Genomic DNA, 72,089 nt, shown 5'->3' with positions numbered 1-72,089 from the left:
GTTTACGTGATACATCCATTAGCATTAGCAGAACAAAACAGAACAGAACGTATACATGTGAGGTTACGAATAACCAGTTCCATAAAGGAACCTCCGGATCCGAGTAACAGAACAGAACAGAAGCTGAGCCCCCGTGACAGGGCCTCCGGTACGGGTAACAGAGTGCAAACAGAAATAAGTTTCATAAAGGAACCTCCGATACCGGGTAACAGCTAACAGATATCACATGATGCTAAGGATGTTATGAATACATATCAGAAATTGAACAATCATTCATTGTACAGAACATAACATTTCGAAAAATAGATCTTGTTTTATCACACAGAAAGTAGATACAGTTCGAACATAACTTTACTAATTTATTACTCACAGTTGGCCTTGAAACAGACAGACGGAGTAGATTGATCACACGACATATGGCACATGACCTACATAACACATAACGGACACACACTTGAAACACACATTCTAGTTGCACAAAACTTACGCCGATGGTTTTTAGTGTGTTTCTAACCTTAAATCCTCACTATAAAGTCTTAAACATAGCCTAGGAATGCCTAGGATGGAATGAGGATGCAAAGATGCCTTGGAAAATATTTTTCAAAACTTGCTGAAAACAGGGGTCTTGCTCGAGCGAGCTTGTCAAAACAGAGGGGTCGCTCGAGCGTAAACTCCTTCGCTAGAGCGGTCTGTAAAAATGCAAAAGTACTAGTTGTTGAAATTTTACGCTCGATGCCCGCTCGATGCTCGCTCGAGCATGAGACATAGCTCTTCGCTCGAGCGTAGGTCTCGTCGCTCGACCGTGCGTCTGTGTGCACCAAAAACCTAAGAGCTTGCAATTTACGCTCAAGCCACTATTCATTCGCTTGAGTACAGATCTGAACAAACGATGGTCGCTCGAGCGTGGAATCCTTCGCTCGAGCAAGGAAACCAAATTCTAGAATTTCCAGATTTGCCTCCCAAGCTAAAACCAAGCATTCAACACCTCAAATCTTAACCCTTTGGGCCTATTTTCTGGAACACACTTGTAAACTCATAGGATAAGATGTTTCTAAGATCAATTTGTAAAATCAAAGCCCAAAGGTGAGTCAATTAAATACAATTTCAAATAAAATTTCAAGAACATAACTTAAATGTAACATGCATGAATCCTCATGACTTCTAATACTCCAAAACATGATCCAAAGCAAGATTAAGCTCAAGAATAGGATAAATTCATGGACCATAACAAAAATGTGGGCATGCATATGGAAATTCATGAAGAACAATTCCAAAATCCAAGAATATGTGCATGCATGCATGAATTCACTCTCAAATCCAACTCTTTAAACTAATTCTAGACTTTAAACTCTAATCTTCCATGAACCATGCAAGAATTAATCTTAAATTCACAATTGAAAGGGAAATCTCCTACCTTAAACCTTGAATTCCAAGTCTAAGAGCTCAAATTTGCAAAGCCTCTTCAATTCTCCTAAGTTCCAAGCCAAATTCTCTAGATGAATTCAATCTCCTACCTCACTTCCTCTCTCTCACAGTTTTGGCAAGGAAAAAGGCTGAAAATGGTGTATGAATAAAGTCTTTAAAGGTTTCATGAAGTGGCCCACTAGTGGCAATTTCGTAATTAACTTAACTAATGTAATTTAGCACTATTTATTCTAATTTAATCATACCAAATCAAATTCTAAATAAACATACCATAAAATCACATATATTCTTACTAGTATAAAATGCTAATCAATTTCCGAATCGGTCGCCAATAAGGCTTCCAATTCGCAAACCGAAACTAAAACATGAACAGATCATTTTATGGCAAACAGATAGAAACACAAAGATAATGCAATACATATGCAATTTAATTTTGGATTCCTTCTAAATTACTTTTAGGCATAAATAATCATGATTTAGCATTAATCGGAGGTCGGGGTTATTACACTGTCTCTCTTCTTCTTCGTTTGTAGCTCGTACTACTCCATTAACCATCGCTACAACTCAGTGTTGTGTTAAGAGAGAGATCTAGGGTTTGAACAGACGAAGAAGAAGAAGCGAGAGGGCGGAGTCATTGGTGATGAGGATAATGGTGTCGGTAGCAATATGGGTTATGAGAGAGAGAGAGTGGTTTTAGAAAATGGAGAAAGCATATGAAAATAGAAGATGAGTGAATGACGATGTGGAGATGGACGACGGGGTTAGGTTATAGTCGCAGGGGCAGCGACGATAGCAATTGCATTAGGGTTAGGGTTTGATATTTTGAGGAGAAGATGACATTTGGGATTATTTGAAAATAAATGGTGTGGTGTGAATTTTGAAGATGGTGAGAGTATTCATGGTGTGTAAATAGAATCACTCAAAAAATAAACATGACTGTCTGAAGATAAATAAAAAGACAGATCGAAAAATTTATAACTGCCGTTGCAACCAAATAAAAAGATTCCAATATTTTGAATTGAAAAATAATTCTTCAATTAAATGTATCGGTAAGTTTGTATAATAGCTTTGGTGTATGATTAGATCTTATCTAAAGGTTGGACTTCACTATAATAATTTACACTTTTGACGATTAAATTTGTCGATTAAAAAAGATTTAATTGTCAAAAGTGTAATTTTTGATAACTAAAAATTGTATTGGTCAGCGTTGGTTTAGAGTTTAGTTACTAATTTTTTTCTTTTTGTCAAGATATATTATTTATTAGCGAATAAAAAAAATTTAATGGCCAAAAAATTTGAACCATTACAAATTAACTTTTAGTGGTTAAAAATTTTATTGTAAAAAATGTCAAATGTCATTTATTGTAATCCCTGTTGGATTATAAATAAATAACGAGATGGACCTCATTGTAATTTTCCTTGGAAAAAATTGGACCATAGTTGGCTTTTCCCTCAAGAAAATTAATTAAATTCCGCGGCGCACGTGCTGGTTCGTTGAATTTTGGACAAAGATGACGACTGTGGGTCCACATAACCACACGCTTATCCAATGTTATTTATTATATTTATTAATTAAATTATTTTGAAAGATAATAAAAAAATTATTTGATAGGTGTGATGTATAATAAGGGTGTGTTTGATTGGGGGGATTATCCACTATTTAGATTGTAATTCAAATAGTGCACCTTATCCGTCGTTTGATTTTTTTTTAGTCCGGCGGACTCCATGTCCGGCCGGACTCCATGTCCCCCATATGGGGGACTATCCTATCCTGGAGGGGTGGGACAGAAAGTGGGGACTAATCACTGTTTGGATTATATGTGAAAATGACCATTTTGACCCTCTACTATTTAATTATGTATTATATTTAATAAAATTTAATAAAATTTAAATGTCTCAATTTAAAAATAAAATAATTTTATTTAACTTTTTATTAATGTTTTATTTATTTAATTTTTTAAAATAATTTTTTATAGATATTTTATTGATGTTTTATTTTAAAATTTTGTTTATGTTTTATTTAATTTCATTGTTTAAATTTAATAGATGTTTTAATAGATGTTTTATTTAAACAATTAAATGTTTAATTTTAACAATAAATAATTTCATTTATTTAAATTATGTTTTATTTAAACATTTGTACATCAACATGTTTATTAAATTATTTCAACATCTGTACATCAACATGTATATTTATTTAACATCTATTAAATTATGTTTTAATACGTCAACATTTGATTACATCTACATTTGTTAATTGTTAATTACATTAACATTTGTTAATTGTTTAAACATAATCTATACATCAACATTTATTTAATTGTTAATTGTTAATTGTTTAAACATAATCTGTATATCAAAATAATTTCAATGTTAATTGTTTAAATAAAAATTTAAACATTTAACCATTAGTATGTTTAATTTCAACAATAAATTTTTATTTGTTTAAATAAAAATAATCTATACCAGTCAAATTTTTTTATCAATATTAGTATGTTTAAATATCTTTAAACAAAATTTAACCATTAGTATGTTTAATGTTTACTAAAAATAATTAAAATATTAAAGATATGTTTAATATTGCTATTACATAGTAAACAATTGAAAAAGGGTAAAATAATCTTTTGTTCATTTATCCTATCCAGTCCGTCCAACCAAACGTTGGATTCACTGAAAATAGTCCTATCCAGACATCTAATCCCATGAAAAAACAAATACAGGATACATATCCAATCCGACCAAATAGTCCGGGGGATTCACAGTCCCAGGACTCAAGTCCGATGGATTCTAATCCCCCCTTTTCCAGTCCGTCCAATCAAACACACCCTAAGGGTGAACAGCGGATGTATCGATCTGTTCAAATCGATCGAATCAAATCAATCTACTATATTTTGGACGGATGCGTGATAACGAGCGGACGGTTGTGGATTGATTTTTTCCAATCCGCTTAGTTTTGGACGGATGACGGATTTGAGATTCTTTTGGCCGCAACTGAACGACCAAACTGCGAACACACTAGTAATTTATAAGATTTTGTATTTTTAATTTATTTAGATATTCTGATTGTATTTTCAATTGATGAATAGTTTAAATATTCTGTTGAAAAATAGTTTTTAAGTTGAATATATATTTTGAATTGAAAAAAATAAATATATTATTTAACTATATTTTTTAGTTTTTTAATTTAATTCTAAAAATAATAAATAGAAAATATGATATATGTTAGTTGGTTTTTGTTTTCAAAAATAGATATAGATATAGCAATATAAAGGCACACAATTTCTATTATTACTTTGTTCATGGTTTTCGTGGTTTGAATTGTTTTATATTTTAAGAATCACAAATTATAATACTTTATATAGATGAGACTTGCTGTAATTATAATAAGTAGATGAAGTATGCAGTGATTGTAATATTTTTTTAAGTCGTTAACTATAATATATATATATATATATATTTTTAAAAAAATATATAAATTAAATTATATTAAAAATTTATAAAATTTTAAATCGTTAAATCGACATCCGTCAATTTGCACAATTCATATTTACCAAATTAACAAACGAATAAGAATTAATTTTTTCTAATATATTAATCTAATAGATAGGTGATAAATTGAAAATTTCGTAACATCAACCGACCTGCATCTACCTAATATATAGGAGATGAGGCGTGTGGCCTTGATGTGCGTTTGTTTTTTGGGGGATCACAGTGGCGAGTCCGGATCCTCTCCTTGAGACCCTCTCCTTCATTTCCTACTGGCAACGGCTGAGATTAGCCGTTGCAGATCCAACGGCCATTAAAAAAAAAAAATTAAAACAAATTCAATTTCGTTTCTCTCCCAAACCATCATACAGCTTTTACAGCTTTTTGTATAAGCTCACTCTCACTCAGCCTCCTTCTCCTCCACTCCTCCAGCGAACCCACCTTCACTGGCGACCCACCCTCACCGGCGATCCACTCCCGACAACGGCGAGAAACAAAGACACAAAGAGTTTTTGATTGTGTTTTCGATTATGCAATGCTATCAAAAAACAGAGACACAGATTATGCAATGCACTTGGATATCTTTCATTTTTATTTTTTTTTGTTACATTCCAGTTTTCTTTTGTTTAATTGTATTTTTTTTAAAATTTTGAAAACCTGTGTGTTTTAATTGTTTAATTGTGTTTTATCACTTCTCCAACTTTGTTACTGTGTGTTTTCCTTATATTTAATTTTTTTTCTGGAGCAGATACTGTTCATGTTGCTGTTGTTGTTGGAAACTGATGGAATATGGATAAAGCAAAGCAATCAAAAAATACAGCAAAGTTGGAATAGTACAAAGATGGAATATGGAATATGGATAAGCTTCTTTGTTGTTGGCAAAGCTTCTTTTGAGTTGTATAATAGTACAAAGATGGAATATGGATAAAGCAAAGCAATCAAAAAATACAGCAACCAAAGGTAATGCCTAGAGAACAGAGCAAACAAAGAACCTTGCTATGTGAAATAGTCAATCCTCAACTCAAAAAATCAACAAGTCAAGAACACTCAAAACATCACTGTCCAACCAGTTGTCTACGACTTCTTTACAATGCTTTTACCACTAACTGTGATGGTAATGTGGCCCTAGAATTTGTGTTATTTCCTCTTCTAAAATCTCCTCAGTGTAAAAATAATTGTGGCAAGTCACTCTACTTGGTGGAGCTCTCTCTTTCAATCTCATATTCCCATCAAATGAACCAGACATCTGGATGTTCAGTAAGCTTCCATTAATATGAACCATGGGTTTGGTTGTTCATGGGGATGTTTATGTTGAAATTAATGTCCATTTTTTTTTTTAAAGAATTTGTGTTAAACATGATACAAAAAAAAAAAAAACAACAATTAGCCATTTCCTTCCTGTTCCTATGGTGGGCAATGTTCCTATTTGTTTATTGAACCAACTGCAAACTAGATTGAACAACAAATTCAGCACAATTTCAGTGTGAATACAAGCCATAACACACATTTCAGCCAATTTCAGCAACTATAAACAAAAAACAATAAACAATACAACCCACTCAGCTGTCTTAAATTCAACTGATATATATCCAATCAGCTAATTACTATCAAGAATTATTTTCTGAAATTATGTATGTGGTTTGCTCTCTGGTTCGCGAAGTGAGGGCAGAGAGAATGAGGGCAAAACAATGGGTTAGGTTTGGGGAGTGGGTTACCGTCGAGAGGGTCGCCGGTGAGACGAGTTCAGTGAGGTGTAGGAGACGAGCATGAAAGCTGTGTGTTTGCGAAGCAGACAGATAAAAGATTCACCTGGATCGGTTGGGTTGGGTTACACGAGTGGGTCGCCGGCGTCGAGAGTGGGTCGCCGTCCAGCTTGGCTTGCCGCCGGGAGTAGGTCGCCGATGAAGGTGGGTTCTGTGGAAGAGAAGAAGTGCGTGTATAACCTATACAGCTTTGGGTTTGGGCGGGAAAATTTCAGTTCAGTTTTTAATTTTTTTTTTTTTTTTTTTATTAACCGTTGGATATCAGCCGTTGCCAATAGGAAATGAAGGAGAGGGCCTCAAGGAGAGGATCCGGACTCCACAGTGGCCTTCTTGTACTTTCGTCATCGGGTACGCGCAAATATTAAAAAAATAAAATAAATAAAAGTGCTATTACCAATTAAATTATTAATTTCAATAAAATTATTTATTCATAAAATTTGTCAATAATTTTTCCCAGAAGTGCATGTGAGATTGCGGTATGTGGTTTCACTGTTTAATTTTTTATGAGATAAAAAATAATTAATGTGTTTTGATAATGATTTTTTTAGAAAAATATGATTGAATGAGATGTATGCTATTTTTTAGTAATTTTTTAATATTTTAGGTTTGTTTAAAATACTTTTTTTAGCCAAATGTATTTATAGGTTATTTAGACCTCGTTTAGGAATAGATTTTTTTAGTAATTTTTTAATTTTTTAGTTAAAATATGATGTAAAAAAAATTAATATGTTTGGGATGATTTTTTGACTTTTTATGAAAAGATGTGCAAAAAATAAAGAGAAAAGAGAATCCTTGACTTTTTGGTATAGGTTGTTGGCTTTTTGACTTTTTTAATAACTTTTTGACTTTTTGACTAAAAAAGTCACTTGCCAAACGAGACCTTAGTCTAATATTCTTCTTTAACTTTTGTTAATGGGAGAAGTCCACAAAATATATATATATATATATATATATATTGCCTAAGATCCTTAGATCCCTTACCCGTAATAGGTAGTGTGTTTTTAGACATTTCATTTCTTCTAAACCCACGCTCTCTCTTTTTCTCTTCACCATTCTCTCTCCCTGTATGGCAAAGCCAAGCCAAGCCAAGCCAAGTCAAATCAAAGCAACAATGGCACTATGGATGGACAAAGGTTCAGAACTTCTGACCAAAAGCGAGGTAGCCGACCTTTAAGATATCGCCACCCTTAAGAAATCTACCGCTATTGAACTCAAGCTCTCTCTCTCTCTCTCTCTCTCTCTCTCTCTCTCTCTCTCTGCGTTCTATTCTTGTACTAGTTCTGATCTAGAGTTTTAAATTTGCTTCGTTTGATGCATATATATATATATATATATATCATTTAATACTAATTCATATGCTGTGAATGATTTGACTGCTTTCATGGAGATTAATTTTAGCCTTTTTTAGTTATAATAATTTAGCTCTCTACTAGTTGCATTCAAATGCAATAATTTTTACAATAATTGAGATGTATAGTTGCTAAAACTGGTAATTACAATACATTGAAATAAAAAATAAAAAAAAATTCAAAACCACACAAAGAAAATTGGTTTGTGAATAGCTCAATTTTCTGTGGTCTCTCTTTTTTTGGGTTCTAAGTAGCTCAATTTTCTTTAGTTTATTCAAGACACAAAGAAAATTGTAAACAAACCAGACAAAATTAGTCAAAATACTAAGAAATTTGTAAGCAAACTAGAACAATTTGAAAAATAGAGAAATTGAACAAATCAGATAAATTTCTCTATAAAAATTTGAGGGACCCCAACTATTATGAAAATATTTCATGTCGTTTATACTATAAAATCTCAACATGAGGGACCTTTAAAAAAATTTCCTTTCTTTATTTAATAAAAATAGATTGATGATTGAGAATGAAATAAAATTTAATGAAAATAGACTAATGATTGAAAATAAAACAATATAAAAATTTGAGATTTAAATTAATGAAATTAAAAATTTAAGGTTTAATTTATTTAAAGATTCGAATCATGAGTTTTTTCTTTTTTCTTTTTTTTCCTTATGTAATTTTTCTAAAATTTGAAGTTTGTGATACTGTTTTAATATTTAATGTAATTTTGAAATTTTAAGGATCATACAAATAAGGATGGTTCTTAGTGAAAATTATTTATCTACCTTTTCACAGATATTAACATACTCGATTGGTCTTAGTTTTGTTTTTTTGGGAGTAATTCATAAGTCTTTGTTTTTTTTCTTCTTCTAGATGGGCATAAGTCTTTGTTAACGTCGTTAAAAATGCAAGAGTCGAGGTTTCATAATAAAATCTCTCTGTATTAAAGACAACCATATGAAATTTTAGGGTAAATTACATTGACACCCCTTGCAGTTTATGTTTATTACAGTTCACCCCTTCATATTTGGAAAATTACACTGACTCCCCTATTAATTTAATTTTATGTATGATGATCATTACAGTGAGGGAGGAACTGTTATGAAACTTTATATCTCAGGAGATAATCTGTAATGAAACTTTTAAACCTCAGGAAGGGGGATGTAATTTCCAAAATGTGAGGGAAAGAACTGTAATAAATATAAATCTCAAGAGATATCAAAGTAATTTACCCTAAATTTTATTTTACAAAGACTAGCAAACACAACAATTATCAAAATACCGTTAATTAATTTAATATTTTAAATTTTAAAATAATATAAATTTTAATATGTAAGCCACTTTTTAATAAAATTAATAATTTTATAATTATCTTATAAAGATCTATCAAATAAAATTTATGTTGGTGATTAAGTTCTTAAAAAAATAATAATAATAAAATTTTTATAGTCAAAACTAACGTTAATAGTAAATATACTGTTTCATAATAAAACTTTATGGGCAAATTACAGAAATGGTCCTTATAGTTTACCCGTGGTTTTATTTTGGTTCATGCACTTCTAAATGTATCAATTTTGCCTTTGCAATTGGTTTTTGACTGGAAATGGTCCAATAATTAACGGTCATTGGACTTTTGAACGAAAACCCTGCGCATGCCTTGTGTGCACGAGACTTGCAAGGGAAGAAATCAGCCATTTATAGTTGGTTGGCCATTTTCACAGGGCTCATCATGCAATACTGGGGTCGCGACCAAACAAACAACCAATGGATAAGAAGATGATGACATGGACTTTCTATATATTAAATAAAAAATAAAAAATAAAAAATATAAATTATAAATTATAAATTATAAATTAAATTTTTTTAGTGTTCTTAAAAAATTAAATATATATATATATATTAAATAAAATTATTTTTTTACTGTTGATAATTTAAAATTATATATTAAATAAAAAATATAAATTATAAATTATAAATTTAATTTAATTTAATTAAAAATAATAAATTAAAAATTATAGCCTTATAAATTAAAATTTTTTAGTGTCGTTAAATTATAAATTATAAATTATAGATTACAAATTTAAAATTATATATTGAATAAAAAATATAAATTATAAATTACAAGGATAAAATGGTCTTTTGAACATTTATCCTTATTTAGTATGTCCAACCAAACATTGGATTCACTAAAAATAATCATTTCCAAACATCAAATCCCATGAGAAAACAAACATGGGATACACATCCTATTCAACCAAATAGTCCAGGGGATTTACACACCTAAGATAAAATATACATGCACACCTAGGATAAAATATACTAGCAGCTCTAAAGTATGCATTTCATATTACTTTTGATTCTCTAATTTTTTATTTTTTTTATTTTTATCAATTTCTTCTTTAGAATTTTCGCCATTGGATTGACAAACAACTCTAGGTACTATTTATTAAAATTTTCTTTAAGCTATTTTTACTGAGGGTACGATTTCTTTCCACTCATTTCTCTTCTTCTGCGCTTCTTCTTCATATCACGCGTGATTTGATATCAAACTTTTTTCCATAATAATTCATATATTTGCTTAGAATCCTCATTTCAGACACAGCTAATCAATCTCAACTTGTTGCAGAGCTATTTATGGAGATACAAATTTCAAGAGATCTAGTGTTTCAAATTGCAATATAAAGAGATATATACATACATACATACATATTATATATATAGAGAGAGATAGAGGGGGAGAGATTTGGTTATGGTGTTGGCAACAATAGTTTCATAGCTGAGGAGAAGGAGGTCGCCGTCGGTGGAGGCGTTCTTGGCGCCGGGGGATCTGACGAAGATGGCTTTGGTTGAAACCCTAGCTTTGGTTTCGGCGGAGCACATCGCGTTGTTGTTGGGGAGGGCTTTACCGTTTTAGAGAAAGAATTCTAGGTTGTTACTTCACAACCATTTTATTTTGGGCCATTTTCATGATCTCAATCAAGAAATTTCAACCCTTTTGGATGTTTTCCCTTTGAATGAGTTGAATTTAAGTGATGATATTAGAGAACAAATTGAATTGTTGCAAAAATAGCCAATAAAGTCAAAATTGTTGATTGATAAACATGATAAAATATAGAGCTCGTGCAAGTCCCGTGTGTGCAAGGCACGCGTGGAGTTTCCATCCAAAAGTCTAACGATTGTTAATTATTGGATCATATAGAGCTATAAACTGGGTAATTCTATTTACACATCCCACATCATCTCACTATACACCACTTACTCAGTGCACACCAAACACAATTTTGACTTTATTATTTTTGCTCAGTGCACACCATTCATTTTCAAATATACCTAAAATATCCTCATCTTCTTCAACCACCCCACCAACTCTAATCCTAGCCATCGTTACTCGTTGTCTGTCATCGTCTCATTTTCCTTCTTCTTCTGCGAATCTCTTTCTTACTCTTCTATCCATTACTCCTCCTGCTTTATCATCACCAGCCTCACTCCCAAACCCTTTTCCACCCCTTTTCTCCCTCTACCACCTCTCCACTATTGCTGTCGCAACCTTTTGTCCCACCAATTTCCTTCTTTTTTTTCTTTTTCTTTTCTCTCTCTAGAAACTGCCAAACCCACTTTTACCACCGTAACCCTCCTTCTATAACGATCTTCCCCAACCTATAAGAGAGGAGCTTCTCGTCGAAGGTAACTGCAGTGGTAAAGCTTCAATTTGGAGCTTGAAATCCTAGATTGGAGCTTCAAATCTAGTTTGCATGATCGAACTCCTACAAAACCTAGATCTAGATCTGAAAATCATAGGATTTTCTCTTTCTCTTTCTCTCTCTCTCTCTCTCTCTCTCTCTCTCTCTTTCTGCGATGGAAAAAAGAAGGTAATAGCCGAGGTGGGGGGCTGGATTGTTTGCTGGTGGGGGAAAGGATAAGGGTTTGTAGAGAGGAAAGTTATCACCGGCGAGGTAGAGGATAGCGTTTTTGGTTTAAACTCAACCCATTTTGTATTTTGGACTCAGATTTCGTAGCCTCGTATGGTTGTTCATGTCTTTTCCCTCTTATTCTTCCGTAAATTTGGTTATTGGATTATATTGGTCTTGTTTGGAACAGGTTGGTTGCTTGATTTTTGAACCTTTGTTGCCTAGATTTTTTCTCCTCTGCCGAATTGAGTGTTCGAGTGGGCATTGCAAACTCTTGGTATTTTTGCAGACCTGCAAAATACTAGAAGAGTGTATTCCACGCTCTAGCGGCGTTTTCTACGCTCAAGTAGGTGGACGCTCGAGTGGCCAATCTTGAGCTCGAGTGATATCCTTCGTCTGCAAAACTTCTGAAAGTGTGTATTCTGCGCTCGAGCGTCACTTCTTGTGCTCAAGCGGAACTATGTGTCTGGCACTCGAGTCTTACTTCTTGCGCTCAAGCGAACTGCGTGTTTATCAGTTCGTGAAGACGACTTTTTAGTTCACTTTTTCATTCCTCTCTTTCTCTCAAAAAATTTCCAAAAACCTAGATCTTGAGTCTCTCTCTCTAAAACTCACATTCTCTTTACATTTTTACCTAGATCCATTGGGTTCTCCACCCTAGTGCCTTTGAGAAAAAGTTAGAGCATTCTTAGAGCTCCGTTTTGATCCGATTGGAACTTGGTTTCGGTGTCATTGAATTTTTCATCTTGCTTTGCTCGTCTCCTAACTTTGAGGTATGGATTTTCTACACAATTTTTTTTAATGGATTTTAACTTAGTTATTGGTTGTTGTGTAACAATGATGGGTTTTTGAGGTATTTTGAACAAACCCAGAGTTTGGGATGTAAAATCAAAAGAGGGATTTCTAGTGAATGTAATATAAATAGTCATGGGGTTTGAAAATAAGGTTATATTGCGTCACAATTGTTGATTTTGGCATTTGGGTTGGTATTTGGGAAAGATGAAAGCTAACCTAAAATGGTTCAAATATTTGTTTTGTATAAATAAATGAAATTGGTATTATAAATATGAAATTGGATGAATTTGGTGTTAATGGTGGAGTTGGATATACATTATCTCACTCCTTCTGAAAATTTGAATAAACTATCTGTCTTGAGATTTAATATCTGTTTAGAAATATTTGTATTAGGTTATCAGTGGAGGATAGCTATGATTGTTGTAGAAATTATAGGAGGATTAGGTTAATTAAAACTAATCTCTTATTGATTGTCATTGAATATGACTAAGTTTTAAATACATTGTATATGTATGATTGTTTGGGAGAAGAAATAAGATGTACTCCATTGTTTGGGAGAAGAAAGGAGATGTACTCCATTGTTTGGGAGGAGATAGGGGATGGACTCCATTGAACTAAATTGGCTTGTGTGTCCTAGGTGAAAGTCTTGAAACCGCGCATATATATGGATGCCGATCCCGCGGACGAAATTTCCATAAAATGGCAAATTGAAGTGCTTGTGTGATAATTATGTTAATTTGGGAACCATTGAGTTATAGTCTCAAATGAATTGTTTGAAAGATAATGAAATTGACTCATGAATTGAGATGAAATGATTTAACTTGAACTGATGAGAAAGAAAAAGGGATTGAGTTATAAAATTTGGTATTTTATGATGATATAGAATATAAATGTTTTCTCACTGGCATCGTAAATGCACATTGTACTTATATCTTTGTTAAAGTCCATATACTGTGTTAGATTGTTCATATTGGGCTTTGGCTCACCCTATTTGGGAAAACCATTTTCAAGTATTGATGTTATGCCGCCGCCAATGCAGTAGCTCAGAAGAAGTTTGGAGCATGGGCTCCACTTTTGTACTTATTTGTATAGCCAAGAGCTTATATTGTATAGAGTTAGACTCTCTTTTGTTATAACCAAATAATGACTTGGAAAATTGTAAGCCTTTAGGGCATATTATTATCTGTTTAACTTTCATTCATCTTTACCACTTGTAACACTTGTTATAGATTCAGGATGAATTATTTATAAGTGTATATCGCATGTGCCACTTTTGTATAACAATTCAGGTTAATGGAAGTTTATTATTTTGATTACGTTGCCTTATATATTTTGTGTTGGGTCGGATTATTGTAATTATTTTTGGGATGGTACAACTTGGTATCAAAGCGTACCGGGTTTGAATACTTTGGGTACGTAGGAAGTGGTTAGTACCATAGTGGGTTTGTCTCTCTTTACAGAGATGTTTGTATGCTAGCAATGTTATGTAATGACATGTTTATGTGATTGTATGGGTATGAGATTTAATTTCCAAGTTGATCGAGTCCACGGGCTTCTAGGAGTCCTGTTAGAAAGGCATTTGATCACTGTCGTTTCTAAATGGAACTTTGGTAACGTCGCGGGATGATCATTATCTGGAGATGAAATTCGTATGTGTTTATGTGAATACGTGCTTATGTGGATTGAATTGTTGTTGTGCATCGCATTACGACGCGAGTGAGTCAGCTTTGGCACATTTGTAAATGTGCTAATCTCTTTTGTTACATTCATTAGGATGTTAGGATGTGGTCGTGGTGGTAGGTGTAATAGGCCTATGCCTAGGCGGTAGGAGATGCCTATACCAAATGACATTCTGGCACAGGGAGAAGGAGTTGGTCAGGCCAATGTGGCCGAACCAATTAGTCAACAGGCCGTGAGCGCTTTAGCCCGCGAAATGGCCAGGGCATTGTGGGAATCCATGGACATTCTCAGGGCTGAGAATCAAGTCCAAGCCCAAGTAGCCAAAGCAGGGCCGTCATTCCTGAAGCGGGAGTTTTTCTGGTCGAATCCGGATGAGTTTGTAGCTAACCCTAAGGAGTCACTGAAGGTAGATGAGTGGCTAGAACAAATGGTGAAGACATTTGAGATGTTTAGTATCAAGGACGGGGGCTTGAGAGTGACTTTGGCATCCTTCTAACTAAATGGAGACGCAGGTCAGTGGTGGAAGTACGTGCGATGGCGCATTGGAGGAACTTGGGAGACTTTCGTCGAAGCCTTCCAGGACAAGTTTTTGCCTCCTACAGTTAGAGAGAAATTGACAGACTAGTTCTCTAAGTTGGTGTAGTTGAACACACCAGTGGCCGAGTTTGAAGCCACTTTCACTAGCTTGTCTAGGTTTGCACCTGAGCTTGTGGCGACTGAGGAGCACTGTTGCTTGGAGTTTGAGAAGAGATTGAGGACCATACTCATGTTCCGAGTAGTCGGGCCATGGTTAAAGACTATGAGTGTCTTGTAGAGGCAGCGACCCATCTTGAGACCATCATGCAGATGGAGGAAGAGAGAATGAGGGGCTCTAGGAGGAGTCATGACAGTCGGGGGGACAGTAAGAGGCAGAGGGGTTCTAACCCCCAATCGCCCTAAGGAGCACAATCGAGGTTCATTTTTCTAGTACTGATTTCGAGTTCTAGGAGGGGTGGTCAGGGAGATGTAACTTGTTACAAGTGTGGTCAGTTGGGCCACAAGTCTTCTGCTTGCCCGCAGAGAGGAGGAGAGCAGAGAGGAGCATCGTCATCGGCTCATTCTTAGGGCCAGCGTTAGGGAAGAGGGCAGCTGCTCACTCGTTATTAGTGTGGGTAGGTGGAGCACATGAAGAGATTTTACCCTCAGTTAGGTGGCACGTCTGGTGCGTTTGGTATGAGGCAGACACAGAGCCACCAGCCTGCACAGTCAGCATAGGCCTCGAGGGCCAATTAGGAATCCTCTTTGGCTCAGCTAGTGCATCAGGCATATGCTCCAAGGGGTGAGCAGGTTGAACAGAGAACCATCGGGAGTGTGTATGTTGTTACAGCGCCAGATCTAGTACCAGCGCCTTTGGTAGTGAAAGGTACTTTCTTGTTTTGCAATTCAGTTGTTAATGTGTTGATTGATACTGGTGCATCCCATTCATTTATTTCTTTTGCATTTGCATCTGTTTTTGGGTTGGAGTTGGCTCGATTAGCATCTCCTATCGGTGTAGAGTCGCCTATTGGTGGTGAGATGATTTTAAAGCAGGGGTGTCAGGGCTGTGAGCCGACTTCCATTTTCATTTGTGTTGATTGGCATGTCTAGCTTCAAAGTTATTTTGGGTATGGATTGGCTATCGTTATATCGGGTTGTTATAGATTGCTACCGTCAGAGGGTTACTGTATATACCTTGAACAGTGATTGTTTTCATTTCTTGGGGAACCGAGTGGATAGGTCCTTATCATCGGTATATGACCCACGTAGGCGAAGTGAACTTAGCTGTCTTCTGACAAATTTCTTGAGTGGTGAGTGTGATGAAGTCCGAGTCGAGTTGCTAAGAGTGGTTTGTGAATATCCAGATGTTTTTCGGAAGACGTTATTGGTTTGCCACCTCATCGAGAGATCGAGTTCTCTATTAATCTAATGCCTAGTACAACCCTGATTTCTATGGCACCATATAGATTTGCACCTGTCGAGTTGAGTGAGTTGAAGATTTAACTCCAGGAGTTATTAGATAAGGGTTTTATTCGCCCTAGTACTTCACCTTAGGGAGCACCGGCTCTCTTTGCTAAGAAGAAAGATGGAGCGTTGCGACTTTACATTGATTACTGGAAGTTGAACTGGGTAACTGTTAAGAACAAGTACCCAATGCCTCGTATAGACGATTTGTTTGATCAGTTGAAGGGGTCTTGTTGCTTCTCTAAGATAGACCTGAGATCGGGTTATCATTAGTTGAGAGTGAGGGAGGAGGATATTTCGAAGACGACATTCCGTATGCGGTATGATCATTAGGAGTTTCTTGTGATGCCCTTTGGGCTAACCAATTCCCCAGCTATATTTATGGACTTGATAAACCGGATCTTTCGTGAGTTTCTAGATCGTTTTGTGGTCGTCTTCATGGATGACATATTGATTTACTTACCTTTTGAGGAGGAGCATGAGGAGTACTTGCGGGTAGTACTTGAGTTGCTTAGAGCCCACAAGCTGTATTCTAAGTTTGGAAAGTGTGAATTCTAGTTAAGAGAAGTTCAGTTCTTAGGCCACATGGTATCCGAGGAAGGAGCGACTATAGATTTATCCAAGATTGAGGTAGCGTAAGATTGGACACAACCTAAGAATGCTTTCGAGATCCGTAGTTTCTTAGGGTTAGTTGGGTATTATTGTCGGTTTGTGAAGAATTTCTCTAGGTTAGCCTCACCGTTGACTAGACCGACGAGGAAATGGATCAAATTTGTGTGGGGTGAGACTTACGATAAGTCATTTCAAGAGCTTAAAGTTAGACTTACCATTGTTCCAGTTTTGATTATTTCGGAGAGAGGTTTCGATTATTCGGTGTATTGTGATGCCTCATGAGAAGGCTTGGGATGTGTATTGATGCAAGAGGAGAATGTAGTAGCCTATGGCTCGCGGCAGTTAAAAACTCATGAGAGGTATTACCCTACTCACGACTTAGAGTTAGCGGCGATGATCTTTGTCTTGAAGATCTAGAGGCATTATCTGTATGGTGAGAAGTTCAGGGTGTTTTCCGATCACGAAAGTCTAAAATATTTGTGGATGGAGTGTATAGAGGATTATGATTTTGAATTGCATTATCATCCGAGGAAGGCCATTGTTGTAGCCGAAGCCTTAAGAAGGAAATCTATTAGCAGTGTGGCTAGTATTGCCATCCGGGAGTGAGAGATGTTGGGTGCTCTTAGGGAGTTTGACTTGTATCTTGGCGAGTCCGTTGAATTTGTGACTTTGTTTACGGTAGTTGCCCAATCTATACTTGTGAACAAAATGTTAGAAGCGCAGAAAGGTGACCTTGAGGTGGAATCTCTTCGGGAGAAGATCTCTAGTGGGAAAGTAGAGAGGGGCTTGAATGTGTATCCTAACTAGAGTGTGAGATACCATGACCGTTTGTTCATGCCGGAGTCTTGCCGAGAGGAAGTGCTTCGAGAGTTTCACTATTCACGCCTTGCGGGGCATCCGGGAGGCACAAAGATGTATCACGACCTTAGTCGCCAGTTTTGGTGGAAGGGTATGAAGAAGGATGTGGCGGTGTTTGTATCGAGGTGCTTTACTTGTCAGCAAGTAAAGGCTGAGCGTTAGAGGCTAGCGGGTTTGTTGCAACCCTTGCCTATAACCGAATGGAAGTGGGAGCATGTCACGATAAATTTTGTTATGGGCCTTCCGAGAACTCAATAGGGTAGTGATGCCATTGGGTAGTAGTTGACCGGTTGACCAAGTCGGCGCACTTTTTACCTATGCGTGCGAGTGATTCGGTAGACTATCTTGCTGACCTTTACGTTAGGGATATAGTGAGATTGCACGAGGTCTTTATGACGATTGTTTCGGATAGAGAACTAAGTTATGGTAGAGCTTGCAGAGTGCCTTGGGCACTAAATTGACTTTTAGCACCGCGTATCACTCTCAGATTGATGGGTAGTCTGAGCATACTATTCAGATCCTTAAGGATATGCTTCGAGGTTGTGTCCTTGACTTCAAGGGGTCATGAGAGAGGCACTTGCCCTTAGTGGAGTTTCCTTATAACAATAGCTTCCAGTTGAGTATTGGCATGACACCATTTGAGGCCTTGTATGGCCGACCATGTAAATCTCCATTGTGTTAAGCCGAGGTAGGTGTTGCACCTTTGTTGGGGCCAGAGTTGGTTCGGGAAATGATAGAGAAGGTGGCACTTATCTGTAAATGATTAGTTATGGGTTAGAGTTGCCAGAAAATTTACACCGACCGTAGGAGGAGACCTTTGTCTTTTGAGGTAGGAGATCATGTCTTCTTGAAGATATCAGCTATGTGGGGTTTGATGAGATTTGGGAAGAGTGAGAAGTTGTCCCATTGATTTATTGGGCCTTTTGAGATCCTTGAGTGGATCAGGGAGGTAGCTTACCGTTTGGCGTTACCGCCACAGCTTTTCGAGGTTCATAACGTGTTCCATATTAGTATGCTTTGGAAGTATGAGTGGGATCCATCGTATGTATTGGATTGGATTGACTTAGAGGTAGATGAGGATGCCTCGTATGAGGAGAGACTGGCGAGGGTCTTGCATACTCGGGACTAAGTCTTGCGAGGCAAGACGATTCGCTTGGTTAAGGTATTATAGAAACATCATGGGGTTGAAGAAGCAACTTGGGAACGTGAGTCGGAAGTTCGTGAGAAGTATCCAGACTTATTTGTTGATGTTTGAACATGTATTAAATTTGTTATGTAAATGAAATATGAAAACATTGTATATATTATTTAAGTTTTGGAAAATACGAGTTCATTATAATCATTGAATATATTAAAAATATGAAATGTATATTTATAATGTGATGGGATTGAATGACCAATAGATGAGTCATGGTGTTGGAATTGAATTGTAAACATTGTGGTAATTGTAACGCCCTCAAAAGAATACATATAAACCCAACATTCATGACATCCATAGACATAAGAGAATAAAGCATATTTCTATTTATCAAAGTATTTAGTACAAAAAGTATTACATGTTGACAACAAAAGTAAATGCCCTACGGGCTTACAACTTTCCAAGCCAACACTTGGTTACAAATAAGAGAGTTCTAACTCTTTACATATTAAGCCCTAGGCTTGAATTTACATGTAACACCCAAAAATAATCACAAAAAATAAGCCTTTAGCTTTTAAACCTCCCAAGCTACATTCTTGGAGGCGGCATATCACCTGTACTTGCAAATGATGTCCTATATAAGGTGAGCCAAAGCCCAGTAGAGATACGTAAACCATATATGAGCAATAACTAAAACATTAGCATTTGATAAATGTTTAACTCATATACACAAATGTACATTTCTTTCATAACCAATCCATATTCATAAATATATTTCAATCCCTTTTTCTGTTTCATTATCCAAACCAATTCATAGATATGGTTCTCTGTTCTTTCAGACAGTTTATAATAAGACTACAACTCATATTAACAATACTTCGATCATGATTAATTAATATGAGACTACAACTCACATTATTAACGCTTAAACACTTCAATTTCAAATGAGACTACAACTCATTTTATTAACACTTCAATACTTCAATTATCTATGTTATGCAAACGTAATTAAGATTTTGAGACTTTCACTCTAGACACTCCGGCCAACTTAGTTATCAATGGAGTTCATCCCATATCTCCTCTCAAACCATGGAGTACATTCCCTATCTCCTCCCAAACAAGATACATATACAATGTACTTAAACACTTTATCATATACAATGATTAATCCAGGCACATATTCAATGTGTTAATTCAACCGTCATATTCAATGACATAACTCATTTGATTAGTTTCAGTTTTCCCTAATCAACATACAGTGTCTACAACAATCAAGACTATCCTCCACCGATAGCCCAAAGCAGTTATTTCTAAACAGATAATAAATTCATCAAACAGATAAATTATCAACATTTTCATAGGTGAGTGATTAATCAATCCAACTACACCATTGAATCACATAATTTCCCAATTTCATGATTTTCAACTCAATTTCATATTTCTCCAAATTAATTATTCAAACATAATTAGGGCACTTTTTCCCTTTTTCAAATATCAACCCTAAGGCTCAATTTCATCAATTTAACAACAATAATTCCATTTTTCAAGGTCTCACATACACATAGAGTTTAACAATTGAAAAACCCCCCTTTTTATAACTTCAAAACAAACCCTAACTTTCCCAAAATTTCCATAATTCACCATTTATACAAAATGACTAAAATCTATGTCAAAACTCATAAGAAGGAGTAGGGTATCCCTACCTCAAATGAAGAGACTCAATGGAGAAGATGAAGAAAACTCAAGATGCTCCAAACCCAATGATTTTCGGATCAAAACGTAGCCCACACCAAGCTCCACATTTTTTACAAAGGGACTAAAGTAGACACACCCAAGAACCAAGTGTGTTTCTAGAGAGAAGGTGTATGTAGAGAGAGAGAGAGAGTCAGATCTAGGGTTTGAAAGAAGAAGAGAGTGAAAAAGTGTATAAAAAATACGCTGCCGCGAACTGATATCCTCGAGGCTCGCTTGAGCGAAGGATTGGGCGCTCGAGTGACCAGATACAGACGGACCTCGCTCGAGCGCAGAAAGCCTCGCTCGAGCTAATAACACGAAGCTTCAGGTCTACAACCCAGAAGCACGCTCGAGTGCAGGAGTCCTCGCTCGAGCGAAGAAACCCAAAACATACAGCTCGCTCGCTCGAGCCAAGAAACACAACCTTCAGGTCCAAACTAGACCCAGACGCACGCTCGAGTGCAAGACCTCTCGCTCGAGCGAAGAGACACACCAGACCAAGCTCGCTCGAGCGAAGAAAAGCTCGCTCGAGCCAAAGCTGCGTCTGAAAAGAAAACCTGAAGACCCACAAAACTCGCTCGAGCGTACTAACCCTCGCTCGAGCAAAGAAGCAAAAACACACAGCTCGCTCGAGCGATAAAGTCCTCGCTCGAGCGAAAAGACCAAAAACTAGACAGCAACCATTTATTTTAAAACACACCCAACCTGTTACAAATCTGCCCAACACATCTTAAAACTCAAATACAAAGAATTAAAGGACGAAAATGCAACATATACAACAACAGACATCCACGGAACCGAGTCCGGAATACAATAACCAACAGAGGAAAAATCGGGATCACTATAGTAATGGCTTAAAACTTGGTTTTGAAACTTGAATTGCAATTTTGGGGATGGAATTCCTTAAGGGGGGAGGTTATAGCGATTTCGGTTTAGAGCCGACCCATTTTGTATTTTGGACTCGGATTTCGTAGCCTCGTATGGTTGTTTATGTCTTTTCCTTCTTATTCTTCTTTAAATTTGGTTATTGGATTGTATTGGTCTTGTTTGGAACAGGTTAATTGCTTGATTTTCGAACCTTTGTTGCCTAGATTTTTACTCTTTCTCTTGAGCGGCACTTCTTGCGCTCGTGCGGGTTTTGCAAACTCTCAATATTTTTGCAGACCTACAAAATACTGGAAGAGTGTATTCCACGCTCGAGCAACGTTTTCTACGCTCGAGCGGGTGGACGCTTGAGCGGCTAATCTTGAGCTCAAGCGATATCTTTCGTCTTCAAAACTTCTGAAAGTGTGTATTTTGCGCTTGAACGTTGCTTCTTGCGCTCGAGCGAAACTATGTGTCTGGCGCTCGAGCGTCACTTCTTGCGCTCAAGTGGATGGCGTGTATATTAGTTCATGAAGACGACTTTTTAGTTCACTTTTTCATTCCTCTCTCTCTTAAAAACTTTCCAAAACGTAGATCTTAAGTCTCTCTCTCTAAAACTCACATTCTCTCTACATTTTTATCTAGATCCATTGGGTTCTCCACTCTAGTGCCTTTGAGAAAAATTTAGAGCATTCCTAGAGATCCGTTTTGATCCAATTGAAACTTGGTTTCGGTGTCTTTGAAATTTTCACCTTGCTTTGCTTGTCTCTTAACTTTGAGATATGAATTTTCTACACATTTTTTATGGATTTTAACTTAGCTATTGGTTGTTGTGTAACAATGATAGGTTTTGGGGGTATTTTGAACAAACCTAAGGTTTGGGTGTAAAATCAAAAGAAGGGTTTCTAGTGAATGTAATATGAATAGCCACGGGGTTTGAAAATGAGGTTACATTGCATCATAATTGTTGATTTTGGGATTTGGGTTGGTATTTGGGAAAGAGATAAGCTAACCTAAAATGGTTCAAGTATTTATTTTGTATAAATAAATGAAATTGGTATTATAAATATGAAATTAGATGAATGTTGGTGTTAATGGTGGAGTTGGATATGCATTATCTCATACCTTCTGAAAATTTGAATAAACTATCTGTCTTGAGATTTAATATCTGTTTAGAAATATCTGTATTGGGCTATCGGTGAAGGATAACTATGATTGTTGTAGAAATTGCATGAGGATTAAGTAAATTGAAACTAATCTCTTGTTGATTGTCATTGAATATGACTAAGTTTTAAATACATTATATATGTATGATTGTTTGAGAGAAGAAATAGGATGTATTCCATTGTTTGGGTGATGGAAGGGGATGTACTCCATTGTTTGGGAGGAGATAGGTGATGGACTCCATTGAACTAAATTGGCTTGTGTGTCCTAGGTGATAGTCCCGAAACCGCGCGTATACATAGGTGCCGATCCTGTGGACGAAATTTTCGTAAAATAGCAAATTGAAGTGATTGTGTGATAATTATGTTAATTTGGGAACCACTGAGTTGTAGTATCAGATGGGTTGTTTGAAAGATAATGAAATTGGCTCATGAATTGAGATGAAATGATTTAGTTTGAACTGATGAAAAGGAAAAAAGGATTGAGTTATGAAATTTGGTACTTTATGATGATATAAAATATAAATATTTTCTCACTGGTATTATAAATGCACATTGTACTTATATTTTTGTTAAAGTCCATATACTGTGTTAGATTGTTCCTACTGGCTTTGGTTCACCCTATTTGGGAAAATCATTTTGAAGTATTGATGTTATGCCTCCGCTAAGGTAGTAGCTCGGAAGGAGTTTGGAGCACAGGCTCCACTTTTGTACTTATTTGTATAGCCAATGGCTTAAATTGTATACAGTTGGACTCTCTTTTGTTGTAACCAAATAATGACTTGAAAAGTTGTAAGCCTTTAGGCATATAATTATCTATTTAACTTTCATTCCTCTTTAGCATTTGTAACACATGCTGTAAATTCAGGATGAATTATTTATGAATGTTTATCGCATGTGCCACTTTTGTATAACAATTCAGATTAATGGAAGTTTATTATTTTGATTGCGTTGTCTTACGTATTTTGTGTTGGGTCGGATTATTATAATTATTTTCGGGGTGTTACATAGAGAGGTTGTAGGGGTTTTGACGGTGGTTGGGTTTCAGTGATGGTGGCTGGGCGTGAAAGTAGACAGCGGAGACTGATAGCAAGTGGTGGGGCCCAAAAGAGTCTAAGGTCAGAATTATATCCAAAATGGTAATTTGATAAAGGGATATAAGTGTAATAAAAAAATTTATGGAAATGGTATGTGCTGAGAAGTTTTGTGATGTGTAAATAGAATTACCCCCCAAAACCAAACAGTAAGGGTAAAATTGATGAAATTAGAAGTATAACGACCAAAATAAAATCATGGGTAAACTATAGGGACCATTTCTATAATTTACCCAAACTTTATTGTGAAATTTTAACATTTAAATAGTGAAATATCATCACCATCATTAAGCACTATAGTCAGTATAATTGTTATCACCACTAGCAAAAATGCTAGTTAAAAATATTATCAAAACAAGGAAATGATAGCGTTAATATAGTAAAATTTTACTGTTAATTTAAAACAGAGTATCAACAAACTAAAAGAAAATTTTATTGTCACTTTTAAATAAAGCATGACAAACAAAATATAGGCTACATATTACCATAACAAAATAAATATATACATTGAACAATTTCAATCATTAAGATGAGTCCGAATTAGGGTTCACCATGAGCCAATAACACAATTCAGTTCGATTGCAAACCAGAGATAAGTCCCATCCTTGAATTACTTAACGATAAATTACACTTACCTCCCTTAAAGTTTAGAGAAAATACAATTAGTTCAACACTTTTGACATAATTACAGTAGCATTCCTCGAAATTTTATTTCACACAACACTTAGGTCCTTTTTCATAGGTAATTCAAGAGTTGTATTGATGAATAAATAATATTCTCATATTCTTTCTACTAAAGTGTATATTTACTATTATTTATTTTATTGTCTACTATCTGATTTTATTAGTTTTGATCACTTTAACATCATTAAAAGAAAAATTAATATAATCATTTCAAACTTGTGGAATTTATAATTATCAATTAGGCACTCAGGCAATAAGTTTATTTTTTAATCTTTGGTGCCATTAGGCCTAAACCCTAATCTCTTTAGGTTAAAAATACACAATTTATTCAAAAGGAAAACTATCTATTAAAATTAATATATCTGTCTATCTATTAAAATTACGCAATTTATCTATCTATTGAAATTCACTAAATTAATTTTTTTATTTTAGAGGACATTTTTGACCAATTTTCTAGTAACTTTTTTCTATGAGGGAAAAATTTTTCATCAATAAACCAGCTTATAGACATTGTCAAGAGAGACTTAAATTGAATTTTTTTATCAATTATTTTTTTTATTTTGTTTTAAATTTGTAATTAAAAATTAAAAAACGGACAAGTGCCGTTCCGTCATTGCACTTTCTTTCCAGGCACCAAGCCCCATTTGCCATTTAAAAAGACTCTCCGGACACGTGCTAAGACCCGCAATTCCAGCAAAAAAATAAACCAAAGTATGCCCGTGGCTCTTTCGTAATTGTTTCTTCATTTTCAGGTAAACATAACCTCTTTTCTGTATTTAGTTCACCAGCCTGCTAACCAACCTCAATTTTATTTGACTACTAGTTCCTTCGTCATCATCAAAACCACTTCAACCGGTTCAATCCCCGGTTGCCCCTGAAACTCTCCGGTTTTCGACAATCTAAGCCCGGTTCAACGACCGCGTAGTTGTTCTCCGATCGCCGGAATATTGTGATTGGTGGAAAGTGGCGAGGAGGAGAGTGGTATGACGTCGGGGACGAGGCTTCCGACATGGAAGGAGAGAGAGAACAACAAGAGGAGAGAGAGGCGGAGGAGAGCGATCGCTGCGAAGATCTATGCGGGCTTGAGGATGTACGGCAATTACAAGCTTCCCAAGCACTGTGATAACAACGAGGTCTTGAAAGCTCTCTGTAGAGAAGCTGGTTGGATCGTCGAAGAAGATGGCACTACCTACAGAAAGGTAATTCTCTCTCTCTCTCTCTCTCTCTCTCTCTATTCAGCTCTCTCTCTGGTTCTGGTTTTGAACTGCGCACGTTAGAAACGGATCAATTGTAGAAGATAAAACGCGCCGTTGTAAGTAGATCTGAATCTCGTCTTGATTTTTGAGTAATTTGATAAATTTTAACATCTTATCGAGTAGCCAAATCTGGTGAAGAATTGCGGTTTTTTGTTTTTTGGGTGGGGGTGGGGGTGGGGGGTGGGTTGGAGTTGAGTGCTAACGTGCGCCGTGTTCATTCGGCGTATGCTAACAAAGGAAAGGATCGCTAATTTGTTTATAATAATTTAAATAATTTTTAATGTGTCTAGCTCATCGAGGAATCTGGCAGAGAATTGTACTTTGGGGTGATTGCTAATGTGCGCAGTGATCGCTAAATGTTTTTTTTCCTAGTAATTTAATAATTTTTAACATCTTTAGCTCATCGAGTAAGGAAATCTGGTAGAGAATTGAGATTTGGGATGAGTGCTAACTTGCACCGTGTTCATTCGGCGTATGCTAGCTAACGTGCGCCGTGTTCAGTCGGTCTCCGTTTCTCTCTCTAGATCGGGTAGGTCGTTTTTTTTTTTTTTGGACGGTTCAGATTGTCTGGTTAATTGTTCTTCCTGGCGTACGATAGATTAGACCGCCTTCAGACTCTGATTTTTCATTGAACGCACGAAATACGAAAGATTCTCACTTTCAGTAAAAAAATGTGAAAGAACCCAAAGCATTGAACTCTGCAGTTTGCTTTGCAGCAACTAATGTTAAATTAATATTTTTACAGTTTGTCAATCTCTCTGTCTCTCTGTTCACTGCTCTGTTCCTGTTCAAGCATCTTCTTGGAATTCTTTGCGTTTCCCAAATTACCCTAGACCAACATCTGAATCTTGATCATCTTATAGGTTGATTTAGGAGTGTCATGATGAGAACGATGAGAAGATGTTTAAAAATTATTTTTTGATTTTTTTTTTTTTTACTTTTTGTGTGAGAAGAAAGTGAATTAAAAGATGGAAAGTAGCTTAATCTACTTGCCTTAGTAATTAATTTTTTTTTTTTTTTAAAGTTTGGTAGGAAGTACTATTTTTCCAACTCAAACTGGTGGGAAGTACTATTCCTTTGTTGTTTACCATTGATTTTTGTGTTTATTATTTGATTAAGGCACTATTGGGTATAAACTAACTAATAAGTGCATTTATTTAGATAAATCTCTATATTTTTTTTGTACATTTTTTCATAAAAATTAAAAAAATATAGTTATTTAAATCATTCTAAACACCCCTAAAGAAATAGGAGATCAAATCTTTGGATTCCCTTTTTATTTTTTTTCATATTGTTTGTTTAAGTAGCAAAACTTTGTGGGGTTTTATTAAAGGGAAATGTAATGACCACTCAAGGGATAGTCATTAGTTTCAATGTGTGTATATTGTATAAAAATTGTGTAAAATGTATAGAAATGTACGAAAGTGTTTGGTAATGTATGTAAATGGAGCACCGTTTGGCTTTCGTTAGCGTGACTCTTACATTACATGGATTCGGGTACAAGTATCGGTGGGGATATGTATCTAGAGTCGGACTTGACAAAACCTCTAAATGAGGGGTATGCGGGCATGTCTAAAAAGTATTCAAAAATTAGACACGAATACGTGAATACGGCTAAATATGGATGTGTCCAAAAAATATTATGTATTTTTTTGATAAAGTTACAATAATTTATTGCTCTCGATGATTACATATTTTGATCTCTCCAAGGATATTGTTTTTGGACCAATAAGATCTTTTCATGTCCAATTTCATAAGATTATTTTTAAAATTAGACTTAAATGTTTTTTTTCTAAATTTTTCTTATTGGACTGAGCTTTTGTTTTGGACTAAAAGTGAATGAAGTAATGAATCCAATATTCATTCCCCGCAGAGAGTAGCCTACAAAATTAATATAATATAAAATTTGTACTAAAACCAACAAACCATGGTTTTGGCAGCCCTAGTTTTGAATATAGAGTACCAACACATGGTTTAAGCTCTTTCGTTAGAGAACAATCGACTCTCCCAACTCCAATCTCGCATCATTGATGGCTTTTCTCAGCACCATCCCAGCTCCAATCTCGTGTCACCGATAGCTTTTCTTGACAAGAGGGTGTGGTTGAGTGCAGGATAATGGGTTATGGACTCTCACAGTCGCCATTGCCAGTCAACTCTCACCATCTTGTATGTTGTAAGTAACTCAACAATCCTTCACTGTCTCTCATCCTAGCCGTATCCGCTTGTATTTAGCTATATCCCGGCTGTATTCCGCATCCATACCTGTGTTGTGTTGGCATGGGTACCTCTCCAAAAACAAAGAGTCCGTGTAACGTAGCGTGACCTTATTAAATGGAGCATGATCTGTTCCTATTTTTCGTGTGCTCCTATGTCAAACACTCTCTTTATTACATGATGTACCATATTTTAATTAAATAATTAATTATATTAGTACATCGTGTGGTGGAGAGAGGGTTTGATATGAGTGTACAAAAAAATATGGATTACGGTGTGCCCAGGGTTAGAAACAAATACCAAATAGCAACCAAATAAGAAAACAACGAGATTTACGTGGTTCGGCAAATTGCTTACGTCTACGGGCAGAGGAAAAAATTACAAAAGAATATCTCTCTCTCTTCTTCCACTCTTTGCTAAGACTTGATTGCACTTCACTTGCTTTCTTTTTGCTCCCTCTTTGCATTTCTATTTATACACATTTTTTGGGACAAATTGAAAATTTTGCCATGGCAACTTGTTTGCAAGTTGTTGTTGCAGAATATCAATACAATGAATTTTGCAAGGTTTTAGAATTGCAACTTGCCAACTTAGAAATCAAGTCTTAGTTTGTGTGAAGCTTTCGGAAGCTTAGAAATCGCTGTGTTTTGGGCATTTCTAAATGTCTGTCATTGCTTGTGGTGGAGTTAGACGAGGTGTAATGGCTGAAGGTACAACACCGAAGGTAGCTGAGTCTTCAAGAAGCTCTGGGCGAAGGACTATCGTGTCCAACACAAAGTTGGATGGAGAATTCTCGCCAATGTAGAGATTTGTTGTATTGAGTTGACTCATTGAGTCAACTCATTTGGTGGCTCATTGAGTTAACTCGTTAGGTTTGCTCAGATTCTAGAAGACTTGCAAGTTAGCAAGTTACAATTCTGAAGATTCTAGAAGACTTGCAAGTTAGCAAGTTGCAATTCTGAAACTTGCAAAGTTCATTGCACAGATATTATGCAGCAGCAACTTGCAAACAAGTTGCCATGGCAAAATTCCCAACTTGTCCCAAAAAATGTGTATAAATAGGGATGCAAGGAGAGAGCAAAGAGAAAGCAAGTGAAGTGCAATCAAGTCTTAACAAAGAGTGGAAAAAGAGAGTGAAAGAGGTGAGGTTGAGACTGAGATATTTTTCTTGTAATTTTTTCCTCGAGTTTAGTGAAATCCACTGCCTATGGACGTAGGCGATTTGACGAACTACGTAAATCTTGTTGTTTTCTTATTTGGTGTTTGTTTTTGGCCCAAGGCACAACATAAAGATCCCATCTGATTAAATTAAGTTTGTAGTTGTTTGGGTAGGAAGATAATGTGTCGCAGGGATCAAGATAGATAGAGTTGCATTGGGATCTCTCTTCGAAATAATTTAGCGATGTTGACATTACATACGCTTGCATTTTTAGGAGTGGAAACGTTGGTGTGTGATTGTCGTGCACTTGTGATAGCCACTATGGTTTGAGCTGTCATGAGTGTTTATGTGAGGGTATATTATGAATGCCAAAATCATAGTGAGTGTCACATTTTGTGATGGTCACATGAAATCATTTCTCCCATTTGAGGTTTCTATGGGACACATGCAAGTTCCATTGACATTTTGAAATCAATACAACAGTGGTCTACATGCAACTGGCTATGTCAGTTTGCTTTACTGCAACTAATGTTATATTAATATTTTTACATTATATCACTCGCCCCCTGTTCACTGTGCAGTTTCTCTACAGGGGACTTTCCAATTTCCGAACACTTAGAATTCTCTAAATATTTTCCTTTACTGAGGATATGAGTTCAAGTTTCAGCTCAGTTTGGTTACGTTTCCCAAATTATCCTTGACTGACATTTGAATCTTTTGATTATCTTAAGGTTGATTTAGTAATTTTGGTTTTTAACTTTTCATTGTTAAAATCTGTGTTTTCTTTTCTTTTTTTTTCTCAAGATTCCTAGGGAAATACTTTTTCCTAACTCGAACATGTTGGGCAGTGGTGTGTGAGGTGTAGCCGCTGTTTACCCATTCGCTTGTCGGTGTTTATTATTTGATCAAATACGGAGAAAAAAGAGTTCAAATCTTTGGATTCCCTCTTTTATAATGTTTTGTTAAGGCTAAAAAAAAGTTTCTTTAGGTAGCAAAGCGTTGTGGGGTTTATATTGCTAATGACCGCTGAACTGGTGGTCATTAGTCTCAATTTACATGTAAAAAATATATAAAATTGTGTGAACAAAAAATAATAGAAATATGTGAAAGTGTTTGGGAGTGTTTGGAAAATTCATTAAAATTCTAAACATTTTGGCATTTTCTTTACCTTAACAACCCCCCGATTGTCTTTGGCATGACCCTTTGTTAAATGGGGCATGATCTGTCCCTATTTTTTATGTGCTCCTATCTCAACACTCTTCTCACCACATGATATGCTAACTTTTAATTAAAAATTAATTATGTTGGCACATCATGTGATGGGGAGAGGGTTTGGTACAAGAGGACGATAGGAAAGATGGAGACAAAGGATCTCACTTCATGAAATTGAGGGTGTAATTGTTTGGGTAGAAAGATAATGTGTTGTTGGGATATCAGAGTTGACACTGTAATCTCCCAGCGAAATAACAATAACTTAACAAGTTGTCGAAGCAATTACCATGCTGACACTATAAGTGTGAAAATTTTGAGGGCAGAAATTTTCTTGTGTGATCGTTGCGACAGTCATTATGGTTTTGAGCAGTCGTGGGTGTTTATGTGAGGATATACCATCCATGAATGTTAAAATCATAGTTTCTATCACATCGTATAACAGTCACATTAAATCATTTCTCCCATTTGAGGGTGTTGTCAAAATTTGTTGAGCACATGGGTCATACTTTCATGCGATTGTTTTCATGATTTGAGTGTTCTATGGGATGGATGTGAGTTCCATTGCCAATTTCAAATTAGGGTGGCATACAATGGTTATATATTATAGGGTTTTTTCCGCATTGGAAGGAGTGGGGAGCACAAGTTATGATTCATTATTTTGATGAGTAAGGGAACAAATCCAGTCATTGTTATGGCAACTAGTTTAGGACTGATGCTGGTTGTATAGGTGATAAGATATTTCCAGGCAATAGGTCTATCAACCATCTTTTATATCATTTTTTCCTTTTTCCTGTTAGAACCCTTGCACATTTCTCACATTGGTGCTGTTTGGTGTAACTATTAAAACAGATTATAGATTATAAGTTAACAGATTATAAATTATGATTTTAATCAGAAGTGGTATAACTGCTGGATTATAGATTTAAGTTGCTGAGTAGTGTTTGTTAAATAAGCTGTGAAGTAGCTTTTTCAATTAATTTTTATTTTTTATTATTCACTATTTGTCTCCATTTTTCATAAAAAATAATAATAATATTTTATAGTCCATTTGGGTCTTTTTCTATTTTTTTAAAAATAAAAAATAAAAAAAATCTAAGGGTATAACCGTGAATTAACATGTCCACAGCAGAAGCTGATAATCAGAAGTATGGGGTGAGCAGCTTCTCAGAATCAGTTTTTTTGACTTAAAATAAGTTGTTAGAATCAGAAACTGTTTGAAATAGGTTTAACTAAACAGTCCAAAATAACTTTTTAAAAGCCAGAAGCCAGCTTAGATGTTTTACAATCCATGATAAAATCATTGTGGGATGCCATGCCACAAATGCTGAACTCAAAATTAGTGGTTTAATAGGGAAAGTTCAAACTCGGCCTACTAACCTTGAGGCTGTAGGCTCGAACCTGAGGGAGCCACTTTGTGCATATTGTGCAAATGGTTTAGTCTGTACCCAATTTACCTTTCTAAGATCTCTATCAAATGGGGATTCAATTGGGCGTAGCTTGGGAACAAAAAAGTTAGACATGTCTCAGATTAGTGCAATATGGATGGGAACAATCATTTGATGAATTCACTTGCAAACATTAATGCGTACGGAAAAGTCCATGTATTAGACTAATCTCTCCATCTTGTTGGAATCTAATCAAAATGTGGAACTTGTATGGTCAAAATGATCAATCATTACTTCTTTTTAATATTCTTGAATATTTAGAGAGGGACTGGCGGGCCCCAATTATATTTGTTATCTTGATGTGATAGAATTTTTGAGAATTGGACTTAAAACAAAAAATTCTATCAAGTGACCAAACATAGGGAGCCAACAAGAAGGCTAAATTCCACGATGTCCAAACAAGGGATTTCAGTCATTGGAGATGATACGGATCCTAGTTACCAGCGTGGGACCATCATTTTTTTTACAAAAATTTTGATTTTATTTTTGGTCTTGATAGAATCATCAAATTCAACACTTTGATTCTAAATTTTAATGTTGCCTTGTGAAATTTGCTTTGATGGATTGGGGTCAGGAACCCAAAGCTAAATAGACATACTCATAAAGCTAAAACTTAAAAAAAAAAACAATGTATTCAGTAGGGAAAACCTTATAAAAAGAATCGAGGTCTCATGATAATATATAATGCGTCTGTTGTTTGTCTGTTTTGCAATGCAATAACGAGTCGTGCTTGTGTTTCTACCCAACTAATTAAAGAGTAGTGTGATACTTTTAACTGTATTGAGTTCTGTAATTTCCATTCATTATTCAATGGAGATGAAAGTTTTGCTACTTCATTTTCATTTTCAGTCAAAAACAGCTGAAGTTTAAACTACCCAGCTATATTACACAACCTTTTGTTGCATTTGAATTTTTTTCTTTTCTTTGTGCTAATATCTTTGTTCGTCTATAGGGATACAAGCCCGTGGAACACATGGAAATAATGGGTGGGTCAGCATCAGCAAGCCCATGCTCATCATATCAACCTAGTCCATGTGCATCCTACAATCCAAGCCCCACTCCATCTTCATTTCCTAGCCCAATCTCATCGCCTTATGCTGCGAATGCCATTAGCAATGGTGACGCTAACTCCCTCATCCCATGGCTCAAAAACCTCTCATCAGGAGGCTCATCCAAGCTCCCTCACCATCTCTACATCCATGGAAGTTCTATAAGTGCTCCGGTCACCCCACCATTGAGCTCCCCTACAGCTCGAACTCCACGAATGAATGATAATTGGGATGATCGAACCGCTAGTGCTCCCTGGGCTGCACAGCACCAGACATTTTTACCCTCTTCTACCCCACAAAGTCCTGGTTATCAAACCCCGCCTGACTCAGGTTGGCTCTCTGGTGTTCAAACTCCCCAAGATGGACCATCATCTCCTACATTTAGCCTTGTCGCATCAAACCCATTTGGCTTCAAGGAGGCATTTTTAGGTGGAGGGTCTCGAATGTGGACTCCTGGGCAAAGTGGAACATGCTCTCCAGCAATTGCAGCAGGGTGTGATCAAACCTCGGATGTTCCAATGTCAGATGGGATTGCAGCTGAGTTTGCATTTGGTAGTAACACAAAGGGGTTGGTGAAGGCATGGGAAGGAGAGAGAATTCACGAGGAATGTCTTGGTGACGACCTTGAGCTTACACTTGGCAATTCTACAACTAGGTAAGCTGGTTTACATTCATAGTTGATTGAATTGCAGCATGGTCTTTTTAGTAATGATATTTTTTGGCATTGCAGATAGGAAGATCTGAAAAGAGAAAGGAGAGAGAAAAATATAGTTGTATTCCACTGGTTTATACCTTTCTTTGTGAAAATCAACCAGTCACTATTTATCATGTTGATCAGTCTGAGTTCGAGGTATTCTGCTTGGCAGATGAGGAGAATTCAAAATATAGAGAATTGTATCAGTTTTTCTTTCTTTTTCTTTGTTCTTTGTTAGTTTTTATTATTATTAGTTCTTTTTTTTTTTGGGTGGGGGATTAAATTGTTAATTAAACTATAAATAGTTCATGTGGTGATTTTTGCACCTTTTTTTGGGTGGGTGGGTGGGGGATTCTTTTTTCTTTTCCTTTTAAATTCTTCATTTATTTTCATTTTTCCCATCAAGAATTTTCATTACAGCACTTTTAATCTAGTTGATTGTTATATGTGATATTTTTTTTCTTGTAATTGAAATTGATTTTGGGATGTTAAGATTAACCTATTAGTGATTGTGTTCTTAGTCTTACCTCCATACTATCTCTTCTTTTGTTTCTATTCAGGGGTGCACGTGCGTGTGCACGCGCACGTGCACGTTAAGTAATGTAGAGAAGCTAAAGTATTCTCTCTCGGACCCTGATGACTTTGTATGTTATTGACAATTGAACATAGTGACAAATGTGTTTCTTTGCTTAAACGCATTAAAAGTGCAATTTGGTGCGGTTTGTTTGATTAGTTGATTTTTTACAAATTTGTTTAATTGTTAAATGCAATTCTCACTAGGCCTTGTATTAAAAATAGGTCTAAATTAGAGAGCTCTTGGTGGGTGGTAGTTTTAAAAACCATAAAATAAAATAAAATAAAATAATATGAAGAACAAATAACTCATGCATGCTTCATGTGTTCATTTTTTTATACTGTGTTTAGTTGGGAGATTTAGGGAGAGATTTGAAAAGAAAAAAGAAAAAGGAATAAGTGTGTAAAATTAATTGAAATATAAGTATGTTTTTTTTACATTTGATGTATCTTTTCTATTTTTTTTTTCAAATTTTTCTTAAAATCTCTTAATCAAACACAATATTAGTAACAACATTAGTAAATTTTTTCATGATAGTTTCATGTATTTTTCACTTTATAACTCAAATTGCAAAGGGAAATTTTGAGCAGACTTGACAAAAGTTATAGTTGCATTTAAATATTTTTTAATAATTTTCTCGCCAATTGTTTTTTATATTATTAAATCAATTTTCAATGGATTCAAACAATAAATGAGACATTGGAGGAGATTAAAGTATGTTTAAGTATATATTGACAATAATGTTTGGTCGAAGTGAAATAACCAATCAAACTTTCAATGTTGTTTACGACTAAACAATTTTTTTGGTTATTAACTATTTGGTTGGTAAAAGTTTTTTTTATTACTAAATTTTTAATCACAAAAAATGTTTACTCACGTTTTTTTTGCTGCCAAATACTTCGTCGCTAAAAATTTCAATCCTTTTTTTTTTTTTTTTTTTTTTTTGATTACTAACGTTTAGTATACCCACCTAAAAAAACACTTCCTGAAATAATGATTGGGCTTCATCCAAATTTCACTCCCAACAAAGGTTGGAATAAATCTAGGGCCAAACTCCTAGATCAGCCCACCAACAAAATGCAAAAGTAAAACCCATCAATTTGGGGGTGTTTTCGTAATTTAAACCCTGACAAATTATCTAATCCTCCAGTTTCACAACCTCTTCTTCATCTTCATCTCCCCATATCATCTCTTTTGAAGCAAAGAAATGGCTCTAACACTATCCAACACATTCATCCAAAGAAACCTCCCTCCTCTTCCATCTCTCTCCTCCACCAACAAGCTGACCACCACAGTGGGACAACAACCCAATCGTCCGCAGTGGAGCTGCAGGAAGAAAGACATACACCCTCAAATCTACGAGGATTCCAAGGTCTACTGCAATGGTGAACTCGTGATGACCACTGGTGGGACTCAGAAGGAATACGTCGTCGACGTCTGGTCCGGAAACCACCCTTTTTACCTCGGAAACCGATCTCAGCTGCTCGTCGACGCTGATCAGGTCGAGAAGTTCCGAAAGAAGTACGGGGAGATCACCCAGATCATGCAGATTCCTGATCTCAAGGGCGAGATCATTCTTCCTCCCAAACGCAAGTCTGGATCTGCCAAAGGCGGCAAGAAGAAGTAGTTTCCAATTGTAGAATCTGATTAAAGTATTGGTATTTTTTTTCCCTTTCTTTCTCGCTCTCTATGTAATTTTTTATGTTTCTGCTAATTTTGTTGTGAAATTATGCTTGCTTTTGTTGATTGAGATATGTTTGGTTTGTTAGATCATTTTTTCCATATAATTTGATTCCAAATTTGAGTAAAAAGTTTGATTTGATATAAAAATTTCATCAAAATCTTTTTTAAAATTCCTCTCTTATTCCAAATTTTCTTTTTTCATCAAATTTGTTTGGGGGGGGGGGGGAAATCATGTCCAATACGTCATCTTTCTAAGGTTTCATCAAATTCAAATTTGATGAGTTCTCAATTTGATGATTTGATGAACATTAGACGAAAGGATTGGAGATGATTTAATTTTGATGAAAGAAAGGATGAAGGATTGGAGATCCTCATTGAGGCTCAATTTGGAGTTTTTGATATCAATTCGTCTGATAAATAGGCATTTTGTGGTTTTGAATTGCAGCAATTGTGACGGCTAACCCTGCATTGGCATACATTAAACACCTTTTATAACAGGGGAGAAAAAAATTGTGTTCATGTTAAGGCTGTAAACTATCGGAGTAGTGTAGTGTTCAAAATTGACTTCAATTTTAAAAAGTTTCAAAATGTGTTTTAAGTTTGATATGTTTATTTTTTGAGTCAATCTAGCTTTAGTCGAGCTGTAACTTTTATTTATTTTTGTTTATTTTTTATGTTGTATCAAGTAATCAAATCGAAGTAATAGTTGGTTGTTCACGTTTGAGTTGAAAATTTAACGAGATTTAAAATATGTTTGAGTTTGACTAATGAGGCAATCTCAAACAAACTTTTACCGAGATGAATATAATCAAGTCGATCATGAGTCATGTTTGACTAGTTTGATTGGTTTTACAATCTTAACTATACCTGCAATGCAGGGCAACTTCAATCTAGTGATAGCAATTTGATTGATCATTATTTATTTTTGCTTGACTGGTAACTATGACACTGTGTTCTGCCAATATTTGCTATTGTCTAGGAAATTTCCCTTATGTTTGGTTGCAGAGAAAATTTTGAATCATTGGTTTTTGTTTATTGGAGACCTGAAAACCACAAAACAACCTCTCAGTGAATGAGAGGGTGGAGGAAATCAGGGATCTTCAATCTTGGAGATGGACAATTTTTAATTAAGTTGATATGATTCCTATATCCATGTTGAGTTTGTTCCATTCTCAGAGATATAGGTAGGACAATTTGAGTAAAATTATTTTATTTTATTTTTTACGGAGGATCCTATTAGATGATGTTGTGTATGACCAATATCATGAGTCATGTCGGCCATATTTTGCACCCATGTCATGTCGTGTCGTGTCGACACGGGTACCTCTTCAAAAACAAAGAGTCCGTGTAACGTATCGTGACCCTATTAAATGGAGCACGGTCTGTTCCTATTTTTCATGTGCTCCTATCTCAAACACCCTCTTTATTACATGATGTACCACATTTTAATTAAATAATTAATTATCTTAGTACATCGTGTGGTGAATAGAGGGTTTGAGATGGGTTGACAAAAAATGTGGATTAAGGTGTGCCCAAGGCTAGAAACAAACAACAAACAAGAAAATAATAAGATTTATGTGGTTCGGCAAATCACTTACCTCCACGGGCAGAGAAAAAAATTACAAAAGAAATATCTCACTCTCTACTTCCACTCTTTGCTAAGACTTGATTGCACTTCACTTGCTTTCTCTTTGCTCTCTCATTGCATCCCTATTTTATACACATAATTTTTGGGACAAATTGAGAATTTTGCCATGGTAACTTGCTTGTAAGCTGTTGTTGTAGGATATCAGTGCAATGAACTTTACAAGCTTGTAGAACTGCAACTTGTCAACTTAGAAATCAAGTCTTAGTTTGTGTGAAGGCTTCGGGAGCTTAGAGATTGCCGTGTTTTGAGCATTTCCAAGCGTCCGTCATTGCTTGTAGTGGAGTTAAGAGGAGGTTTAATGGATGAAGGTATAGCACCAAAGGCAGCCGAGTCTTCAAGCAGCTCTAGGTGAAGGATTATCGTATCCAACGCAAAGTTAGATGCGGAATCCTCGCCAAGGTGGAGATTTGTTGTATTGATTTGACTCATTGGATTGGCTCAGATTCTAAAAGACTTGCAAATTGGCAAGTTACAATTCTAGAACCTTGCAAAGTTTATTGCACAGATGTTCTACAGTAGTAACTTGCAAGCAAATTGCCATAGCGTAATTCCCAACTTGTTCCTAAAAATATGTGTATAAAAAGAGATGCAAGAAGGGAGCAAAGAGAAAGCAAGTAAAGTGCAATCAAGTCTTAGCAAAGAGTGGAAGAAGAGAGTGAGAGATGCGAGGTATTTCTCTTGTAATTTTTTCCTCAAGTTTAGTGAAATCCATTGCTCGCGAATGTAGGCGATTTGTCGAATCACATAAATTTTTTTATTTTCTTGTTTGGTATTTGTTTCTGGCTTTGGGCACAACATAAGGATTCCATCCCATTAAGTTTGTAGTTGTTTGGGTAGGAAGATAACGTGTCACGGGATCAAGATAGATGGAGTTGCATCGTGATCTCTCTTTGAAATAATTTAACTATGTTGATGTCACATGTGCTCGCATTTTTAGGAGTGGAAAAATTGGTGTGCGATTGTCACACACCTGTGATAGCCACTATGGTTTGAGCAGTCATGAGTGTTTATGTAAGGGTATATTATGAATGCCAAAATCGTAGTGAGTCACATTTTGTGATGGTCACATGAAATCATTTGGGAATGATTGTGTTCTTAATTAGCATACGCCGAGTGATTGTGTTCTTAATCTGCACCTCCATAGTATCTCTTCTTTTGTTTCTATTCTGGGGCATATGCTCACGTGCATGTGCACGTGAAGTAATGTAGAGAAGCTAAAGTATTATCTCCCGAACCCTGATGACTTTGTATGTTATTGATAATTGAACATAGTGACAAATTCGTTTCTTTGCTTAAACGCATTAAAAGCGCAAATTAGTATTACTTGTTTGATTAGTTGACGTTACAAATTAGAATAATTTTTTACAAATTTGTTTAATTGTTAAATGCAATTCTCAATAAATCTTGTATTGAAAATAGATCTTATTAGTTTTATGTAAAAAGAAAGAGAATATTGAATATTGTATTGAATGTTGTGTATATAATGTGAAGGTACCTCTCCTTTTATAGAGGGGAGAGTGTTACAAAGAGGGCCAAAAGAGCCGAAAGAAGAAAACATAATTATTAAACACTTTACATATTATATTCTAACAGCCCCCCTCAAACTCAAGGAGGATAGGAATCAACCAACTTGAGTTTGGAGAGAGTAGAAAAATAAAATAAAATAGGATAGGAGACACTGTATGGTTGTGTCAAATTGTTGCTGAAGACACGGTATGGTCGTGTCAGACCGTTGTAAGAGTTCCTCATTTGCACCGTTGTAGCGTAAACACTTATCAGGGTAGTAAAGGCCTCTGTTGTTATTGATTATCATTCCTTATCTAATATTTTACCTATACAATTTGTTATAATACTTCACCAGGGCAAAGGTAATCGAATGTTAGCCAAGGCAAAGGTTGTTAAAGTTTTAAAAATTATAGAAAGGTATAACATGATTTCTATATTTAATTATCTAAGGCAGTATAATTCTTGAAGTTAATATTCAAGTAAAAGACATAGGCCGCCCTACATCTGGCAGAGAGGAGTAAGTCCAGTGAAATCCTATGGTGAATGAGAATTTAACTGGTAAGAACTACTTGGACCTTGATTTTTTTAAATATAGTCTATAGCGTTTCCTTTTGGTAATTTTAAGACCTAAATAACTCAGACTAGTTAATATTTTCTTACTCAGACCAGTGAAAATGCTATGACAAATATATGGGAACAAAATATTAGAGAATGGTATGAGAAATCTGAAACCTCACGCCTGAACTACCTTGATCTTGCCTCAACTGAAAAGCCATCTTCAAAAGAACTAGCTCATAATATTGCTGTAATTTATGATAGAGTCTGTCTTCTGAGTAAAGTTTTCCTTAAAGAATCTCGTGATCTTGTTACTGAAAACCAAGCTTTAAAGGTTCCCTGGGATAAATTACAATTTAAGATTACAAAGCTAGAAAAGGAAGTTGTAAATTTAACTTCTTTTCTTCTAGCCCAAAAATCTTTAACAAAGCAGGAAGTACGAAAACTTGTTGAAGAAATCACTCATCAATCCAAGAAAGCTGAAGACCGAGCTGTTGAACTATTACAAAAGGTGCAGGAAAAGATTGATTCTGTGGAAGCTGTACTCCAGCAACTCAAGCAAGTTGTGCTTGGATGACCAGTAGCAAAGAGAATCTTTTCTACCTCACCGCATTGAAGGCAACAGAAGAAATCGAGGAACCCGCGATCGGATTATCACAATCCACGGGCAAAGCAGCAGGAATTTCAGAAAGTAATCGAGTCTTAATTCGGCAAAACAACACTATAATTGAACTTTGTGTTCGATTATCAAATCAAGTATCCCAACTTGAAGCTCGAATTCGCACTCTTGAAGCTAACAAACAAGCTGAGAAATCAATTTCTCCTGAATTGGTTTCAAAGTTGGAAAAGCTCACTATTGGCCCAAAGACGCAACCGAAGGAACCAAAAGGAGTTCTAAAGGTTCACCGAAATCCTTATAAACTCCTACAAGACGAAATTGAAAAGGCGAAGCTTAAATGATGTCCAGAAGTGCATCAAGCAGAACAGTTACTCTTCCTAGGGTAACAGATCGTCCTCAGCAAACATCAGCAGCCCCAGGAGCACCCCTTGTTGAAGATCAAATACGAGAATATCGACAAGGTCAAAGAGCCAGATTTGTGCGAGAAAGAAAGGCTAAGAAGATGTTCCAAAAGTTCCGGGGGAAGCAGCCAAATTCCAACACTTTGGAACAGCAGATTGCTCCCGAAACACAGTTGCAATTATCCATGGCAGACAGAGCAAATATCGCTCCTGCAGAAGTCCTCTACAGATCCAGACGAGATGATGCTCATCATCGTGTCTACACTCACAGATCTGAGGAAACAATACTATGCGTAGGCGAAACGCAGATTGAAAGGTCATTCATTCAAGAAGAAAGTTTTGACCAATTACAGCGCAGTCATATGCAATATATTCACCTCGGCGTTATACAAATACGATTACAAGTCCTTCATCGAATAGAACAAGGAACCATGGCACTAATTGTTCTAAGGGATACACGATGGCGAGGGGATCAATCCACTTTTGCCTCTATGGAAGTTGATTTGACTAGAGGAATCCAGATGGTCTACATAGTTCCTAACACTATGATGACAATTGCTGACTTCTACAACCATGTTCAATTGGTCATTCAAACAAGAGGCTATGATGAATGGCAAAATGGCGAGGCGAATCTCCTAGTAACCAGAGGACTTGTAGGAAGATTATCTAATACTCCTAACGTAGGCTTTGCCTATGAAGTTCAGGGGGTAACAAATTTTCTTACCTCAAAAGGTGTTAAAGCAATTGCTGGAGAAAAGGTATCAACTGAAGGCTTGCGAAGCTTAAACTGGATCGTAAAGCCACCAGCACGGAGAGTTATTGCTCAGCAACCTACAACGGTGCAAATGAGGAACTTACCTGGCGGAAATGTAAGTTATCGTTTTGGTAACTACATAAATGCACCACCAGCACCACCTGTCCAGTACGATTCAAATGACAATGAAGTTATACAAGACTCTGATGAGGAGAGTTCTGTTCAGAATGAACTATCTCATCGACAGGAAACTCTTGCTGTTGGATGGGAAGATGATTCACCTTCTCTTCATCCCTGTACAGTCCGGTTCGACAACTATCCTCCCTCTGATGATGATCATGATGAGGCCGATATCGATCAGGTCCTTTACCCTCCTGGGTATGATCCTGACTACGAACCCGATCCTGAAGCTTCAACTGATTATCCCCATACTGATTGGGTCAATCCTTTTGCCGCACAAACAGCAAAGGAAACTTTCTTTCCTGTTTTAGCAGAAGGTGGTGAAGAGGTACCACCAGAATTCAAAGCTGTTGCCACAGCTTTTCCAAAATTTGAAGAAGCTACCAAAATCCGTCAAGACACCCCTGAAGCTATTGAATTTGCTGCAGCTTACGAAATGATGACGGAGGACTTTGGCAACAATGAAATTCAAGATGATTCTTCTGAATCCTCTCAAGACAATAAACAACGACAGAGGAAACGAAAGAAGAAGAAGCGAGCAATCTGCAAGAACTGCTATCCAGATGAAGAATATAAGGAATTTGAAGCTGTTCAAGTCATTAAGCTTTCACCACAAGCCCGTATTCCTTTCAGAGCAACAACTGGAGCAGTCGGTTATGATCTATCCTCTATAGCCACATATGTCGTACCACCCCAGGGCAGAACATTAATTTCTACGGGTATTGCCATAGAAATATTACCAGGAACATATGGTCGAATAGCCCCAAGTTCTGGATTGGCGCTTCACAGTGGAATCGATGTTGGCGCAGGCGTAATTGATCCAGATTATAGAGGAGAAATTAAGGTTCTCTTGTTTAATCATGATAAGAGTGAACCTTTTATTATTCAAACTGGTGATAGAATTGCCCAGATAATTTTTGAGGAAGTCGCGTATCCACGAATGGTTCTCAAAGATGCTCTTAACCTTCGAGACATGCGAAGTGAACATTTAGGTTTTGGAAGTACTGGAAAGGAAACTGCTTCGGAGCAGCAAGATTGGGATTCTGATCCCAACCTTACCCAGTCCAGTAATTTACTTGCGATGTTGGAAGAACAGGAGGTAGAAACTGAGTATCCACAAGTTCGAAAATTGGAACAGTTGATTGAAAAATACTCCAAAAAGAAGAGTCCAGAATATCTACTCTCTTCATCCTCAACTGCTGTTTCTAACTATCAGCCTCCTCAAGACTCAATGATGGGTCCCCCAGGTTATCCACCAGCCACTGGAAACACTGCTATTCCTATTCCACAAAGGCCTGCCTATGGAAATGGAGTACCAAGATTCACAAATTTCCGAAGAGACCCAAAGAATGAATGGTGGAATTTACCATCAGCAATGCATCAAACAGGAGCAATCTTTGTAATCCCACATCCACTCGGAAAATTTGATGATGTATTCATGCGTTGGGAATCTATTACAAAGATTCATGTGGCCATGCAAGGATTCACAGAAGTCCGTAACAAAATCATGTTTATTGAAAATCTCCTTGGAGAAACAGAAAAGCTTATGTGGACTCAGTGGCGTATGGCCTATACAGCGGAGTATGAAGCTCTTGTTGCTTCAGGAGATGGAGATGAATGAACACAAAATATTATCTCCCAGATGAGGACCGTATTCACTCTTGAAGACCCCTATCAAGGATCAACTCTAATGTAAGAGGAAGCATATAGAGATCTTGAAAGACTTTCGTGTAAGGATGTTAAAGATATCATTAAATTCTTAAATGATTATTTACATCTTGCCACACGAACAGGAAGGTTATTTGTTCGGGAAGAGTTATCGGAAAAACTATGGACCAAAATGCCTGGTGATCTTGGAGAAAGGATAAAGAAGGCATTCAGTGAAAGATATCCTGGAAATATCATTGGTGTTGGTCCAAGGATTCTTTTCTCCTACAAATATCTTGAAGCAGAATGCAAGAATGCTGCTTTCCAGAAGAGCCTTCGAAATTTGGATTTCTGTAAAGAAATTCCCATCCCAGGATATTATAAAGAAACCGAGAAGAAGAAGTATGGACTTCGCAAAGCCACAACATACAAAGGCAAGCCACATCCTTCCCATGTAAGGATCGACAAAAGGAAATATTTGTAGAAAACAAAACATTGCAAATGTTATCTTTGTGGGGAAGAAGGCCACTATGCTCGTGATTGTATCAAAGACAAAAAGAATGTTAAACGAGTGGCTTTATTTGAAAACATTGAAGTCCCAGAAGATTATGAGGTTGTTTCTGTTCATCCGGAGGAAGAAGATTCAGATGCTATTTATTCAGTCTCTGAAGGAATTGATGACACAGAACAAATTGGTGGTAGCATTGAAACAATATATATGTTCCAAGAAGACTCCAACAAGTATCTGCTTGGAGAAGCTGGAGGATTTCGTGCTCAGAAGCCAGTTTCCCCAGAAGTATATCATTGCTCTCATACTTGGGAACAGGAGAAGCCCTTGCCACCAGATAGAAGAGCTGACTGCACGACATGTCGAAGGGACTTAACCGCCCAATCCAGAGCATTCTGCCCAAAATGTAATGCGATTACATGCGCTCTGTGTGCTGTCCCCTATTTCAAGTTCTCAAAATTTGTAATGCAGTCAAGATCCCCAGTTCCTTATAATCAGAAGCCTTTGCTCCAACAACAAGAAGAATACATTCAGTGGTGTGAATCTGAGATGAGCCGATTAAAAGATGAAGTATCCAAATACAAGACGGAGCTTGAAGATCTCAGGCTCACCATACAATTGGAGAAAGATGAAGAGGAGCTGAGACAAAAGGGGAAGTATAAAGAAGAAGAAAAGGAACTTCTTCAAAAGGAAGCAGAAGCATCAGAAGAGCACTTACATGCCTTCACTATTGCTAAAGGGGAAGTGAAGGAAAAGAAGAAGAATATGCTCTACAACATCACGGTGGAAATTGAAATTCCTGGCTCCAAAAGAACAACTCTAAATGCAATTTTGGACACAGGGGCAACTACTTGTGTTGTTGATTCAGATTCAGTACCAGAAGATGCTTTGGAAGAAAATTCCTATACTGTGGAATTCAATGGTATCAATTCACAGTCCAAAGCAAACAAGAAGCTCAAAGGAGGAAAGATGTATATTGGGGACAATTGGTTCCGCATTCCCTATACATACAGTTTTCCCTTTCATCTTGGAGGACGTATCCAAATGATCATCGGCTGCAATTTCATACGATCTATGTATGGTGGTGTTCGAATCGAAGGTGACAATGCTACATTCTATAAGAATGTCATTACCATACAAACTCGCCAGTCGGTTAACCTCCTGGAAGAAGCCCAGAATGAAGGTGATGAATTAATCACAGATCATTACTATGATTATCCTGAAGAATGGATCTTCCATTCGGCATCTGGGTCTGTTTTTGAGGAAAGATATCCCAAGGTGATAAAACAACTAAACACATGTGGGATAATAGGAGAAGATCCTATGAAGCTATGGACGAGAAATCAAATCACCTGTAAATTGGACTTAAAGAACTCTGATTTCATTATTGATGATAAACCTATGAAGCACATCACACCAGCAATGAAGAAGAGTTTCCAGAAACATATTGATCAACTGCTGGAATTAAAGGTGATTCGTCCAAGCAAGAGCAGACATAGGACTACGGCTTTTATAGTCCAGTCAGGTACATATATTGATCCTATAACCAAAGAAGAAAAACGAGGGAAAGAAAGGATGGTTTGCAACTACAAGCGCCTTAATGATAACACCCACAAGGATCAGTACAGTCTGCCAGGAATAAATACGATTATGGCAAAAATTGGCCATAGTAATATTTATTCAAAGTTTGATCTTAAGAGCGGATTTCACCAAGTGGCTATGCATCCTGATTCAATTGAATGGACTGCATTTTGGACCCCTCTTGGTCTTTATGAATGGTTGGTTATGCCATTCGGTTTAAAGAACGCTCCTGCGGTTTTCCAAAGAAAAATGGATAATTGCTTCAAAGGCACTGAAGAATACATTGCCGTCTACATTGATGACATACTGGTATTCTCTCCTGATGAAAAAAGTCATGCTAATCATATTCAAATAATGATTAGTATCTGCCAGAAGCATGGGCTTATTTTAAGTCCAACAAAGATGAAAATCGCACAAGCCCAAATGGATTTCTTGGGCTCGACAATAGGCCATGGAAACATCAAACTTCAGCCCCATATAATTTCCAAAGTGGCCAATTTCTCTGATGAAACTTTGAAAGAAACAAAAGGCTTACGCTCATGGTTGGGCTTATTGAATTATGCCCGGGCTTATATTAAAGATATGGGCCGACTTCTTAGCCCCTTATATTCAAAGGTAAGTCCAAAAGGAGAAAGGAGATTGAACTCTCAGGATTGGGCCTTAATCCGACAAATAAAAGCCCAAATTCAAAAGCTCCCAAGCCTCTCTATCCCTCCTGAAGGATGCGTAATTGTCCTTGAAGTTGATGGTTGTATGGAAGGATGGGGTGGCATATGTAAATGGAAGGCGGCATCAAAAGACCCTCACTCAACTGAAAGAATCTGCTCCTATGCAAGTGGGAAATTCAGCCCAATCAAATCAACCATTGATGCTGAAATTTATGCCTGCATCAATTCTCTGGAAGCATTCAAGATATTTTATCTTGACAAAAAGCAGTTAACACTAAGAACCGACTGTCAAGCTATTATTAGCTTCTTCAACAAAACTGCTAATCATAAGCCGTCTAGGTCTAGGTGGCTTGTTTTTACTGATTACATTACTGGTCTTGGTATTGATGTAACATTAGAACATATTAGTGGTTCTGATAATGTTCTTGCAGATGCACTATCAAGATTAGTTTTCTCACTCTGTTCTGAAACAGAATGGCCAGCCGAGGAGGATTTGGAAGGTACGGAGGTTCAAGCAGGCCTTCTGCAAATCGAAGAACTTATCCTCCAATGTCAAGAGACGAAAGGATCCAGCTCTCACAAACTGAACCATCTCACCGCTGGATTGATCCATCGTTTCATCCCCTTGCTGCAGATTACCAAGCAACCCTCCAGCGATATGAAGATCATCTCACCTATGATTCCGGCATATCCCTTGATGAATTCTCTGCCATTCAAGGAGACCTCGCTGTCACAGAGGATGATGCCATCCAGCAAGCAAGGACCGCCATGCAACAACTCGTTAAAATCCAGCAGCTCTTAGTTTAAAGTCTTCCGCAGCAGTTGTAATCTGAAGTGAAGTTGAAATATAAGGTCTGAATATCTTCTAGTTCTTTATTCTTATCCCTGTATTTTGATTTCATATATTTCGATCCTCTTTTGGTATCAGAGCTAGTTTTAATGGCTATTGTAGCGTAAACACTTATCAGGGTAGTAAAGGCCTCTGTTGTTATTGATTATCATTCCTTATCTAATATTTTACCTATACAATTTGTAATTTATCCAGGGAAACCTTTAAAGCTTGGTTTTCAGTAACAAGATCACGAGATTCTTTAAGGGAAACTTTACTCAGAAGACAGACTCTATCATAAATTACAGCAATATTATGAGCTAGTTCTTTTGAAGATGGCTTTTCAGTTGAGGCAAGATCAAGGTAGTTCAGGCGTGAAGTTTGCTTTGAATTCTGGTGGTACCTCTTCACCACCTTCTGCTAAAACAGGAAAGAAAGTTTCCTTTGCTGTTTGTGCGGCAAAAGGATTGACCCAATCAGTTTGGGGATAATCAGTTGAAGCTTCAGGATCGGGTTCGTAGTCAGGATCATACCCAGGAGGGTAAAGGATCTGATCGATATCGGCCTTCTGCTAAAACAGGAAAGAAAGTTTCCTTTGCTGTTTGTGCGGCAAAAGGATTGACCCAATCAGTTTGGGGATAATCAGTTGAAGCTTCAGGATCGGGTTCGTAGTCAGGATCATACCCAGGAGGGTAAAGGACCTGATCGATATCGGCCTCATCATGATTCTGTGGAAGCTGTACTCCAGCAACTCAAGCAAGTTGTGCTTGGATGACCAGTAGCAAAGAGAATCTTTTCTACCTCACCGCATTGAAGGCAACAGAAGAAATCGAGGAACTCGCGATCGGATTATCACAATCCACGGGCAAAGCAGCAGGAATTTCATCATCATCAAAGGGAGGATAGTTGTCGAACCGGACTGTACAGGGATGAAGAGAAGGTGAATCATCTTCCCATCCAACAGCAAGAGTTTCCTGTCGATGAGATAGTTCATTCTGAACAGAACTCTCCTCATCAGAGTCTTGTATAACTTCATTGTCATTTGAATCGTACTGGACAGGTGGTGCTGGTGGTGCATTTATGTAGTTACCAAAACGATAACTTACATTAATTTCTACGGGTATTGCCATAGAAATATTACCAGGAACATATGGTCGAATAGCCCCAAGGTCTGGATTGGCGCTTCACAATGGAATCGATGTTGGCGCAGGCGTAATTGATCCAGATTATAGAGGAGAAATTAAGGTTCTCTTTCCAGTACTTCCAAAACCTAAATGTTCACTTCGCATGTCTCGAAGGTTAAGAGCATCTTTAAGAACCATTCGTGGATACGCGACTTCCTCAAAAATTATCTGGGCAATTCTATCACCAGTTTGAATAATAAAAGGTTCACTCCTATCATGATTAAACAAGAGAACCTTAATTTCTCCTCTATAATCTGGATCAATTACGCCTGCGCCAACATCGATTCCACTGTGAAGTGCCAATCCAGACCTTGGGGCTATTCGACCATATGTTCCTGGTAATATTTCTATGGCAATACCCGTAGAAATTAATGTTCTGCCCTGGGGTGGTACGACATATATGGCTATAGAGGATAGATCATAGCCGACTGCTCCAGTTGTTGCTCTGAAAGGAATACGGGCTTGTGGTGAAAGCTTAATGACTCGAACAGCTTCAAATTCCTTATATTCTTCATCTGGATAGCAGTTCTTGCAGATTGCTCGCTTCTTCTTCTTTCGTTTCCTCTGTCGTTGTTGATTGTCTTGAGAGGATTCAGAAGAATCATCTTGAATTTCATTGTTGCCAAAGTCCTCCGTCATCATTTCGTAAGCTGCAGCAAATTCAATAGCTTCAGGGGTGTCTTGACGGATTTTGGTAGCTTCTTCAAATTTTGGAAAAGCTGTGGCAACAGGTACCTCTTCACCACCTTCTGCTAAAATAGGAAAGAAAGTTTCCTTTGCTGTTTGTGCGGCAAAAGGATTGACCCAATCAGTTTGGGGATAATCAGTTGAAGCTTCAGGATCGGGTTCGTAGTCAGGATCATACCCAGGAGGGTAAAGGACCTGATCGATATCGGCCTCATCATGATCATCATCAGAGGGAGGATAGTTGTCGAACCGGACTGTACAGGGATGAAGAGAAGGTGAATCATCTTCCCATCCAACAGCAAGAGTTTCCTGTCGATGAGATAGTTCATTCTGAACAGAACTCTCCTCATCAGAGTCTTGTATAACTTCATTGTCATTTGAATCGTACTGGACAGGTGGTGCTGGTGGTGTATTTATGTAGTTACCAAAACGATAACTTACATTTCCGCCAGGTAAGTTCCTCATTTGCACCGTTGTAGGTTGCTGAGCAATAACTCTCCGTGCTGGTGGCTTTACGATCCAGTTTAAGCTTCGCAAGCCTTCAGTTGATACCTTTTCTCCAGCAATTGCTTTAACACCTTTTGAGGTAAGAAAATCTGTTACCCCCTGAACTTCATAGGCAAAGCCTACGTTAGGAGTATTAGATAATCTTCCTACAAGTCCTCTGGTTACTAGGAGATTCGCCTCGCCATTTTGCCATTCATCATAGCCTCTTGTTTGAATGACCAATTGAACATGGTTGTAGAAGTCAGCAAGTGTCATCATAGTGTTAGGAACTATGTAGACCATCTGGATTCCTCTAGTCAAATCAACTTCCATAGAGGCAAAAGTGGATTGATCCCCTCGCCATCGTGTATCCCTTAGAACAATTAGTGCCATGGTTCCTTGTTCTATTCGATGAAGGACTTGTAATCGTATTTGTATAACGCCGAGGTGAATATATTGCATATGACTGCGCTGTAATTGGTCAAAACTTTCTTCTTGAATGAATGACCTTTCAATCTGTGTTTCGCCTACGCATAGTATTGTTTCCTCAGATCTGTGAGTGTAGACACGATGATGAGCATCATCTCGTCTGGATCTGTAGAGGACTTCTGCAGGAGCGATATTTGCTCTGTCTGCCATGGATAATTGCAGCTGTGTTTCGGGAGCAATCTGCTGTTCCAAAGTGTTGGAATTTGGCTGCTTCCCCCGGAACTTTTGGAACATCTTCTTAGCCTTTCGTAAGCTGCAGCAAATTCAATAGCTTCAGGGGTGTCTTGACGGATTTTGGAACCATGGCACTAATTGTTCTAAGGGATACACGATGGCGAGGGGATCAATCCACTTTTGCCTCTATGGAAGTCTTAGTTTAAAGTCTTCCGCAGCAGTTGTAATCTGAAGTTGAAGTTGAAATATAAGGTCTGAATATCTTCTAGTTCTTTATTCTTATCCCTGTATTTTGATAAGTTTTAAGTCTTAGTTTAAAGTCTTCCGCAGCAGTTGTAATCTGAAGTGAAGTTGAAATATAAGGTCTGAATATCTTCTAGTTCTTTATTCTTATCCCTGTATTTTGATTTCATATATTTCGATCCTCTTTTGGTATCAGAGCTAGTTTTAATGGCTATTGTAGCGTAAACACTTATCAGGGTAGTAAAGGCCTCTGTTGTTATTGATTATCATTCCTTGTCTAATATTTTACCTATACAATTTGTTATAATACTTCACCAGGGCAAAGGTAATCGAATGTTAGCCAAGGCAAATGTTGTTAAAGTTTTAAAAATTATAGAAAGGTATAACATGATTTCTATATTTAATTATCTAAGGCAGTATAATTCTTGAAGTTAATATTCAAGTAAAAGACATAGGCCCTACATCTGGCCGAGAGGAGTAAGTCCAGTGAAATCCTATGGTGAATGAGAATTTAACTGGTAAGAACTACTTGGACCTTGATTTTTTAAATATAGTCTATAGCGTTTCCTTTTGGTAATTTTAAGACATAAATAACTCAGACCAGTTAATATTTTCTTACTCAGACCAGTGAAAATGCTATGACAAATATATGGGAACAAAATATTAGAGAATGGTATGAGAAATCTGAAACTTCACGCCTGAACTACCTTGATCTTGCCTCAACTGAAAAGCCATCTTCAAAAGAACTAGCTCATAATATTGCTGTAATTTATGATAGAGTCTGTCTTCTGAGTAAAGTTTCCCTTAAAGAATCTCGTGATCTTGTTACTGAAAACCAAGCTTTAAAGGTTTCCCTGGATAAATTACAATTTAAGATTACAAAGCTAGAAAAGGAAGTTGTAAATTTAACTTCTTTTCTTCTAGCCCAAAAATCTTTAACAAAGCAGGAAGTACGAAAACTTGTTGAAGAAATCACTCATCAATCCAAGAAAGCTGAAGACCGAGCTGTTGAACTATTACAAAAGGTGCAGGAAAAGATTGATTCTGTGGAAGCTGTACTCCAGCAACTCAAGCAAGTTGTGCTTGGATGACCAGTAGCAAAGAGAATCTTTTCTACCTCACCGCATTGAAGGCAACAGAAGAAATCGAGGAACCCGCGATCGGATTATCACAATCCACGGGCAAAGCAGCAGGAATTTCAGAAAGTAATCGAGTCTTAATTCGGCAAAACAACACTATAATTGAACTTTGTGTTCGATTATCAAATCAAGTATCCCAACTTGAAGCTCGAATTCGCACTCTTGAAGCTAACAAACAAGCTGAGAAATCAATTTCTCCTGAATTGGTTTCAAAGTTGGAAAAGCTCACTATTGGCCCAAAGACGCAACCGAAGGAACCAAAAGGAGTTCTAAAGGTTCACCGAAATCCTTATAAACTCCTACAAGACGAAATTGAAAAGGCGAAGCTTAAATGATGTCCAGAAGTGCATCAAGCAGAACAGTTACTCTTCCTAGGGTAACAGATCGTCCTCAGCAAACATCAGCAGCCCCAGGAGCACCCCTTGTTGAAGATCAAATACGAGAATATCGACAAGGTCAAAGAGCCAGATTTGTGCGAGAAAGAAAGGCTAAGAAGATGTTCCAAAAGTTCCGGGGGAAGTAGCCAAATTCCAACACTTTGGAACAGCAGATTGCTCCCGAAACACAGTTGCAATTATCCATGGCAGACAGAGCAAATATCGCTCCTGCAGAAGTCCTCTACAGATCCAGACGAGATGATGCTCATCATCGTGTCTACACTCACAGATCTGAGGAAACAATACTATGCGTAGGCGAAACGCAGATTGAAAGGTCATTCATTCAAGAAGAAAGTTTTGACCAATTACAGCGCAGTCATATGCAATATATTCACCTCGGCGTTATACAAATACGATTACAAGTCCTTCATCGAATAGAACAAGGAACCATGGCACTAATTGTTCTAAGGGATACACGATGGCGAGGGGATCAATCCACTTTTGCCTCTATGGAAGTTGATTTGACTAGAGGAATCCAGATGGTCTACATAGTTCCTAACACTATGATGACACTTGCTGACTTCTACAACCATGTTCAATTGGTCATTCAAACAAGAGGCTATGATGAATGGCAAAATGGCGAGGCGAATCTCCTAGTAACCAGAGGACTTGTAGGAAGATTATCTAATACTCCTAACGTAGGCTTTGCCTATGAAGTTCAGGGGGTAACAGATTTTCTTACCTCAAAAAGTGTTAAAGCAATTGCTGGAGAAAAGGTATCAACTGAAGGCTTGCGAAGCTTAAACTGGATCGTAAAGCCACCAGCACGGAGAGTTATTGCTCAGCAACCTACAACGGTGCAAATGAGGAACTTACCTGGCGGAAATGTAAGTTATCGTTTTGGTAACTACATAAATGCGCACCAGCACCACCTGTCCAGTACGATTCAAATGACAATGAAGTTATACAAGACTCTGATGAGGAGAGTTCTGTTCAGAATGAACTATCTCATCGACAGGAAACTCTTGCTGTTGGATGGGAAGATGATTCACCTTCTCTTCATCCCTGTACAGTCCGGTTCGACAATTATCCTCCCTCTGATGATGATCATGATGAGGCCGATATCGATCAGGTCCTTTACCCTCCTGGGTATGATCCTGACTACGAACCCGATCCTGAAGCTTCAACTGATTATCCCCAAACTGATTGGGTCAATCCTTTTGCCGCACAAACAGCAAAGGAAACTTTCTTTCCTGTTTTAGCAGAAGGTGGTGAAGAGGTACCACCAGAATTCAAAGCTGTTGCCACAGCTTTTCCAAAATTTGAAGAAGCTACCAAAATCCGTCAAGACACCCCTGAAGCTATTGAATTTGCTGCAGCTTACGAAATGATGACGGAGGACTTTGGCAACAATGAAATTCAAGATGATTCTTCTGAATCCTCTCAAGACAATCAACAACGACAGAGGAAACGAAAGAAGAAGAAGCGAGCAATCTGCAAGAACTGCTATCCAGATGAAGAATATAAGGAATTTGAAGCTGTTCAAGTCATTAAGCTTTCACCACAAGCCCGTATTCCTTTCAGAGCAACAACTGGAGCAGTCGGCTATGATCTATCCTCTATAGCCACATATGTCGTACCACCCCAGGGCAAAACATTAATTTCTACGGGTATTGCCATAGAAATATTACCAGGAACATATGGTCGAATAGCCCCAAGGTCTGGATTGGCGTTTCACAGTGGAATCGATGTTGGCGCAGGCGTAATTGATCCAGATTATAGAGGAGAAATTAAGGTTCTCTTGTTTAATCATGATAAGAGTGAACCTTTTATTATTCAAACTGGTGATAGAATTGCCCAGATAATTTTTGAGGAAGTCGCGTATCCACGAATGGTTCTCAAAGATGCTCTTAACCTTCGAGACATGCGAAGTGAACATTTAGGTTTTGGAAGTACTGGAAAGGAAACTGCTTCGGAGCAGCAAGATTGGGATTCTGATCCCAACCTTACCCAGTCCAGTAATTTACTTGCGATGTTGGAAGAACATGAGGTAGAAACTGAGTATCCACAAGTTCGAAAATTGGAACAGTTGATTGAAAAATACTCCAAAAAGAAGAGTCCAGAATATCTACTCTCTTCGTCCTCAACTGCTGTTTCTAACTATCAGCCTCCTCAAGACTCAATGATGGGTCCCCCAGGTTATCCACCAGCCACTGGAAACACTGCTATTCCTATTCCACAAAGGCCTGCCTATGGAAATGGAGTACCAAGATTCACAAATTTCCGAAGAGACCCAAAGAATGAATGGTGGAATTTACCATCAGCAATGCATCAAACAGGAGCAATCTTTGTAATCCCACATCCACTCGGAAAATTTGATGATGTATTCATGCGTTGGGAATCTATTACAAAGATTCATGTGGCCATGCAAGGATTCACAGAAGTCCGTAACAAAATCATGTTTATTGAAAATCTCCTTGGAGAAACAGAAAAGCTTATGTGGACTCAGTGGCGTATGGCCTATACAGCGGAGCATGAAGCTCTTGTTGCTTCAGGAGATGGAGATGAAGGAACAAAAAATATTATCTCCCAGATGAGGACCGTATTCACTCTTGAAGACCCCTATCAAGGATCAACTCTAATGCAAGAGGAAGCATATAGAGATCTTGAAAGACTTTCGTGTAAGGATGTTAAAGATATCATTAAATTCTTAAATGATTATTTACATCTTGCCACACGAACAGGAAGGTTATTTGTTCGGGAAGAGTTATCGGAAAAACTATGGACCAAAATGCCTGGTGATCTTGGAGAAAGGATAAAGAAGGCATTCAGTGAAAGATATCCTGGAAATATCATTGGTGTTGGTCCAAGGATTCTTTTCTCCTACAAATATCTTGAAGCAGAATGCAAGAATGCTGCTTTCCAGAAGAGCCTTCGAAATTTGGATTTCTGTAAAGAAATTCCCATCCCAGGATATTATAAAGAAACCGAGAAGAAGAAGTATGGACTTCGCAAAGCCACAACATACAAAGGCAAGCCACATCCTTCCCATGTAAGGATCGACAAAAGGAAATATTTGCAGAAAACAAAACATTGCAAATGTTATCTTTGTGGGGAAGAAGTCCACTATGCTCGTGATTGTATCAAAGACAAAAAGAATGTTAAACGAGTGGCTTTATTTGAAAACATTGAAGTCCCAGAAGATTATGAGGTTGTTTCTGTTCATCCGGAGGAAGAAGATTCAGATGCTATTTATTCAGTCTCTGAAGGAATTGATGACACAGAACAAATTGGTGGTAGCATTGAAACAATATATATGTTCCAAGAAGACTCCAACAAGTATCTGCTTGGAGAAGCTGGAGGATTTCGTGCTCAGAAGCCAGTTTCCCCAGAAGTATATCATTGCTCTCATACTTGGGAACAGGAGAAGCCCTTGCCACCAGATAGAAGAGCTGACTGCACGACATGTCGAAGGGACTTAACCGCCCAATCCAGAGCATTCTGCCCAAAATGTAATGCGATTACATGCGCTCTGTGTGCTGTCCCCTATTTCAAGTTCTCAAAATTTGTAATGCAGTCAAGATCCCCAGTTCCTTATAATCAGAAGCCTTTGCTCCAACAACAAGAAGAATACATTCAGTGGTGTGAATCTGAGATGAGCCGATTAAAAGATGAAGTATCCAAATACAAGACGGAGCTTGAAGATCTCAGGCTCACCATACAATTGGAGAAAGATGAAGAGGAGCTGAGACAAAAGGGGAAGTATAAAGAAGAAGAAAAGGAACTTCTTCAAAAGGAAGCAGAAGCATCAGAAGAGCACTTACATGCCTTCACTATTGCTAAAGGGGAAGTGAAGGAAAAGAAGAAGAATATGCTCTACAACATCACGGTGGAAATTGAAATTCCTGGCTCCAAAAGAACAACTCTAAATGCAATTTTGGACACAGGAGCAACTACTTGTGTTGTTGATTCAGATTCAGTACCAGAAGATGCTTTGGAAGAAAATTCCTATACTGTGGAATTCAATGGTATCAATTCACAGTCCAAAGCAAACAAGAAGCTCAAAGGAGGAAAGATGTATATTGGGGACAATTGGTTCCGCATTCCCTATACATACAGTTTTCCCTTTCATCTTGGAGGACGTATCCAAATGATCATCGGCTGCAATTTCATACGATCTATGTATGGTGGTGTTCGAATCGAAGGTGACAATGTTACATTCTATAAGAATGTCATTACCATACAAACTCGCCAGTCGGTTAACCTCCTGGAAGAAGCCCAGAATGAAGGTGATGAATTAATCACAGATCATTACTATGATTATCCTGAAGAATGGATCTTCCATTCGGCATCTGGGTCTGTTTTTGAGGAAAGATATCCCAAGGTGATAAAACAACTAAACACATGTGGGATAATAGGAGAAGATCCTATGAAGCTATGGACGAAAAATCAAATCACCTGTAAATTGGACTTAAAGAACTCTGATTTCATCATTGATGATAAACCTATGAAGCACATCACACCAGCAATGAAGAAGAGTTTCCAGAAACATATTGATCAACTGCTGGAATTAAAGGTGATTCGTCCAAGCAAGAGCAGACATAGGACTACGGCTTTTATAGTCCAGTCAGGTACATATATTGATCCTATAACCAAAGAAGAAAAACGAGGGAAAGAAAGGATGGTTTGCAACTACAAGCGCCTTAATGATAACACCCACAAGGATCAGTACAGTCTGCCAGGAATAAATACGATTATGGCAAAAATTGGCCATAGTAATATTTATTCAAAGTTTGATCTTAAGAGCGGATTTCACCAAGTGGCTATGCATCCTGATTCAATTGAATGGACTGCATTTTGGACCCCTCTTGGTCTTTATGAATGGTTGGTTATGCCATTCGGTTTAAAGAACGCTCCTGCGGTTTTCCAAAGAAAAATGGATAATTGCTTCAAAGGCACTGAAGAATACATTGCCGTCTACATTGATGACATACTGGTATTCTCTCCTGATGAAAAAAGTCATGCTAATCATATTCAAATAATGATTAGTATCTGCCAGAAGCATGGGCTTATTTTAAGTCCAACAAAGATGAAAATCGCACAAGCCCAAATGGATTTCTTGGGCTCGACAATAGGCCATGGAAACATCAAACTTCAGCCCCATATAATTTCCAAAGTGGCCAATTTCTCTGATGAAACTTTGAAAGAAACAAAAGGCTTACGCTCATGGTTGGGCTTATTGAATTATGCCCGGGCTTATATTAAAGATATGGGCCGACTTCTTAGCCCCTTATATTCAAAGGTAAGTCCAAAAGGAGAAAGGAGATTGAACTCTCAGGATTGGGCCTTAATCCGACAAATAAAAGCCCAAATTCAAAAGCTCCCAAGCCTCTCTATCCCTCCTGAAGGATGCGTAATTGTCCTTGAAGTTGATGGTTGTATGGAAGGATGGGGTGGCATATGTAAATGGAAGGCGGCATCAAAAGACCCTCACTCAACTGAAAGAATCTGCTCCTATGCAAGTGGGAAATTCAGCCCAATCAAATCAACCATTGATGCTGAAATTTATGCCTGCATCAATTCTCTGGAAGCATTCAAGATATTTTATCTTGACAAAAAGCAGTTAACACTAAGAACCGACTGTCAAGCTATTATTAGCTTCTTCAACAAAACTGCTAATCATAAGCCGTCTAGGTCTAGGTGGCTTGTTTTTACTGATTACATTACTGGTCTTGGTATTGATGTAACATTAGAACATATTAGTGGTTCTGATAATGTTCTTGCAGATGCACTATCAAGATTAGTTTTCTCACTCTGTTCTGAAACAGAATGGCCAGCCGAGGAGGATTTGGAAGGTACGGAGGTTCAAGCAGGCCTTCTGCAAATCGAAGAACTTATCCTCCAATGTCAAGAGACGAAAGGATCCAGCTCTCACAAACTGAACCATCTCACCGCTGGATTGATCCATCGTTTCATCCCCTTGCTGCAGATTACCAAGCAACCCTCCAGCGATATGAAGATCATCTCACCTATGATTCCGGCATATCCCTTGATGAATTCTCTGCCATTCAAGGAGACCTCGCTGTCACAGAGGATGATGCCATCCAGCAAGCAAGGACCGCCATGCAACAACTCGTTAAAATCCAGCAGCTCAAACTTGAAGCATTTGCCCGAATGGCAGTCAGTGACAACACCTACAGTGACAATCTCCAAACAGTGCACCAACAAACTCAAGAGCTCAAAGAGATTGATGGAGAATTGTTCGATGCCATTATGCTGATGCGTCTCTATCGCATTTAGTGGAAGACATGGTGGGCCCCCTTTTTATGCGAATTATTGTATGGTGTGACGAGTCGTGTCCTTTTCTCACTTCAATCACTACTCAGGTTTCTGAGAAAAGCTGATGAGAAAAGATGTGTTCTTATCTATATAGTTTGTCTGTTTGTAAGATATTTTGCTGAATTATGAATCTATCATAATTTAGCATCTGCTTTATTGATTTTCTGTCGACCTCGAATATGGAACCTGTCCATATCTTGATCAACTTGAGTCTGTCGTTTAGTAATTATAGAGAATAACTTTGTATAATGGAGCATCAAAATAATGCATCGATGAGGCCCCTCAGTGCACTCGGCATTATTGATCCTACTATTATTTCTTTATAAATAGCTACTAATCTTCGAAGCTCAAATCATCAAGAAAAGTTCCAAAAACTAAACTTGAGAATTTGAGAAGTTTTAAGTCTTAGTTTAAAGTCTTCCGCAGCAGTTGTAATCTGAAGTGAAGTTGAAATATAAGGTCTGAATATCTTCTAGTTCTTTATTCTTATCCCTGTATTTTGATTTCATATATTTCGATCCTCTTTTGGTATCAGAGCTAGTTTTAATGGCTATTGTAGCGTAAACACTTATCAGGGTAGTAAAGGCCTCTGTTGTTATTGATTATCATTCCTTATCTAATATTTTACCTATACAATTTGTTATAATACTTCACCAGGGCAAAGGTAATCGAATGTTAGCCAAGGCAAAGGTTGTTAAAGTTTTAAAAATTATAGAAAGGTATAACATGATTTCTATATTTAATTATCTAAGGCAGTATAATTCTTGAAGTTAATATTCAAGTAAAAGACATAGGCCCTACATCTGGCAGAGAGGAGTAAGTCCAGTGAAATCCTATGATGAATGAGAATTTAACTGGTAAGAACTACTTGGACCTTGATTTTTTAAATATAGTCTATAGCGTTTCCTTTTGGTAATTTTAAGACCTAAATAACTCAGACTAGTTAATATTTTCTTACTCAGACCGGTGAAAATGCTATGACAAATATATGGGAACAAAATATTAGAGAATGGTATGAGAAATCTGAAACTTCACGCCTGAACTACCTTGATCTTGCCTCAACTGAAAAGCCATCTTCAAAGGAACTAGCTCATAATATTGCTGTAATTTATGATAGAGTCTGTCTTCTGAGTAAAGTTTCCCTTAAAGAATCTCGTGATCTTGTTACTGAAAACCAAGCTTTAAAGGTTTTCCTGGATAAATTACAATTTAAGATTACAAAGCTAGACAAGGAAGTTGTAAATTTAACTTCTTTTCTTCTAGCCCAAAAATCTTTAACAAAGCAGGAAGTACGAAAACTTGTTGAAGAAATCACTCATCAATCCAAGAAAGCTGAAGACCGAGCTGTTGAACTATTACAAAAGGTGCAGGAAAAGATTGATTCTGTGGAAGCTGTACTCCAGCAACTCAAGCAAGTTGTGCTTGGATGACCAGTAGCAAAGAGAATCTTTTCTACTTCACCGCATTGAAGGCAACAGAAGAAATCTAGGAACCCGCGATCGGATTATCACAATCCACGGGCAAAGCAGCAGGAATTTCAGAAAGTAATCGAGTCTTAATTCGGCAAAACAACACTATAATTGAACTTTGTGTTCGATTATCAAATCAAGTATCCCAACTTGAAGCTCGAATTCGCACTCTTGAAGCTAACAAACAAGCTGAGAAATCAATTTCTCCTGAATTGGTTTCAAAGTTGGAAAAGCTCACTATTGGCCCAAAGACGCAACCGAAGGAACCAAAAGGAGTTCTAAAGGTTCACCGAAATCCTTATAAACTCCTACAAGACGAAATTGAAAAGGCGAAGCTTAAATGATGTCCAGAAGTGTATCAAGCAGAACAGTTACTCTTCCTAGGGTAACAGATCGTCCTCAGCAAACATCAGCAGCCCCAGGAGCACCCCTTGTTGAAGATCAAATACGAGAATATCGACAAGGTCAAAGAGCCAGATTTGTGCGAGAAAGAAAGGCTAAGAAGATGTTCCAAAAGTTCCGGGGGAAGCAGCCAAATTCCAACACTTTGGAACAGCAGATTGCTCCCGAAACACAGCTGCAATTATCCATGGCAGACAGAGCAAATATCGCTCCTGCAGAAGTCCTCTACAGATCCAGACGAGATGATGCTCATCATCGTGTCTACACTCACAGATCTGAGGAAACAATACTATGCGTAGGCGAAACGCAGATTGAAAGGTCATTCATTCAAGAAGAAAGTTTTGACCAATTACAGCGCAGTCATATGCAATATATTCACCTCGGCGTTATACAAGCTTAATGACTTGAACAGCTTCAAATTCCTTATATTCTTCATCTGGATAGCAGTTCTTGCAGATTGCTCGCTTCACATCAATACCAAGACCAGTAATGTAATCAGTAAAAACAAGCCACCTAGACCTAGACGGCTTATGATTAGCAGTTTTGTTGAAGAAGCTAATAATAGCTTGACAGTCGGTTCTTAGTGTTAACTGCTTTTTGTCAAGATAAAATATCTCGAAGGCACTGAAGAATACATTGCCGTCTACATTGATGACATACTGGTATTCTCTCCTGATGAAAAAAGTCATGCTAATCATATTCAAGGAAGATAGGCACTAGCCAACTTGAGTTTGGAGAGAGTCACAAAACAGAAAAATAAACTGACAAATAAAATTAAAAATGGGATAGGAGACACTGTATGGTTGTGTCAGACCGTTGTAGAAGACACGGTATGGTCGTGTCGGACCGTTGTAGCAGACAGTTTACGGGGTCATGTCGGACCGTTGTAGCAGACACTGTGTGGTCGTGTCAGACCGATGTAGAAGACAGTTTACGGGGTCATGTCGGACCGTTGTAGTAGGACAGTTTACGGGGTCATGTCGGACCGTTGTAGCAGACACTGTGTGGTCGTGTCAGACCGATGTAGAAGACAGTTTACGGGGTCATGTCGGACCGTTGTAGTAGGACAGTTTACGGGGTCATGTCGGACCGTTGTAGAAGACAGTTTACGGGGTCATGTCGGACCGATGTAGCAGGACAGTTTACGAGGTCATGTCGGACCGTTGTAGAAGACAGTTTACGGGGTCATGTCGGACCGATGTAGCAGCTGACCGGAATCAATGTCGGGACAGTTTATGAGGTCATGTCGGACCGTTGTAGCAGGATACTGTGTGGTCGTGTCAGACCGTTGTAGAAAATTGTGGTGGTGCACCAAGGGGGTGGCTTATGGAGTGCGCCATGAGCGACTTATACATGATACTGTGTATAACCCCCCTCTCAAACTCAAATAGGTGTGAAGAGAGAAACCTATTTGAGGTTGAAACAAAGGGATTGATAAAGCTGACCGGTGTAGAAAACACTGTATGAGTGTGTAGATAGGCTGCCCAAAAGATATACATGGAGATAGATATCGAGCCCTCAAAAGTCGTGCCCTCAAAAAGTGTGCCCAATCTTTCAAAAGGCGTGCCATAAAAAGGCGTGCCCAATTCATAAAAAGGTGTGCCAGATATGATGGCGAGGCACATGAGTGCCTTGGCTGGCGCGCCCGTTTGTCGTCTGGCGTCAAGTGGCGCGCGATACGCGTGGCTGCCTCGGCTATTTAACCAAGACGGAGGCTGAGGCCGAGGCAGAGGTAAAAAACCTGCGAAATCCTCTGAAAAACTCTTCGTTGTGCTGAGAGAGAGAGTCTGTAACACTCTGTTGCGAGAGATATTCTGTAACACTTTGTTGCCCAGAAAATGGCCTCGTCTTCCCGGAGTCTGCTCACTCTCTTTCCAGACCTCAACGAGTCAACAAGAGAGAAAACTGGTGCGGTGGCACTGGAACCTCAACCAAGTGCCCCGGAGTTTGTTCCGTTGAACTTTCCGATGCGGTCTGTGGAGCAAAAAATGGCGGTGCAGTCGGATGTGGAGGCCAATCAGTATACGTTGAGGTCATGTGTGGAAACCATAACGGCGGTTACAAACTTGTCACACCGGCTGCAAAGTAGGACAAATGAGGTGCAGCAGTTAAACTCCCAACTGGCTCTGCTCCAACGCATGTATAAGGATGCGCGAGCAAAGATAAGTGTGCTGAAGGCGGAAAACAAGGAGCTGAAGCGGAAGGCCACCGTGATGTTCCGATTTGGAGGTCCGCCATATGCTGCAGTGGAGGAGTATGAGGGAGTGAGCGTGCCCAATGGAGTGGGAAACACGGAGGCAACACCGGTAAGAGCCGCCCAGGACGGAGGCAAGAAGAAGAGATCGGCGGCAGAGTAGATAAGAAAAAATCCTGCCTGTGGATGTGTTGTGTGTTTTTGTTGTTGGTGTTGTTGTTGTTGTTGTTGTTTTTTTTTTTTTTTTGTGTAAAATTGTGATCGGGGTTGATCCCTGAGATGAATAAAATATGATTTGTTGTGCAAATTGGTAAATTGTGTGGTTTTTTTTTAATATAATATAATAAAAAGAGATATATATATAATAATAAAAAAAAAAAGTGGAGAACAACATGATGTCTTCGGGGATCGTGTTGAATGATGGTGTGCATTGGGTGACCTTTCACAGTGGGTGGGTCACATGGGAGAGAGAAAAACAACACACATATGCATGTGCGCTCTCTTGAGTGGGAGATTGAGAAGAGAGAGATGGGTTTGGTGGGTCAAAAGTGGTAGTGAAAGCTGAAGACAAGGGCACGGGTAAATCTGAGAAGATTACCATCACGAACGACAAGAGCCGTTTGAGTCAAGAAGAGATTGATCGGATGGTTAGAGAGGCAGAAGAGTTCGCAGAGGAAGATATGAAGGTGAAGGAGAAGAGTGAAACAGCTGTGAAGGAGGCCCTTGAGTGGCTCGATGACAACCAGAGTGCCGAGAAAGAGGACTATGATGAGAAGCTTAAAGAGGTTGAAGCTGTTTGTAACCCAATCATCACAGCCGTTTATCAAAGGTCAGGTGGTGCCCCAGGTGCCGGATCAGAAGATGGATCGGAAGACGATGATGACCGTGGGCCACGAAAAACAAATACCAAACGGATCTGGTTGTCAATGGCTTTGGGTGGGACTTGGCCGGAGAGCATCTCTGCATAATCTTCGAAGCCCTAAATGCTTTCCTTCTGTGAATGATGCAAGCCGAAATTCCCTTGTTCCAGAACCCTCCGGGACCGTCTTCGGCGCTGGGGAAGTTCAACCGTTTCGCGACGGCACCGGTGGCGACGATCGCCGAATCGGCGAGGACGGCCTTGGAATCGGCGAAGACCTTGAAGGGACGAGTGGAGAAATCGACTTTCGTCACGGTTTCGGTGAAGATCTCGGTGCCGAATGTGAGGGATTGGTTTCGGCACTTTGCTAGTAGGTCCAAGCCGAGGATTCCTTCTGGGAAGCCGGGGAAGTGCGCGACGTCGGTGGTGGTGGTGAGCTGGCCGCCGGGGGCGATGTTGTTGAAGAACTCGTGGATGATGGTGTTTGTGGTATGGAGGCTGGTGGTGAGGACAGAGATGGAGGTTCTGTGGTGGCGGTGGTGGATGATTTCTGCGATCCTCGATGTGAGTCGGTGAGTGTTGGTAGCTCTGCTGGGGTTGATGATTGTGGGAAGCAAGTTGAGACTTCTGTGTTTGATGGAAGTAAGCTTGGGATTGAGCCATACTCTGTGGAGGTGGTGAAAAACTCCAGCGGGCAGCGAAGGCATAGTTGCCGGCCGGCTGGCCGCCGGAAATAAAGGAATATAGGCCTAAATCTTATAGCTCTGATACCATATTAGTTTTATGTAAAAAGAAAGAGAATATTGAATATTGTATTGAATGTTGTGTATATAATGTGAAGGTACCTCTCCTTTTATAGAGGGGAGAGTGTTACAAAGAGGGCCAAAAGAGCCGAAAGAAGAAAACATAATTATTAAACACTTTACATATTATATTCTAACAGATCTAAATTAGAGAGCTCTAGGCCGGTGTTAGTTTTAAAAACCATAAAACAAAATAAAAATAATATGAAAGAAGAAATAACTCATGCATGTTCATTCTTTTGGTGAACTTTTTCATGAAAGTTTCATGTATTTTTCACTTTATATCTCAAATTGCAAATGGAAATTTTGAGCAGACATGTAAAAGTGATAGTTGCATTCAAATATATTTTAATAATTTTCTTGCCAATTGTTTTTTACATTATTGAATCAATTTACAATGGATAAAAAAATAAATAAGATGTTGGAAGAGATTAAAGTATGTTTAAATATTTACCAATCAAACTTTCACTGTTATTGTTATGACTAAACATTTTAGTCGCTAAAAAATAAATATTTTCATCCCATTGTAATTTACGATATTATTTTAGCCGTCAAAGAATGTTATGTTTTTTCGTGACTAAAATATTTAGTCGACAATAGTTTCTTTTCTCATCTTGATTTTTTTGGCTATTAACTATTTGGTCGGCTTGAGTTTGCTTCTGCTTGAGTTTTGTTCTCTTGCTCTTTGCAGCTCCTCCTCTTTATTGATTGTATCTTTTGCTTTCTAATCAATAAAGTTTTCTTTGTTGACAAAAAAAAAAAAAAAAAAAAAACTATTTGGTTGGCAAAAGTCTCTTTTTTGCTACTAAATATTTAATCACAAAAAATCTTTGCTTACGTTTTTTTGCTGTTAAATACTTAGTCGCCAAAAATTTCAATTCTTTTTTGGTTACTAAACGTTAGTATACCCACCCAAAAAAACTAAACGTTTAGTGGCCAAAAACTTTATTTAGTATTTTTTTAATTAATTTCTAGACCATATGTATTTATTCTATTATTAGTGTAACATGTACCATGTATATAAACAAAATAACACATACCGATTACATTATCAACCATTCCACAAGATGCATACATTTCATTTTCAGCCATAAAAAAATTCATATTTTTCATCAAATTTCAAATGTAATAGAAATTCCATACAAATCAAATCCAACCTCAAAAATATAATTCCATACAAAATAAATGATTACACAAATGTAATCCCATTATCAGATATGCCTTCCACGTTCAATTCTCTTCGATTATATCCAATGATAACAAAAGTGAATTTTTAAAGGGGGAAAAAATAGAAATGAGTTTAAGTTTTCCTTATTATTTTTCTATTTCTTTTTCTTTTATTTTCTCTACGAATTCTAGATCTAAATGTAACCTAAGACTTAATGTGATTTAAAAAAAATAGTGTTCTAAAGCGAAGATATCATCTACATATATATATATATATATATATATATCATCTACACTCTCACATGGCTCCTATTTAAAAAAGAGATCAAATACATGCAATTATTGTAATTAATTTGAACACAAAAAACATTATCTACTTTGATATCATGGTAAATTATTAACCAACATCTCATTTAAGCGCTTAAATTATTAAAGAAATTAACTTCTTTGTTATTTACATGTTCAATAAGAACTAAGTTTGAGGTTAATTGAAAAAAAAGAATTGTAAGCAAGGGGCCGAGGTAAGATTATGTGAATTTCATGGACAGTAATGCATGATGTGTAAGTGGACTTGTGAAGATCAGTTATGAAAAATCTAGAAATTCCCTAAATGTTGATTTGTGATTATGTATCAATTTTAAGCAATAAAACAATCCCAATCAAACAATTAAGACAAATCGACACAACGATTTTAATGTGGAAAAACCACAATTGGAGCACCTCCAATTGTGATAAAAAATCACGGCAACAGCCACAAAACAATCCACTAAGAAGATATAAAGGAATTACACAGGTATACTCTCAATTACCTAGCGAATCCACACCCGAATTGAACCAACCCCTATGTGCCTTTTCCAACCCCGTCTTCACCTCGGAATTGTCTTGACGATGAGTCACTCCAGAATCCACCAAAGCTTCAGGCTCGAATTCTTCAGAATCCACCGAAGAACAACTCTCTCTTTTGTATAGAACAAACAAATAATCCTTTGATGTATACTCTTTAAACCATGAGTTGAATACTCAATCAAAACATCAAAGAAAACTAACAAAATATCTCCAGAGATAAACCCTAAAACCCAAGAAGAAGATTTGGAGCAGTAATCCTAGATTTGGAGCAACTTGTCAATTTATAGAATCTGAAATCATGAGGTCCGCTCGAGCGTGGGAATGGACGCTCGAGCGGGGACACTATATGACGTGTTCCAAACCAGGATGTACGCTCGAGCGGGGATTTCGACGCTCGAACATGAAAACACGGATCACAGTATTTTTGCAGACTCACCAAACTTCTGGAACTCAGCATTCTTCGCTCGAGCGGGAGAATGTCCGCTCGAGCGGACAGGCAACTTTGAATGCATTTTTGCATTTTGCTTCGGGGCACTGCCCCGGACCGCGACCCCCACGAGCTGATCGGGTAGCTCGATCCTCGTCATAATCAGTGAAGTGGCAATCTTGAAAGCATTAACATCACAAACTTCTCTGCAAGGCACAATTCGGGTTGGATTCGTATCTAAACACTCATAGCCTCACTGAAATAAAAAGTGCGGAATTAAGTACAACTGAAAGGAGTTTTGTTCGAACGGGATTGTCAAGAAAAAAACCTAACAATCTCCCCCTTTGGCAAAGCTGTGACAAAACACACCTAACAAATAAAATCCTAATTACCCCAACCCATTACAGCCAACAAAAACAAACTTCTTTCTGATGGTCAGGATCTGCAAAACAACTATTAATGCCATAATCTCCAAAACAACTATTAGTCCTACAAGAGTATATGAAAAAAATAAAATAAACATATAGCTAGATTATCTTGAAGTATAAGATGGAAAACATGAATAGATGCGACTTGGAGATTTTAAGAACATGTAGCATGGATAGATGAAAACACATGGCATGAATACATGAAATCCTAAAACACATGAAAAACAACTTTCTCCCCCTTTTTGTCACGAATTGACAGTGGAAGCTCAATCAACTAAAGCAAGATCATAAACCACATAAGCAATGATATGAAGATGTAAATATTAGGAGCATGCAAGAAGGAAATAATAAGCAAACAGTGCATAGCAACATGCAAAACAACTATAGCCAATCTCCCTTACCAAACAAATCAAAGGGTTCATGCTAACAAACTCTTGTAATGATAAACCAAACTCCCCCTCATGAAAAACAACCACAAACATTGAAAACAAAGAACATGAAGAAAACGACAAAAATAATATGGTGGAGCAAGTAAGGAATTTCAGATGTACCTTGAAACACAGAAGATTATCCAAGAAGTACAATTACTTGAAAACACAATGTGCACGGTCTATAGAAGATTCCTCATGAAAGAAAGTGATGCACTATGTGAAAAACATAGATCCCATGATAAAAGTGTGTGTGTGACTCTTGGAGTTCAACAAACACAAGACTTAAATCCTGGTAGTGATCTGATAACTGGACCTCCAGCAAGAGAATCTAAGCACAACAAAGGAAAGTCAAACCACTAGGAATCAAGGGCTATTTGGTGAGTAAAAGCGGAGGCTCCCCCTCAATCAATGAATCCTTTATTTTTTCCTTTTTTTTTCACAACTTTTTCTTTTTTTTCACATCTTTTTCTTTTTTTTCTTTTCATATCCTTTTTTTTTTTCTCCTTTCTTTTGCACACTCATTGGCGGCTGACACGCTCAAGAGTATGGAAACCGAACCAGAGAAGCATTGATATAATAAGGATGGCCTGGTTGGTGACTCTGAGGTAGCCTTTTCCTCATGCCTGGACTACAAAGAACAGAGAGGAAAGTCGTGGAGATGCAAAAAGATAGAAGGTGGTTTAAGAGACTCAACATCACCCATGATATGCTAGTATAGGTCAATTCCTCTAGAAAAGCAAAAGATACAATGCCAGAAGTCCATAGAAAAAAAATAATCACTAAGACGGAAGACTCCAAAATTTGCTAATCCAAGAGTGTGTACAGAATGAGATATACTAATCAAAGAACACACACTCCAAAATGAGTAAAGACCATAGAAAGCACACATATATTAACATGTAATGGTTATTCTCATCAATTCCAATATGCATCAAGGTCATCTCAAAAAAAAAAATTCCAGCTTGCAAAACTATACTAAGAAAATCTCTTTGGATTTTTTTTTTTCTTTCAACAATAAAGCAAGACAAAAAATGAACAAGCACACATTTTTTTCTAAACAAAGCAAGACAAAAAACAACCATGCACATATTAAACGACTTAAAAAAGAAAAAAAAAAAAACACACACACACATAGAAACCCAAAAACTAAAAAGAATAAACAAATTAACACAAGTCAAGTTTTCTCACCCAAACTGCTTTAATATGAAAAAAATTGTGAAAATTGCAGTTCTTGAGTGGTGTCTTGACATTGCAGTTCCCTTTTTCTTTCAATGGGAACCCGTCTAGACTTGGTGTCCAACTTCCTATTCCTAGGTCTAGGCAAATACAAACTCGCTCCATGTTTGGTTTCAAGCTGATCAAAATAACGAGGTCTAATAAAACCTTTAACCTCATTACTACCAATGAAGTGTCTCCTACCCCACGAGATGTTGGAATTTCTTCCATCTCTATGAGACACTCTCCCATGCAACTTATAACAATAAGGGCGAATATGACCATGCATACCATAATGATGACAAATAAAAACAAGGTGTACAGGGTGTACCTTCTTTTCTTTTACCTTAGCAACTCTAGGAAGTTTGAGAAGTCCATCCTTATGTTGAATTTTTTGTTCTCCTTTTCCTTGAGTCCTTCTATCATGAGATGTAGATGCACTCTGTTTTTGCTCTTTGTTATCACTAAAGCCAATGCCACTCTTGTCAGAACAAATTTGTTGAGACCCAATGATATTGTCCAAAGTCTTTGATCCTCTGTTCCAAAGACCAATGGTAGCCATAGCACACTTGAGTTCTTCATCTTTCTTGATCATTAGTTCTTCCAAAGCAACTTGAGACATCTCGAAAGTTTCATTTTTTTTTTCATATGTTGCAGAGATTTACTGTAGCTCATTCCTCTCTGTCTCACAAATCAAGAGTTTTGCACAAAGAACTTGTCGATCATTAGCTATCTTGATGGCATCAATCCTAGCCTAAAAAATCTCCTCCTTTAGTTTGACATTCTCACTTTCACATGCTTTGAGTTTCATAGTGAGTTTGTCATTCAATTTGGATAACTTAAGAGATTCCTTATACAACTTTTCATAAGCTTGCTCAAGCTCTTCATCATCACTTCCCGAGGATTCATCATCAGTGGCATTGTCAACCGGGCTCTTCGGATACTCTGTTCGTCCTTCAGTTTCAGAAGCCGCTATGAAAGCAAAGAATTGTTTATGTCCCTCTTCGTCTTGATCTTCGTTGTCATTTTCATCTTCATCAGATTCTGATTTATCATCCCAAGTGATGGTGAGGGCTTTCTTCTTCTTCAAACGAGTGGGGCATTCTGAAGCAAAGTGGCCAAATCCTTGACATTCATAGCATTGGACTCTTTCAGAGTTTCCTTGTATCTTTCCTTTCTCCTTCTTGGCTATATAATTAAATTTGAGTTTATCTTTGCCTTTAGATTTATGAGTATGAGTACATTTCAAAAGATTAGGATTCTTTTTCAAAAAAGATTTTTTAAATTGTTTAACAAAAGCAGCCGTAATCTTGGAATCTATCTCACAATCTTCGTTTGAATCCTTTCCAACTCTATGAGCACTACTAAAAGCAATAGCATCTTTTTGTTTCTTTTTGAAATTCCTATGTGCTTCATAAGTTTGGAGATTTCCAACCAAGTGATCTAGCTTGAGGTTGTCAACATCTTGAGCTTCCTCACTAGTCGTAACTTTTGGTTGGAACCGATCGGGCAAGGATCTCAAAATTTTTCCCACAACTTTGGATTCTGGTATTTTTTCACCTAAATTGAAGCTGGAATTTATAATGTCACTCAATTTCGCATAAAATTCAGCAAAGGTCTCACTATCTTTCATTGAAATATTTTCGAAACTAGACGTGAGCCTTTGAAGTTTTGAGCGTTTAACAGAAGGAGTGCCTTCATGAATAGTTTGTAAGATATCTCAAGCCTCTTTTGCGACTTCACAATTGCAAATACGACTAAACTCTTCAGGTGTGACAGCGCAAAAGAGAGAATTGATAGCTTTACTATTCCAGTTACTATTTTGGTAATCAATTGTGTCCCACTTATCAATTGGTTTGGGGAAAGTTACTCCATCAACGGTAATTGTTGGTTCGGTCCACCCATTCATGACAGATTACCAAACTTTTTCATGTATAGATTTCAAAAACGATCTCATCCGAGCTTTCCAAAAAGAATAATTGGATCCGTCAAGTAGGGGTGGTCGAACCATAGAATTTCCCTCACGTATTGAATTCATTATCACAAATCAAACAAGATCTTGTTCTAAAAGATTTTTTTTTTAAACAAAATAGAACGACCTGCTTTGATACCAATTGAAAAATTTAGAAATTTCCTATATGTTGATTTGTGATTACGTATCAATTTTAAGCAATAAAACAATCCCAATAAAACAATCAAGAAAAATCGACACAACGATTTTAACGTGGAAAAACCACAATTGGAGTGCCTCCAATTGTGATAAAAAACCACGGGTAACAGCCACAAAACAATCTACTAAGAAGATATAAAGGAATTACACAGGTATACTCTCAATTACCTAGCGAATCCACGCCCAAATTGAACCAACCCCTATGTGCCTCTTCCAACCCCGTCTTCACCTTGGAATTTTCTTGACGATGAGCCACTCCAGAATCCACCAAAGTTTCAGGCTCGAATTCTTCAGAATCCACCGAAGAACAACTCTCTCTTTTGTATAGAACAAACAAATAATCCTTTGATGTATACTCTTTAAACCATAAGTTGAATACTCAATCAAAACATTAAAGAAAACTAGCAAAATATTCCCAGATATAAATCCTAGAACTCAAGAAGAAGATCTGGAGCAGTAATCCTAGATTTGGAGCAACTTGTCAATTTATAGAATCTGAAATCGCGAGGTCCACTTGAGCGTGGGAATGGACGCTCGAGCGGGGACACTATATGACGTGTTCCAAACTAGGATGTACGCTTGAGCGGGGATTTCGACGCTCGAGCGTGAAAACACGGATCACAGTATTTTTGCCGACTCACCAAACTTCTGAAACTCAGCATTCTTCGCTCGAGCGGGGGAATGTCTGCTCGAGCGGACAGGCAACTTTGAATGCATTTTTGCATTTTGCTTCGGGAGCGCTGCCTCGGACCCGTCAAGAGGCGCAGCCCCCTGGACCCCCGCAAGCTGACCGGGCAGCTCGATCCTCGTCATAATCAACGAAATGGCAATCTTGAAAGCATTAACATCACAAACTTCTCTGCAAGGCACAATTCGAGTTGAATTCGTATCTAAACACTCATAGCCTCACTGAAATAAAAAGTACGAAATTAAGTACAACTGAAAGGAGTTTTGTTCAAACGGGATTGCCAAGAAAAAACCTAACAAGTTATTCTAGGAACACTGAAATCGATCATAGATTTATCACCCAATCAGTCATATACGGATCTAGTATCCTATTTTATAAGTTATTTTGTATGTGTTCTTAACTAATTCATTCAAACATGACAAACATGCTTTCACTAATTTAAAATAACTGTGACTAATGTAATAAATATCAACACTAATATATATCGTGACACATAAGATAGTAAAAATAAATTATCATTGTAGCATTATTATTCTTTTATCACATTTTATCTACCATTGTATGAAATATGAAAGAAATTAATATTCCATTAAATTAGAAATATGCTTCCAGCAACAAAAAAACAGCACTAAACCATGCATGGAAAGGCATGGAAAACAAAAGAGGTAAGGTTGGTAATTAATCAACAACCAAACTGAGAAACTGAAGAGAGAATAAACTGTATATTAAATGGAATGAATAAATACATGTTGCACAAGTCTTCAATATATAGAAGTAGAAGGAACCAAGAATAGGAATATATAACTATGGTAATTGCCTAATTATAGACACACATAAGAAGCTCCGTCGGAGTAAGGTCAGCTATTTCACTTGTTGTCGCTAGTGAATATTAAGTTTCATCACTTGTCTCAAGGTTGATTTAAATTTGGAATGGAACATCATGTGAAAACCACATATATATAGCATCATAGATATGATGTATTTGTGAGAAGTTGTAACCGTATTAGTGTAACCAACAGATAGTTAGAGAGGTTAGAGTTAGTTAAGCGAGTTAGTAAGCTAGTTAAGCATTGTGATTGATGGATCTTGGAAATCTCAGCGTCATGCAGCTGGAGTGCTTTGGGTGTGTTTGGATGGCAAATATCAGCTAGTGAATC

At 37.5% G+C, this 72,089-nt stretch overlaps 2 protein-coding genes across 2 annotated transcripts; both read left to right on the top strand.

The window, feature by feature from the left end:
* Positions 1-25,185: 25,185 nt before the first annotated feature.
* LOC114275020 (BES1/BZR1 homolog protein 4) lies at positions 25,186-34,060 on the top strand. Its single transcript, XM_028216992.2, has 3 exons — positions 25,186-25,732; positions 32,772-33,523; positions 33,599-34,060. The coding sequence occupies exons 1-3, from the start codon at positions 25,517-25,519 to the stop codon at positions 33,600-33,602; spliced, it is 972 nt and encodes a 323-aa protein (XP_028072793.1). The 5' UTR covers positions 25,186-25,516; the 3' UTR covers positions 33,603-34,060.
* Positions 34,061-35,294: 1,234 nt separating this feature from the next.
* LOC114275030 (large ribosomal subunit protein bL31c) lies at positions 35,295-35,904 on the top strand. Its single transcript, XM_028217000.2, has one exon. It carries the CDS (start codon positions 35,344-35,346, stop codon positions 35,761-35,763), a length of 420 nt encoding a protein of 139 aa, XP_028072801.2. The 5' UTR covers positions 35,295-35,343; the 3' UTR covers positions 35,764-35,904.
* Positions 35,905-72,089: the final 36,185 nt, after the last annotated feature.

Source organism: Camellia sinensis, chromosome 9, assembly GCF_055761805.1.
Source record: "Camellia sinensis isolate YWXY chromosome 9, ASM5576180v1, whole genome shotgun sequence".
Lineage (NCBI taxonomy): Eukaryota > Viridiplantae > Streptophyta > Magnoliopsida > Ericales > Theaceae > Camellia > Camellia sinensis.
Note: the sequence above shows the minus strand (reverse complement) of the source record. Positions and strands in the feature narration are given on the sequence as shown.

Bases quoted from the DNA above. Each gene is read 5' to 3' on its own strand.
- LOC114275020 (XM_028216992.2), top strand. From the start codon at position 25,517: ATGACGTCGGGGACGAGGCTTCCGACATGGAAGGAGAGAGAGAACAAC. The intron at 25,733-32,771 runs GTAATTCTCTCT...GTTCGTCTATAG, and splicing joins ATGGCACTACCTACAGAAAG to GGATACAAGCCCGTGGAACA.
- LOC114275030 (XM_028217000.2), top strand. From the start codon at position 35,344: ATGGCTCTAACACTATCCAACACATTCATCCAAAGAAACCTCCCTCCT.